Source organism: Herpailurus yagouaroundi, unplaced genomic scaffold (assembly GCF_014898765.1).
Source record: "Herpailurus yagouaroundi ecotype Mexico unplaced genomic scaffold, PumYag 486, whole genome shotgun sequence".
In the NCBI taxonomy this organism is placed as follows: domain Eukaryota; kingdom Metazoa; phylum Chordata; class Mammalia; order Carnivora; family Felidae; genus Herpailurus; species Herpailurus yagouaroundi.
Window position 1 is genome coordinate 459 of NW_024412703.1, and position 72,089 is coordinate 72,547.

Below are 72,089 nucleotides of genomic sequence, written 5' to 3' on the forward strand. Positions count from 1 at the left end.
AGGCACGAAATGGATGGGGCTCATACTGTTCATTTGCCATCATTTGTGACAAATACTGGGAAAAGGAACCTATTTCATGCAACGGTAGGAAGACTCATGATAGTAGGTAGCGTTGCAAAGCTTTCAGAAGAAACGGGAAGCGAATTCGGAGATAAAACAGAAGACACTAAGCAACCCCTTACCTCAGTGAACAAACCACCTCAGCTGCGGACAAAAGCCTCCATGCTTCAATAAACAGAGGCAGCGCATGAAAAAGAAATATTTTGCATGGGAACACAATGGGTGTTTTGCTTCCTCGGGTTTATGGTCTCCTCTGACACCAAGAACATATTAGATCAATGTGTTTATTCCAATTTGTCTTTCCATGTTGACTCCACGAGGAGGTACATATTTGCTCATCAGTTTTTGCCAGTGGCTATAATAGGCCTCTGGACGCCAGGTTGAATAACAGAAAAACAACAACAACAACAATAACAACAGAGTCCAGTTATGAGACACAGAAGCGTGTTTGTACAGTAATTGCCTGACATTAGGCTTTTCACTTCTGAGGCACCCATTTCAAAGATCACCATTCATATTAACACATTGCCAGGCATATGATTCAGTTACTATACAATCATGCAGGCCCCCCCCCCACAAATTCCCCCATTAGAAAGCCCTGGTAATCTAGGTAACAAGTGTGAGTGACCCGCTTTTCCCGTTCAGTGCCCACATTCCGTTACTGGGCTTTTTGTCTGGTTTTTGCTGTTGTTATTTTTGAGTACTGGGGGATAATATTTTATTATTCTTTTTCTTTAACTGTTTACATGAGCGTAGTTGACACACGATGTTACCTTAGTTTCAGGTCTGCCATACAGTGATTCAACTTCTCTGTACTTTATGCGGGGCTCACACAGGTGTACTGACACCTGTCCCATTACCGCTAGTACATCATCGATGACTATATTCCATACACTGTGTCTTCCATTCTCATTACTGATCATTCCATAACTCCGTTCCGCCTCTCTTTCCCCCATGTGCCTCGTACTCAAACTCCACTCATGTTTTAAATTAACCATAAAAACTAAGCCCAGAAACCCATAGCCACTGCACCCATGGACCCCCCCATAAAAGTCAGATCCTTCAACAGTGTTCTCTCTCCCTCCCTGTCAAAGTCCCTCTCCCTCTCTGAAAACTCCCCAAATGGCCTTTGGGCATCCCGTGTGCCCTCCAACACACATTAGAAATAAACCTTGTGTTTTTAGAGTCCTCCAGTGGGTGTTGCTGAGGTGTGTCTTGTGACCAAAATAAGAACCCAAAGGCCAGGGCAGTCACAGCATAGGCTCTGGTCAGGGAAACACTTGGGGGGATGTCCACAAGCACAAGGGCATATGCAAATGCCTGGCTTTTCCTACCTAAGCATTGGTGTCAATAGCCTGAGGCTTAAATGGACCCCTGCTAGAGTCCACATCTTCAAAGAGTTCTTAAGGAAGGGACTTAAAAGAGATTGACAGATTCCAGGTGAAAGCAGTGGTTTTGTATTTTCATCTACAAGACAATTATGTAGAGGGCCTAGGGGTCGAGTGTAGTGTTTTTTCACATGAATAACCCACCTTGGGATTATTCTTTGGGGAAAATGAGGGGAAATTTATATGGCATGGTATAAATCATTTGGTATGAAATTATTTTCAAGGAGACCAACTTGCCCATCGTAAGATACAGAAATTTCCAGGCATTTGTGATCTAAGGTTGGGGGAAACATTGGGAACACATGAAAATGAACAAAGGTGAAATAGTGTATCAGACAGAGCAGAAGCTTGATAAAGGGAGTTTCTTAAATATATGGAGAAGTTGGATTCAAACAAATGGAAATTCCAGGAAATAAATAGAAGGAACAGATTCTACTTCCAGTCTGATCAAGGAATAGCTCTGAGGCTCTGAGCCTTGCAATCATGGGTATGTCTCCAGACCCAGGACTATTGGCCTTTACATTGCTGGAACCCCAATGATTCTCTTCAGAGCCCCCTTTATGTCTCTGTTCCTCAGGCTGTAGATGAAGGGGTTCAGCATGGGCGTGACCACCGTGTACATCACCGAGGCTGTGGCACTTGAGTGGGAGCTCTGGGTAGCAGCAGAGCTGAGGTACACTCCTAGGCTCGTACAAAAAAATAAGGAGACAACCGAGAGATGAGACGCACAGGTGGAAAATGCTTTATACTTGCCCTGAGCTGATGAGATCCTACATATGGAGGAAACTATCTTCGAATAAGAGTAAAGGATCCCAGCCAGGGAAGCACCACCCAGCAGCACAGCTGCAAGATATGTCACCATGTCATTAAGAAAGGTGTCAGAACAGGCAAGCTGGAGCATCTCATTGAGTTCACAAAAAAAGTGGGGGACATGCAAATGTGTACAGAAGGACAGCCACAACATCATTAAACTTTGTAACAAGGAATTCAGGACACACATGATCCAGGACACCAGAACCAGCAGCCCACAGAGCCAGGGGTTCATGATGACCGTGTAGTGTAGGGGGTGACAGATGGCCACGAAGCGGTCATAGGCCATCACGGTCAGGAGAAAGACTTCTAATCCTGCAAAGTGTATGAAAAAATACATCTGTGTGATGCAGCCTGCATAGGTTATGACTTTGCTCTGAGTCTGGATGTTCCACAGCATCTTCGGGACAGTGGTGGAGATGAAGCAGATGTCTGAAAAGGACAGGTTGGCCAGGAAGAAGTACATGGGCGTGTGGAGGCGTGAGTCAGAGCTGACGGCCAGGAGGATGAGCAGGTTCCCAAACACAGCAATTAGGTACATGGAGAGGAAAAGTCCAAATATGAGGGGCTGTAATGCCGGTTCCTCTGAAAATCCCAGAAGAAAAAATTCTGAAATTTGTGTATCATTTCCTGTTTCCATATGCTGGAGATGACTACTGGGGAACAAAGAAATAACAAGACTAATTTTCTCAAAATGAACATTACAAATATCATTGAAATTCTACAATTTTATATTGTATTCAGAAGATCAATTTCCATAGGTTTTTTACAGAATTTTTCCCCTCTCAGGGAAAAATCTCCTCCCCTCCCCCTGCCAGCTCTAACTAAGACTTCACATCCTCCAATTAGCTTTTTCCCCATCTACTCATCTATTATATTTTTTTAATGAGAAATTCTGAAATCTGTCACGTGTTTGAGGAATAACTTGAGCACTAGCCAGTGCACCTTCACGCAAAGTGTATAAGTGTCTAGAAACAAAAGCCTGGAGGGTTCAGTGATGGAGAAAGGGGATAAGCAAATAAAGACCAGATAAAATATCAGGAGGTGACAGGTGCCGTGAAGAAAAACAAAGCCTGTGTAAAGGGAAGCGTGGATGGAGGGATGGCTCTTCCTGGTTGTTCGGGCACACCGGCACACATGTAAACAGAGCCCTCGAGGAGACAGGAGACACAAGGTCCTCTGGGGAAGAGCGTGTCCATCGGAGGGAACTATGAGTGCGACGGCTCTGAGGAAAGACGTGGGGTTTTCTAAATTAATTTTTTTAAAGCATGAGGGTGGTCGACACACCAGGTTACGTTAGTGTGGGGGGCGCCACACAGTGATTCAACAAGTGTCAACATCACGCCCTGCTCACCAGGCATGGAGCTGCCATCTGTCACCACACAGCCTGTGACAGCATCACTGACAGTATTCCCCTCCGCTGGGCCTTTATCTCCTCTGAGTCTCCCCTTCCTGAACCTGGAAGGAATTCCTTAACCGGAAGCCAGTGTCTCCCACTCCCCTTCACCATCCTGCCTTTGGTTGTTTGCATATTGTGTTAAAGACCCAGGCTCAAAAGAAAGCCAGTGTGTCCAGGGGAAGGAGCGAGAGGAAGACTGATGAGACGTGGTGGCAGGGAATGTGGAGGAATGCGGTGGCCTCCCAGACATGGATGAAACTTCCTGGCACAAGGAACCCCTCCTTCACATGGTGTTCCTGCACTTTATTAATTTCGTTTCCAAGGAATCTTTGAATAGAAACAGGCACCCTTCTTATATTCATTGTCGGTACTAACCTGGCACCTGTATTTTAAGGGTCGCATACTGGAAGTATGGGTTCCAGGACCTATGTCTTGAGAACTGCTCATCACACACACACACACACACACACACACACACACACGCTCTATAGCCTCCTTGGACCATGTCACAACCAGACTATTCTCACCTCCAGTCGCAATAATTAGGCGAACAATGATACAAGGCAAGCTGTGCAATATCAGATTGTCTTTCCTATAAGTTGCAAAAACATCCAAATTCTAGTAGATAAGTCTCCAGTGAGCATGTAGATATGGGTCTCGATTTTAAGGTGATCATTTTGTGTCCAGTATTTACAGAAACATAAAAATCAAATTCAAAAACTGAGAACAAGACAAGTGGGGAGAACGATCTAATGAGCTCAGGTGGCCCCTGGTGGTGATGACGAGAAAGTGTCCCTGGTTCTGGGGACACCCCAACCCCAGGTACATCTCCTTGATGCCCAGAATAATAAAGTGGCAAAAAGCAATTTATCCAAAAGAAAAAGTAGGAATGTCTTCATGTTATCAAGACATCCCACCAGAATAACAAGGGAAGACACCCACAATTCACAAAAGGAAATACACAGGGTACAAGAAAAGTGGGGGGTTTTACAAAATTATTTGCTAAAGAACAACTTTTCTAAATGATATAAAATGCTAAACTTTTACAATCAGAAACCAGTTTTGAATTGGGGATCTCCACACGTTTGCTTTGGACTTGGAGAACCAGCCAAACTCTTCTTTTTCTTCCTCCTGTAAACCCTCGTCAGGTAACATACAGTGTAATATTGGTCTCAGGAGCAGAATTCAGTGATTCATCACTTACCACACCCAATGCTCATGGCAGCAATTGCCCTCCTTAATCCCCACCTCCCATCTAGCCCATCCCCACCCACCTGCTCCATCAACCTTGAGTTTGCTCTCTACCCCTATGAGTCTCCTGTGGTTTGTTTCCCTCTCTTCTCTTCCCCCACCTTCCCAGCCAAACTATTGTAAATGCTAATATCCTTCCCCAAATGGTAGGGCTAGAGGTATCTATCCCACTCAGGTAGTTGGCAGATTTAGTGAATACGCCATATAGAGCTTAGCACAGCTCCCCGTGTTGACAATGAGTGCTTCTCACTGGTGAGGAGATGTGGCTGATTTTTTTTCTTCTCTCAATGTCCCCATCGCTTCCCCACCTCTGGGGTCCCAAATCCACCGCCTTATTTCAGTTCCTTGTCCTGTCTCCACCTATCATGGACTGACACCTCTCTAGCCAATAGCCACAATTACCCAAGAGGTCTTTCTAATATTGCAATTACACGACTGTCCACCTTAACCCCTTCCCAGTGACTCTCCCCTGGAGAATGAACCCCCAATTCCATACCTTCCAACACTTGGCTTGCCTCCCCTGACCGACCCACTGCCTTCATTCACACTCACACGGCCTCACCCCTTCGATCTCACACACACCGAGCCTGAGTTGTAGCCTCCCCGGAAGGCCCGGCTCAGGTCTCGGAGCCTCTACACCCCTGCTTCCCTCTGCTTGGAGTCACCCCCTTGGTCTGTTTGGAGTTTTTCACCTCTTCTCTATCCTGAAAATCCCATCTCCTCTTTCAGACGCAAGGAGTCCTCTCCCTCATGAATCTTCGTGGGTGTAGTTCCTTTTAATAGTCTCACAGAACATTAAATAGCCTATTTAATAGTCTCACAGAAAAAAAAGACTTTCTCTTGTGATAATTTAGATGTCCGGGTTATCAATGTGTAACTTTTATTTAATACCATTCCTTTCCCTGCTGGACTGTGGGCGCCCTGGGGCTATTATGCTTACCCCCACCCTTTACCCCCAGACATAGTTTAGTTGGGATCACCAGGAATAAATACATATTGCATGAAGGAATGAGAGGCTCTGCGCTCACAGAAGTTGCCAGTGATGAGAGAGAGAACAGAATCAGGGAGCTACTAGCACAGGAACAGAGGACGCGAGAGAAGAATGTTGTCCATGTTCTTAGAATGGGAGCATTTGTGGGGTCAAGCTTGGTCTGCAAGAATAAACTAGAGTAGGAAAAATAAGGCACAGTAGAAAATATCGGAGCGCATCAGACGTGGTCAGGCTGCAAACCCAGCCATTTCGTGGTTCTCCCTGTAGAGCCGTAGGCGTGGGCGCATGCGTGTGCACAAACGTGTTTCTGTGTTTGCCCCTGCAACGTGCTGGGTCACATGTAAATGGCATGTTTTGTTCCGGGGTAAAGTCAAAGTTCTCTTATCCGTGGCAGTACATGCAAGAATAGTTTCGAAAGAAGGGTAGTTCCTGCTAAGGAGGGGAAAGCAATAGGAATAAGGAGCCTATTCTAGAAGCCAGGTTGCAGAGACAGTGGGCAGCCAGGGCGGGTGCTGGCGTCACTTCAGCGAACATCCGTTCGCTTCATACAGTGTCCACATCGGGCCCTTGTTTGGCTTTTATTCCCTATTTATTCCTATGTATTGGACCACACTTGTTCTCATATGGCCCAGGAACAGACGCAGCTGGCCCTTCTTTCACATTCCTTTGTAATTCCTGAGCTCTGGGTTTTAATCTCTTTTTTGACAAACTCATTGGGCGGCTCCACTCTTCCTGAGTTTAATCCAACGTGTGTAGGCGTCCCTACAATATGCTGTATAAAATCCTATACGTGCCCCCAAAACCTATTTCCTTTCTTCGTCTGTATATCCCTGAGGACGGCATGTCACACACACATTTACATCACCCCCTCTGCTTTCTTCATTTAATGTCAGATCCAAATGAGCAGGACCTCACCTGATTGTTCATTTTTGCCATTTCATAAAGGTGTGCGTTCAGACAGAAACACATCTTTAGAAAATGGAATTTATAAAATAAAAAGAATAGCAGGGAGAGGACAAGCAGAATAAACACAGTGGATTCCAAACAACCTTGTTAATCAAATCCAATTTTAAAAAGACTGTCTTCTGCCACAAAAGATAGAAAATGACAATAAGAACACGACATTACCACAGGTGTCTAAATCAAAATGGAATGGGGAAAAAAGCTAATAAAAAAGAATAGGAAAATATCATTTATGATTATCACTGATTTTTAAAATAGCGCAGAGAGCAGTATCTAAAATTATAATTTCATCCTATATAATAAACATAGGTGGAATCATGCATCCTTGTGAGAAAGATATAAGTTGAATGCGAGAGGAATTCATGTTTCCGCAGGACGGCAAAAGGATGATTGCTAGTTTAGAAAATAGATCCAATCACAAAAAAAAGGTAGCAGTGAGGAAGCACAGATGGGAGGTAGGTGGCAATACATACAAAAGGCAGTTTATTACTACAAGGCACGTAACAAACAATGGGTGAGGGACAAAATATGACTAGTTGACAGGTTTGGCCACTCACAATGTATAAACTCTCAACAAATACATCTGTACATACATACAAGAACTAAACAGCAAATAGCAAACGTGGCTTAAAATTTTGCAATTGTGTTTTTTGTTTGTTTCACATTTTTGTTTAAATTCTAGTTGGTTAACTTAGTGTGATACTGGTTTCAGGAGTCAAATCACGCGTTTGAAAGAATGCAATCAAAAAGAAGAAAGAAAATGATTCAGCAAGAATGACAAACAAAAACAAGAATAAGAATGCTCCGAGCCTAGGAAACCAGGCAAAGTATTTTTGCAGACAATTTGCTGCAAAGAAAGTAAATGGCTAACACCCCAAAACTGTATTCCGTCTCTAGGTAATGCAAAAATTGTCAAGTAAAGCCCCGTAGCATATTCCTGTTGTGTTTTAAGTATACTGTTTAAGTGAATATCTAATGGAGAGAAGATTCTGTGAAATGTATGTCTCCAGAACTGTGGTTGCAAGATCGTGGCTCCCTCCATTGGTCTGGATCTTTCTAACGGATACAGAATATGCTCCAAAATACCCCATCTTAAAAATATTTTTTAAATTCCCTCACTGCACTGCACCCCCCTCCATACCTAATAGTGTATTTTCCTATTCCCTCTTACTGCAACACTCCTTGGAAGTGTTCAAAGTTTCCAGGAAGACAGTACCTCCCACTCCTTCGTTAGTCTCACCCAACTGGACTTTGATTCCCACCACTTAGTTGTCAACAATAATCCTTGCATTAGCAATTTCAACAGACATTCCTGTTTTAAAAAAAAACATTTTAAATATATTGATTATGAATGAATGAGTTCACCACACCAACAAACACAACAATCTCTCAGATCTGGGGCAGGATGGTTAGGCTCTCAGGTGACCTCATCCATTCTCCCTGAACCTTTCCTGAAATACTTGCTGAGCTCTGAGACTCACCTGCTTGGGGTCTCTGAGAGGAAGGTCTCCAAGTGGAGGTCAGAATTCCTCCCTGTTGGTTGATGATAGAGAGCAAGCTCTATTTCCAGACAGCAGGAAGGAGTGCTAGGACCCCAAATGCAAAAACCATGTCTCCTCCAGCTTCAGGTAGAACATGTTCAGGGTCTGCGGCAGAGGAGATACTTATAGTCTCTTATGTTTGCTGGATCTGTTCTCTATAACTGCTCATTAGACACATTTCCCATTATTACTCCAACCTCTGAGCACATCTCCCCATGGGAACTTATCTGGACAGAATGGAATTTTTTCCTATAGGTTCTCTGTTCCCAGGAGATCAGGTTAGAATCCAGGTATATCCAGGGTGCCTGAGTGGCTCAGGGAGTTAAGTGTCCGGCTTTTGCTCAGGTCATGATCTCATGGTTGGTGGGTTCAAACCCCGCATTGGGCTCTGTGCTGACAGCTCAGAGCCTGGAGCCTGCTTCAAATTTTAAGTCTCCCTCTCTCTCTGTCCCTCCCCCGACTCATGCTCTGTCTCTGTCTCTCAAAAATAAGTAAAATGTTAAAAATTAAAAAAAAACAATTCAGGTGTATCCAATTTTTATTACTCCTCCTTGAACTTTCCTGGCTTCCAGAGCTCTAACATTGAAACTTTTCACAGCCCGGAGTGAAAGTTTTTTCCAAATATAAGACTCGGGAACCTGGGTCTCCAAAACATTGAGTTGTGGTGACAACACAACTCCTACTAGCTCCAGAAAATTTCTATTCCTTCTTCAACAAGAAAAGGTAGGTTCCTTTGCTATGAAATCATGGGTACAACAATCCTTGGATTCATAATTCTTTTGACAAGTCAAGTAGGAGTTATGTATTTTTAAGTTGACATTTATTAGACGTTTGGTTATTCAAGCTATATTACAAAGCTGTAGTCATCAAGACAGTATGGTACTGGCACAGAAACAGACACACAGATCAATGAAACACAATAGTGAACCCAGAAATGGACCCACAATGATATGGTCAAATCTTTGACAAAGGAGGTAAGAATATTCAATGGAAAAAACGCAGTCTGTTCAACAAAGCGTTGGAAATTGGTCAGCAACATGCAGAATGAAAATGGACCACTCTCTTACACCATACACAAAAATAAATTCCAAATGGATGAAAGGCCTAAATGTGAGACAGGAAGTAACCAAAATACCGAGAGGAGAACACAGCGAAATATCTCTTTGACCTTGGCCATAGCAACCTCTTATTAGACATGTTGCCTGGAGGCAAGGGAAATAGCAATGACAACCAAAAAAACATGAACTGTTGGGATTTTATCAATGTGAGAAACTTCTGCACAGTGAAATAAACAACCAGGAAAACTAAAAGGCTGCCTCAGGAATGGAGAAGATAGTTTCAACTAACATATTGGATAAATATTCCATTGTGTGTATGTGTGTGTGTACGTGTGTGTGTGTGTGCGTGTGTGTGTGTGTACCCCGTTTTCCTTATCCATCTGTCCATTGATAGACACTTATGTTGCTTCCACATTTTGTTTATAATAAGTAATGCTGCAATAAACATAAGGGTGCATATATCTTTTCAACGTAGCGTTTTTGTTTTCTTTGGAAACAGTAGTGGAATTATTGGATCATAGAATAGTTTTATTTTTAAGTTTTGAGGAACCTCCATACTGTTATCCGCAGTGGCTGCGTTCCCACCAACAGTGCATGAGGGTTCCTTTTTCTCTACACCCTCACCAACATTTGTTTTTTCTTGTGTATTTGATTTTAGCTATTCTGCCAGGTGTGAGGTGTTATCCGATTGTGGTTTTGATTTGCATTTCCCTGATGATGAGTGATGCAGAGCATCTTTTATGTGTCTGTAGTCATCTAGATGTCTTCTCTAGAGAAATGTCTATTCAGATCCTGTGCCCATTTTTTAATTTGATTGTGCGGGTTTTTTTGGTGTTGAGTTGTATGAGTTCTTTATGTATTTTAGATATTAACCCTTTATCAGATATGTCACTTGCAATTATCTTCTTCCATTTACTAGGGTTTTTTTTTGTTGTTGTTTTATTGTTTCCTTTGCTGGGTAAAAGCCTTTAATTTTGATGCAGTCCCAATAGTTTATGTTTACTTCTGTTTCCCTAGCCTGGGAGACCTATGAAGAAAAATGTTGCTATAGCTGATGTCGGAGAAATTACTGCCTGTGTTCTTTTCTAGGATTTGTATGGTTTCAGGTCTCACATTTAGGTCTTTAATCCGTTTTTGGTTTGTCTTTGTGTGTGGCATAAGAAAGTGGTTCTGTTTCATTGTTCTACATGTAGCTGTCCAGTTTTCCCAGCACCATTTATTGAGAAGACTGTCTTTGCCCAATATTGTCACCTCTTTTGTCATAGATTAATTGACCATATAATCATGGTCATGGAGTCTCTATTCTGTTTCAACTGACCTATGTGTCTACTTTTGTACCAATACCATACTGTCTTAATTACAACAGCTTTGTAGTATATCTTGAAATTTGGTAGGTCTGGTCTTCTTTCTCAGGATTGCTTTGGCTATGCAGGGTCTTCTATAGTTCCATACAAATTTTAGCATTATTTGTTCTAGTTTTGTGAAAACTACTGGTGGTATTTCAATAGCAATTGCATTGAATCTGTAGATGGCTTTGGGTAGTACGGATGTTTTCACAATATTGATTCCTCCAGTCCATGAGCATGGAATATCTTTCCAATTATTTATCTTCTATTTCCTTCATCAGTGTTTTATAGTTTTTGGAGTATAGGTCTTTCACTTCTTTGGTTAAGGTTATTCCTAAAGATTTTATTCTTCTTGGTGCAATTGTAAATGGTGTTTAAAAACATTTTTTGTTCTTTCAGCTACTTCACTGTTAGTGTATAGGAATGTTGCTTATTACTGGGTATTGATTTTGTATCTTGTACTTTACTGAATTAATTTATTACTTCTAGTAATTTTATTGACTGATTGATTGATTGATTGAAATTCAAGTTAGTTAACATACAGCATAGTATTGGTTGCAGGAGTAGAACCCAGGGATTCATCACTTACATATAACACCCAGTGTTCATCCCAACAAGTGCCTTCCTTAATACCCATCACCCATTTATCCCATCCCCCCCACCCACCTTCCCTCCAGCAACCCCCAGCCTGTTCTCTGTATTCAAGAGTCTCTTATGGTTTTCTCCCTCTCTGTTTTTATTGAACTTTTCCTTCCCTTTCCCTATATTCATCTGTTTTGTTTCTTAAATTCCACATATGAGTGAAATCATCACATTTATCTTTCTCTGACTTATTTCTCTTAGCATAATACACTATAATTTCATCCACTTTGTTTCAAAAGGCAAGATTTCACTCTTTTTTATTGCTGTGTAATATTCTACCATATGTTATATACCACATCTACTTTATCCATACTTCTAGTAATTTGTTGGTAGAATTTTCTAGAATTTCTATGTATAGTGTCCTGTCATCTGAAAATAGTGGCTGCTTAACTTACTTCTTACCAATATGGATACCCCTTATTTCTCTTTCTTGTCTGATTGCTGAGGCTAGGACTTCCAATACTATGTTGAATAAAACTGTGAGAATGCACATCTTTGTCTTGTTCCTGACATTAGGGGAAAGATCTCAGTTTTTCCCCATTGAATATGATGCTGGCTGTGAGTTTTTCACTTATGGCATTTATTATGTTCAGGTATGTTCCCTCTTTATTGAGAGTTTTGGTCATGAATGAATGCTGAATTTTGTCAAATGCTTTTTCTGCATCTATTGATATGATCATATGTTTTTTATCCTTCATTTTGTTTATGTAGTATATGACATTGATTTTCAAATATTGAAACATCCTTGCACTCCTGAAATAAATGCCACCTGATCAAGGTGAATGATTATTATAATATATTGTTGTATGTGGTTTGCTAGTATTTTCGTGAGGATTTTTGCATCAATCTTCATCAGGGATAGTGGCCTATAGTTTTCTTTTTTTGTGGGGTCTCTGGTTCTGGTAGCAGGGTAATGCTGGCCTTATAGAATGAATTTGGAAGCCTTCCCTCTTCTTCTATACTTTGGAAGAGTTGGAGGAGAATAGATATTAACTCTTTAAATGTAGAATACACCTGTAAATCATCCATCTGGTCCTGAACTTTTAGTTTTGAGTAGTTTTCTGATTACCAATTCCATTAAAAAATTTTTTTTAATGTTTTATTTATTTATGAGACAGAGAGAGACAGAGCATGAACGGGGGAGGGTCAGAGAGAGAGGGAGTCAGAATCTGAAACAGGCTCCAGGCTCTGAGCTGTCAGCACAGAGCCTGACGCGGGTCTTGAAAATCACGGACCGTGAGATCATGACCTGAGCTGAAGTCGGACGCTTAACCGACTGACCACCCAGGCGCCCCTTTTCAAAATTTTTTTTTTAATGTTTTATTTCCAATTCCATTTTTTATTGACAATTGGTCTGTTCATATTTTCTATTTCTTCCCAGTTCCATTTTGGAAGATTGTATGTTTCTAGGACTTTATCCATTTCTTCTAGGTTGTCCACTTTGTTGGCATATAATTTTTCATAATATTCTCTTACCATTCTCTGCATTTCTGTAGTGTCAATTGTTACTTCTGTTCTTTTGTTTCTGATTTTACTAATTGGGTCCTTTCTCTTTTTTCTTGATGAATGTGGCTCAGGGTTTGTCAATTTTGTTTATCGTTTCAAAGGAACAGCTCTTGGTTTCACTGGTATTTTTCCATTGCATTTTTTAGTCTCTGTGTCATTTATTTCTGCCCTGATCTTTATTATTTCCTTTCTTTTGCTCACATTTGACTTTGTTTAGTCTTCAGGAAAGAATATTTTGAATACAAAATAGTACCTGATAGTAATTTAGAGCAGGCATATCAAACATGAATGGCCTTAACTTCATTTCATTGGTCCCGTATCCATACAGACACTTTGTTTTCTTTCTAGTTCTTTCTAGTTAGAGGACAGACCTTCCATCCTGGTTTGATGTGAATCAGCTACTAATGTTCTATATCCTCCCATCAGCCATGCTCCACTAGACTTTTTTCCTTTTAACCCTATCACTGAGGTATAATTATATACAATAAACTGCACCCATTTAAAGTTTACAGTTGGACCCTTGTGGTGAGCCCAACATAAAGAGTCGTCTGTCAAATCACTATGTTGTACACTTGAAACTATCAATGACACTTCAATAAATTTTTTTAAAATAAATTGTACAGTTTGCTCCATTAAAGGAGTCATAAATATTTAGAAGCATATTGTGAATGATTCCATTTATATGTAATTCCAGAAAGTGCACAATAAGCTTTAACTACTTTGTTCTGTAACTTATTAAAATTTTTAATGTTTATTTATTTTTGAGACAGAGGGAGACAGAGTGAAAGTGGGGGGAGGGGCAGAGAGAGAGGGAGACACAGAATCTGAAACAGCCTCCAGGCTCTGAGCTGTCAGCACAGAGCCCAATGAGGGGCTCAAACCCATGAAATGTGAAATCGTGACCTGAGCAGAAGTCGGACGCTTAACAGACTGAGCCACCCAGGTGCCCCTGTTCTGTAACTTATTAAAATTTAGTTTTCTTGAGTCTCAGTTTTCTTATTTCTGAAGGTAATGCAGGATAACAAAACTAATTTCAGAGGGATATTGTGGGGAATGAACAAATGTGTGGTAATATTTTGATTCCTAAGAAAATGTTCAAGGAGTATGGTGTGTGTGTGTGTGTGTGTGTGTGTGTGTGTGTGTTTATACACATTTTTCTTTCAAGTAAACATTGTGGGGAATAAAAAAATGTGTGGTAGTATTATTTCAATTCCTAAGAAAATGTTCAAGGGGTATGGGGTGTGTGTGTGTGTGTGTGTGTGTGCGCGCGCGCGCGTGTGTGTTTATACACATTTTTCTTTCAAGTAAACATATGTGCATACACACAGACTCATTATTAGGCAAGATTTCATGTCAAAAATAAACTGGAGAGAAAGTGGGAGAGGATAAAAATGATAAGAATGAAAACTTGGATTAACATGAAAGTAAAAGTATGTAAAGATTTGGACATAAAAATTTAAGATAGAACAAGTGACCTTAATATTTTAGGTTTTGTCCCTCAGTGCCTGCACTTCAGTATGGCTCATAGCTTGGGAGATTTTCTCCACCAGCTGTTGGGGTTGAGCAACTCCAAAGTGACTTTAGATTTCTCAATCTACATAAACTGATATTTCAACACCAAATGTCCTTATCTGAGAGAATATGAATGAATAATATCCAAGGATGAATTTCATTTCCCTTGAAGAGAGTGTTATTGGATAACTATCTGGAATAGATATTTATTGTGGTTGTGTCAAATTCCATGCTGCAGGCATGGAAGTTCTGATAGTTCTGGAAGTCAGAAGTCTGAAGTAGGTCTCCCTGGGCTAAAATCACTCTGCAGAGAAGAGTTCATTCTGGAGTTCTGGGGAATGAAAGCCACCTTTATTCCCCGGTTCATGGTCCCTCCCTTTATCTGCAAAGCCAGCAACATAGCATCTCAAAATTTCTCTGTGATTCCTACTCTTCGGCCTCTGTCTTCCATATCTGGAGGTACCTTGTGATCTCTTGAGCCCACCTGGATAATCAGAACAAGTTTATCTTCAAGTCAGCTGACTAACAATGTTAATACCATTTGTCACTCTAATTCTCCCTTGCCATGACACAAGATATATTCGAAAAGTCTGGAGATTAAGATGTGGACATATTTGGGGGACATTATTCTGCCTACTAAAAGTCTTTTTCAGGGGTATATTTGGGGTCAGCTCAGGGTCCCTCAGATTAAAGAATCAAACACAGACTTTATTTCAGACTCTAGGGTGAGTCCTTAGACTTTTCTTTCAAAACCATACATGAAGAGGATCACGTGCCTCATTTATTAAAATTACTTCAAAACCATAAATGGTAAAGTAAACCCTCAATTCAATGAATTCACTATCAACTCAAGGCGAAGGTGAAGTGCAAGCTGGTTAGACCTCTGGAAGGCAGGCAAGTTCATGAGCGGGAGTAATACAAAACTGGACTCACCTGACTTCTAATCTAAACTCCCAGGAACAGAGTGTCAGCAGGAAACTTTTCCTTTCTGTGCACTCCAGTGGCCCATGGAGAAATGATGTGCTCCAAGGTGGGAGTAACAATGGCAACAGTGTCTAATGAGCAGACGTAAGGAGCTGGAAATGTCTCCTTCACTGCAAAACCATAGCATATGAAACCTTGGAATGACCAGGACATGGTTGTTGATTTGGGGCTCCCAAGTCTGGGGGAGGAGGGACCAATGTTTCACTCCTTCCTGCTGTCCTGTCTGGGAAAAGAGTTTCGGTCTCCGTGATCAATCATGCAGGGAGGAAGTCAGACCTCCACATAGAGACTTTCATCTTCTAGACCCCATCCAGATGAGTCTGAGAGCTCAGCAGGTATTTCAAGCAAGGTTCTGAGAGATTGGAACGTGAGAGCTTTCACCTGAGGTTACCTGAGACTAGGTAGACGCATTTATAATTCATTTACATAGTATGTTCAAAAGAGAAGCGTCCATTGGACTCAGAATACAGGGATCAATGTTGACAATGAGCGGTGGGAACGGAAGTCCAGTTGGATGAGACTGAGGAAGGAATAGAGGGGCATAAAGTGGTTCCAGTGAAATTAGAACATGTCCAAGGAGTTTTGCAGCCAAGGAGAGTAGGGAAACAGAGTGTTAGGCTGGAGGCATGTGCCCTGAGCTTTTTAAGGAATGGTGGTTTTGAGCACGCTCTGTATTTATAGAAAGACCCAGAGCCATAGAGGTAGCTGTTTCCTTGCAACAGCACTTCTTGAGACACACACTTCTTGGCATCATCTTTCACAGTGAGTATTCACATAAAAAATGTGTGTTAATTTGCAAAAGAGTGTATGCTAACTAGCTTTACTGCGTATACTTCATTACCAAGTTGTATAGAAACTAGGAAGATATTTGTTCAACATAGAAAAAAAACTCAGCCAATCTCTTCACCAGTGATAATCATCCACTTACTAACGAGAAGGAACCATTGTAAGCCTTTTACATACACTAACTAACGCTGTCTACCACCCTAGGAGGATGGACACTGCTCTCCCCCCTCTTTGAGTAAGGATATTCACATTTGGAATGGATTCATTGTCTTTCCCAAGTTCAAACAGCTTAATAGGATAGATCTGACCTTTGAAGCCTGGTTTTCTGATTCCAAATGCTTTGCATTTAAAATCATTCAGAAAAACCTTTTATTATTGCATCTTGAAAAATCCCCTTCTGTGTATATTTTCTGTTGTAAATTGCAGGTTTATTCCCTTAGCACATTTTCTAGAGAGACATGCGATCAGTAAAAGATCCTGACATCATAAAAAATACCCCTCCTTTCTTGTTTAGGTACATTTTTTCCCAGCTATCTTAATTATTCTGGGCATCAAATGGATGTAACTGGGGCTGGAATGCTGCTAGAATCAGGGAAGCTTTCTCCTCATCACAGTCTCTCAGGGACAATTGGAGCTTATTAGATCTTTTTTTCCCCTGTGTCCATTTCTTTCCTCCCTGTGTTTTTGGAACTGCTTTTTTATGTTTCTTTAAATACAGGACACAAGGGGCACCTGAGTTGCTCAGTCTGTTAAGCACTCAGTGCTTGGTTTCAACTCAGGTCATGATTTCCCTGTTTGGGGGTTCAAGCCCCGTGTCGGGTTCTGTGCTGCCAGCACAGAGGATTCTCTCTCTCCCTCCCTCTCTCTCTCTCTCTGTCCCTTAAATAAGTATGCCTTAAAGAAAATACGGGACACAAGATGATCATATTAAAAGGGCTCCCATGTTTACATGTCCATGGGAGGCATACTAAACAAAATTTAAGTACTATTTACACATTCTCTAGGATAAAGGTAGTATGATGTTGACAGCTTGCCTTGTACCATTTCTTTCAAAAGTATGGTGCTTGAGGGTGGGAAAAGCCTGATAGCAATCAGTGCCAGGATGCCATAATGCACTGTGTGTGTGTGTGTGTGTGTGTGTGCGCGCATGTGTGTGTTGTAGGGTATGAGCTGTCCTCAGGGCAATGAATTGTACCTGAGTTCACATACTCCAATATGTGACCCTTAAATGCCAGGATGTCAACCAACAGATGGAAATAAGAAAGGGATATATCTCTAGTCACAGAATATCTCGGGAAAAAATTAATAAAATGCAAATAACCATGGGAAGGAAGGACTCCCTGTGTCTTGAAGTTTCTGTCCATTTATTAACTGGATTATTTTGGGGGGTGTTGAGTTTGATAAGTTCTTTACAGATTTTGGATACTAACTCTTTATCAGATAGGTCTTCTGCTAATATCTTCTCCCATTCCATAGGTTGCACTACTAGATATTTGCCCAAAGGATAAAAAAATACTAATTCAGAGGGGTACATGCACAAGGATGTTATAGCAGTATTATCTCAAATAGCCAACCTAGGGAAATAGCCCAAGTGTCAATCGATTGGTGAACGGATGAAGAAGAGTTTACACACACACACACACACACACACACACACACACACACACACGGCCATCAAAAAGAATGAAATCTTGCCATTTGCAATGATGTGGATGGAGCTAGAGAGTAGTATGCTCAGCAAAATAAGTCAGAGAAAGACAAAAACCATAAAATTTCACTCATATGTGGAATTTAAGAAACAACACAAACAAGAAAAGGGAGAAAAATAAGACAAATCAAGAAGCACACTCTTAACTATAGAGAACACACTGATGGTTATGGGGGGATGGGTAAAATAGGTGATGGGGATTAAGGAGTGCACCTGTTGTGATGAGCACCGGCTGTTTTATGGAAATGTTGAATCACTATACTGTGCACCTGAAACTGATATTACACTGCATGTTAACTAACTGGAATTTAAATCAAAACTTTAAAAAATGAAAAATAAATAAATGGTAATACACAAGTAAAGCTCATTTGCTTGAAAAATACTCATGTTATTATTTTCTCTCCTAGTATTCAACTCCACCACATGGGACTCAGCAATGATACACACATTTCATTTTTTTCTTTGGGGATTTTCAGAGGGTCCAGAACTGCAGCCCCTCATATTTGGGCTTTTCCTCTCCGTGTACCTGATCACTGTGTTTGACAACCTGCTCATCCTCCTGGCTGTCAGCTCTGACTCCCGCCTCCACACCCCCATGTACTTCTTCCTGGCCAACCTGTCCTTTGTAGACATCTGCTTCACGTCCACCACCATCCCGAAGATGCTCTGGAACATCCAGACCCAGAGCAAGGTCATAACCTATGAGGACTTCATCACCCAGATGTATTTTTTCCTACTCTTCACGGGACTGGACAACTACATCCTGACCGTGATGGCCTATGACCGATTTTTGGCCATCTGTCACCCCCTCTGCACTACACGGGCATCATGAACCCCCGGCTCTGTGGGCTGCTGGCTCTGGTGTCCTGGATCATAAGTGTCCTGCATTCCTTTTCACAAAGTTTAATGGTGCTGCAGCTGTACTTCTGCACACACTCACTTTTTCTGTAATTTAACCAGATGATCCAACTTGCCTGCTCTGACACCTTTCTTAATGACACAGTGATGTATTTTTTAACCGTGTTGGTGGCTGGTGGCCCCCTTGCTGGGATCCTTTACTCTTATTCTAAGATTATTTCCTCAAAAAATAAAATAAAATGTCTTTTCCTGCAAAACCATTTTATTGGATGAATTTCTTTTTTTTTTAATTTTTTTTCAACGTTTATTTATTTTTGGGACAGAGAGAGACAGAGCATGAACGGGGGAGGGGCAGAGAGAGAGGGAGACACAGAATCGGAAGCAGGCTCCAGGCTCTGAGCCATCAGCCCAGAGCCTGACGCGGGGCTCGAACTCACAGACCGTGAGATCGTGACCTGGCTGAAGTCGGACGCTTAACCGACTGCGCCACCCAGGACCCCCTAATTGGATGAATTTCTATATTACATTGCTATTTCTGATTAACAGATTACCACACTAGAAGCTCAAAAGAAACACATTTATGCTATTACTATTTAGAGGTCAGAAGCCTGAAGTAAGTCTCCATAGGCTATCAAGATGTCTGTAGGGCCTGGTTCCTTCATGGATGCTCCAGGAGAGACCATCTTCTTTCCTTTTGTGGTTTCTAGGGACAACAAGCATTCTTTGGCTCATTGCCCTTTCTGCATCTTGAAAGCCAGCAATGCGGTGTCCACACATCTCTCTCTGATCCAACTACTCTGCCTTCCTCTCCTACATTTGGAGGGGCATGGTGATTACATTAGTGCCACCTGCACAATCTTGGCCAACCTTAGTTTAAGGTCAGCTCATTACCAGCCTTGTTCCACTTGCTACTTTAATCTCCCCCCCCTTACTATAAAAATAAACACATTGTGGGGCGCCTGGGTGGGCAGTCGGTTAAGCGTCCGACTTCAGCCAGGTCACGATCTCGCGGTCCGTGAGTTCGAGCCCCGCGTCGGGCTCTGGGCTGATGGCTCGGAGCCTGGAGCCTGTTTCCGATTCTGTGTCTCCCACTCTCTCTGCCCCTCCCCCGTTCATGCACTGTCTCTCTCTGTCCCAAAAATAAATAAACGTTGAAAAAAAAATTTTTTTTTAAAAAAGAAATCCCTAATTGTTTTGACAAAACTATCATGAAGCCCATGAGTGTAGTGCCCCAGGTTTTATATCAAAGGAGCAAACCTCACATCTTTGTTGAAAAAGAGAAAAGTTACTTTCGAAAGATATTAGGGGCTATGTCTTTAACCCAAGTCAATGCTTTGAAGAGTCCAAGGGACCTAGTCGAAACTGATTTCTCAGTCTTAAACAGGAGAAAACATTCATTCAGGATTGGGATAACGTGCTGGGAGTTCAGATCTCTGAAAGACAGAAGTAATAGAAAAAGAGTAAAGAAAACGGACTTCAGCTGCCTTATCACCTGGTCTCCTAGCAACAGAAATTCAACAGGGAAAATTTCCTTTCTGTCCACCCTGGTGTCCCGTAGGGCAATCACGTGCCTAAAGGTGGGAGACACAAGAGGGAAATGTACCTAATGAGCAGAATTAAGAGGCTGCAAATACTTCCTCTGTTGCAGCCCCACAGTGTGTACAACCTCAGGCTGGACAAGACATGGTCGTTTCTTTTGCAGTCCTAAGTCTGGATGGAACACTGAAGTTTGACCCATCCCGGCTGTCGTGTCTGGGACAGAGCTTCATCCTCCACCATCTACCAACGATGGGTATTTTGATTTGCATGTAGAGACCTTCCTCCCAGAGACCCCATCTAGATGAGTTTTACATCACAGTAAGTACTACTGGAGAAGGTCAAGAGAATGAAAGTCAAGAACATTTTCCTGAGGTCACCTGAGAGCCAATCTAGCCTAGCCAGAGCTGAGAGTTTGCTGTAGTTGTTTGCTGGCTTGATTAGTAAGTTGATTGATTGATTGATTGATTAATGTATTTATGATGCTCTAAATAGAAGTAAATATTGAAGTCAGAAATGCAAGGTCCAACGTTAACAACTAAGTGATAATAATGGAAACTCGTTTAGAGAGGGGATGGGAAGCACAAAAGTAGAACCTGAGACCCAGGATCTTTGCAATTAACCAGAGTATAAAAGTCCAGTACTGGTTGTTGAGAGATGTACATTGAAGTGAGGACATGTCTTTCATTTTTAAGATGGGACATATTACATTACAATTCCATACTGATGAGAAAAACCCGGATGAAGGAATGCTTGCAAGTGCATCCTTGCAAGAGCAGTACTTGAAACATACATCTCACAGCACCTTCTCTCCTTGAATATTCAAATGAAATTTTTTGGGGCACCCGGCTGAATCAGCCAGTTGAGGGTCCGAATCTTGATTTCAGCTCAATTCATATCAGGGGTCAGGAGATTGAGCCCGACTTTGGGCTCTGCTCTGACAGCATGGGGCCTGCTGCGGATTCTCTCATTCTCTGTCTGCCCCGCTCCCGCTCATGCTCTCTCTCTGTCAAAATAAATAAATAAACATTAAAAAAATAAAAATTTTAAGTGTACTATGTGAAACGGGGTATGCTAATGAGCTCCCTTCACAATCAGCTCACAGCCTGTGAGTCTGAATGTATTCTGGGTTAGCTAGCCACCCACTTTCTCTATTGAAAGTTGTCTGTGGGAGTCCTTGGTGTTTGCATAGTGGGGTTGGAATGGTTTTATTTCTGTTTTTTTTTTACTCCTTTTTTTTTTTCAGAAAAAGAATTGGCATTTATTTCGTGAACTACTTGCCATTTTGTTTATTTTTTAATGCACGTATAGATGTATTTGTGCACAATGTATGAGAGTGTGTAAATTTTGTGTGGTAGTCTATGACATAGTCATACTCCCTCCACAGCTTTTTCTATTTTTATTTATTTATATTTTCCTGAAAGAATTGATCTGAAAGAATTGATCTGTCACCTTAATATTCTTCCCTTGTGAAGACCCTACTGTCCACAAAATTAAATTCGATGTCCTTCTGCTACTTAGTGCTCATAAATCACCCATTCTACATATTTCCAACTAATTTTCACTTCTCTGTATTCCTCATTTGTTCCTTTTGGCCTTTTATTATTGGATCTATTTCTGCAATCAGAATTCCAACACTTGTAAGGCATTCTTTTTTATGTTTCACTAAGAATCACCTTTATCTTTGGGGTGCCTGGGGGGCTCAGTCGGTTAAGCTTCCAACTTTGGCTCAGGTTATGATCTCGCTGTTTGTGAGTTCGAGCCCCATGTTGGGCTCTGTGCTGATGGCTCAGAGCCTGGAGCCTGCTTCAGATTGTGTGTCTCCTTTCCTCTCTGCCCATCCCTGGCTTGTGCTCTGTCTCTCTGTCTCTCAAAAATAAATAAATAAATGTTAAAAAAAATTAAAAAAAAAAAAGAATCAACCGTTATCTTCCATAAGCATAGCTGGTCCATCTATCTTTATGTGACATGAAATTAAAAGCTTAGATATCACTTTCTCTCCACATGAAAAGACTTCTTTTATTCCTGAATCCCTAGCAATCTAAATTAGATTTGGACCCACGAAACTATCATTAAATTATTATTCTTTTAAATCTTTTAAATCTTTTTATTCAGAAGCTGCTTTGGTTCTTCCTTCAATTTTGTTTCATGCGGTGGTTTTTGATCCACTCTGCCTAACCCAAGTGCATTTTCGCTGTTTCTCTTTCTTAAAAGTCTTCATTGCTTTTAAAATTTTTCTGTTACGCACACATACATATTCACACACTTTCAATTCAAATGTATAGAAAGACAGCAATGCATATTGGAAGCACTCTTTATGTTCTGACACCATCGTTCTTTCTAGCTTTTCTCTGCCCGTCCTTCTAACTCAGTAGTACCTTACCTATGTCCCTCTAGTCAAGTAGTATAATGCTGATTCATTAGTTCTTTTTCTTTTAAAGATTTTATTTTTAAGCAATATCTACAACCAATATGGGGCTTGAACTCACAACTTCAAGATCAAGAGTCTCACTCTCTACCTACTGAGCCAGCCAGGCACCCCTGATTTATTATTTCAAGGCCGGTATGACTCATCATGGTGTGGCTGTGCCATTTACACCTTTCATAGTCTTTCATATTTTTCTCATTAAATTACTATTCTATCAATGCTTCAAAATATTTTTAAATACTTAATACTATGTTTCTCACCCAAAAGTGATTTTGTCCCCCAGAGGATATTGAGCAATGTTCAAAGACATTTTTGGCTGTCACACTGGAGAGGGGTGCGTGGAGGCCAGGGATGTTCTAATCCTACAATATATAGGACACACCCCACAGGGAGGGATCTGGCTGGGAATGTCCATACAGTAGAGACTGAGAAATCCTGAGTTAAAAAATATCTGTATTTTTGTTTAAACATTTTTTTTTCAAAAATCTCTACACCCAACATGGGACTTGAACTTCAAACCCCAAGCTCAAGAGTTGTGTGCTCTACCAACTGAGCCAGCTGTGTGCCCCAAGAGGATCTGTATTTTTAATATTTGTAATTGTCTTCACAGCCTCCGAAGATGTTATAATGCTTCACAATTATGACAGCAAAATTAGAAAGTGCCCCTTTGTTAATTGGTTAAAATTTCCGACCCCACTCAATGTGACAGCCCTTTGAGTGATTTCTCAGGGAAATGGGTGTGAAAGAGATTTCTTGTTGATTTTTTAAACTATTAGTGAGCTCCAGTAAAGATTCATATATTTGATCACTATGTTCATTTGTCTGTCATTATTATTATTATATGTCCACATATTATATGCCTATTTATCTATAATTACCAGCATTTCAAATACCTGTTGTAAATCACACTTCTCTATTGATTTTTAGTTAGGTATTTTGGGCCATAAAATAGTTTTAAATTTTATTCATTGAAATGTATTTATCTTCTTGTTTCTGAGTTTGTTTGTTTGTTTGTTTGTTTTTGCCTTAATTATGATGGTTTGTCCACCTGTAGATTTTTTTTACATGTAGTTTCCTAGATGTGCATCTAAAATGCAGTGGTTACTCTTACACTGAGGGTTTACTCTTTTGGATTTTTTTGTGAGATGTGTGAAGTAAGGAAGCACCACACTTCCCTCCACGTAGAAAGCCATTTGTGCCAGCTTTCACTCAACTATCTGGTCTTTTAACCACATTTAAATTCAGCCTTGTCACGTTAAAAGTGCATATATAATAAGACCTAATTCCTGATTCATTCAACCAATATGAAAAGTGCATCTGCTAGTACCAGAAATTTCTCAGAACTTTATATGTTATGCTCTTTTATTTCCAGGTCTTGGGGAATTTTATGATTCATCTGGGTTGATTTTGTTGACTTACTGGTCCTGTAGATCATGTTTCAGTTAGTTCTCAAAACTCCATTGAATTTTGTTTAATACAGTTGTACTGAAACCGCTCTCTTTAACCTGGTTTTATTCCCTCTATCACTCTTTGTATTTCATAATGTCTCATGTTCTTGACTTCGTTTCCATGTAAGTGCATATACACCCACATACTTTTGTAAAGAAGAAGATGAAGAGAAGTTCCTGCTCCTTTGGTAATCACATCACGATGACAGACAGGAGTGCAACGCAATAAATGTGAGTGAGAAATAATGTCCTCGGATAAGTCACATGCAGATTATTCAGAGTAAGAGAAGAGATTGTCATGGGGTGTGTAGGATTTTATAGAGTCTGGGGATGTCTTTGCATGTTGGACAAGGAACAAAACCATCCCTAGTTGTGGTCATCAGACTTGTGAAGAAAGTGATTAAACCCAAAGTGTAAGAATAACAAATACACGAAAAAAGATGTCACATAAGAAAAATGCTAATCAGGCTTGCCTCATCCTCTATTGGGCCATATAAAAACTGATCAGTCAAATGAAGATAGAATAGAAACAGGAAAATCAAGTCTTCTTCTCTCTGCTCTCTGGGCATAAAAATGCCCAAACTGTGAGAAGTGTTCTATTCTCTTGTGATGTTCAATATGTAAGATGTTTCACACCATAAAGATAGCATTACTTCTGTCCTTTGGACAAACTTATTTTTGTCCTTTCATCATTTTTGCTGGAGACAAATGGGATACGACCAGGATTGGGTGCCACCAGCATCATTTTCTCTCTCTCTACTCATCGCACATAATTTTTTATGTTTCATTACATACAGGTCAGAAAGTGACCATTCCAAAATGGAGCCCCGGGATTATTTGTCCTTGGGAAGCTATGAATAGGACTTTCGGGGTACGATTTCTACCTTCTGTCTGGGAAAGGTATTGTGATGTGTTTGCGTTCATATCCTAAACAGTGTGTTGAGGCAGGCAGGGGAACGTGAGAAGGACAGAGAAGTAACACACACCAGGAGGATATGATGCATTGTGTTGCGTGTATGTGAAAGTGTGTGTGTGTGTGTGTGTGTGTGTGCAGTGAAAGCAGGTCTCCAAGCAGGGGTACATGGGCTCCTCTATTCCAAGGTGACCCTATAATACACAGACCAGACTCAATCAATAGATGATACTGAGAAGAGATGTTCCACGGACAGGACACTACAGTAACCAGATGAATAAAGTGCAAGAGGTACATAGTATGGACGAGGAGCTCCCTGTGTCTTGAACTTAGGCAGCTCTGAGGCAACATGGTTCTACAAAATTCACAGCCATTGCCTTTAGTCCTTAACACACTGGCTTCCTTCTGAGCCTTGATTTTCTGGGGGGAAAAAAGCGCTTCCTCAAGGCCTTTGCCTTAGCCGACGCTCCGGCAGTTTCCAGGCAGTTTCCTCTAGTCTTTCAGGTCTCTGTTCAAATGTCACCTTCTTAGCCAATCTTGACTAAACACCCAACAGCACACCCCAACCACTCTCTTCCTGTACCTGCTTCATTTTCCTCATGACCTCTATTTCCATCCCAAGATTATTTAATTTTTATGTATGCATATATCCTATGCACATCACTGAATATTAGGTAATTTTTCTGTTCAGCACCCTCTACTTTATGACTTGGAAATGCTGAAAACATGATTGATGCTCTATATACTCCTCAAATGCATTAAATAATTTCTTCTTAGAAATGTACAAGGGCGCCTGGGTGGCTCAGTCAGTTAGGCCTCTGACTCTTGATCTCGGCTCAGATCATGAGCTCGCGGTTTGTGGGTTGGGGCCTCACGTCTGGCTCTGCGCTGACAGCGTGGAGGCTGCTTGGAGTTCCGTCTCTCCTTCTCTCTGCCCCTTCTTGACATGCGCACATTGTCTCTCTCTCTTAAAAATAAATAAATAAACTGAAAAAAAAAAACTTAAATGTACAAAACCTAGCCTATTGGAAAACATCTGACGTTGGGATGAAAATTCCTAGTAAGAGAGGAAATAGGGATCCCCTCAAAGGACTCAGATCCATTCACAAAATATCAAAATTACTTTCTTGACTGGGGAATATAAATTGTAGCATTTGAACCATGTGAGCCAAGCGATTTATGTGAAAATTAGTCATGTCATTTTCCCCTTTGCTGGTAGTCACCTCCACCACATGGACCCAGGAAATGATACAGGAATTTCAGAATTTCTTCTTCTGGGATTATCAGATGAACCAGAACTGCAGCCCCTCATATTTGGGCTTTTCCTCTCCATGTACCTGATCACTGTGTTTGGGAACCTGCTCATCCTCCTGGCCGTCAGCTCTGACTCCCATCTCCACACCCCCATGTACTTCTTCCTGGCCAACCTGTCCTTTGTAGACATCTGCTTCACCTCCACCACCGTCCCGAAGATGCTCTGGAACATCCAGACCCAGAGCAAAGTTATAACCTATGCAGGCTGCATCACACAGATATACTTTTTCATAACCTTTGCGGGGATGGATGACTTTCTCCTGAGTGTGATGGCCTATGACAGGTTTGTGGCCATCTGCCACCCTCTGCAATACACGGTCATCATGAACCCCCGGCTCTGTGGACTCCTGGTTCTGGTGTCCTGGATCATGAGTGTTCTGTATTCCTTGTTACAAACCTTAATGGCGTTTCGGCTGTCCTTCTGTACAGAGGTGGAAATCCCCCACTTTTTCTGTGAACTCAATCAGATGATCCAACTTGCCTGTCGGGACACCTTTCTCAATAACATGGTGTTGTATTTTGGAGCTATGTTGCTGGGTGGTGGTCCCTTCATTGGAATACTTTACTCTTACTCTAAAATAGTTTCCTCCATCTGTGGAATCTCATCAGCTCAAGGCAAATACAAAGCATTTTCCACCTGTGCGTCTCACCTCTCTGTTGTCTCCTTATTTTATTGTACAAGCCTAGGAGTGTACCTCAGCTCTGCTGTCACCCAGAGCTCCCACTCAAGTGCAATATCCTCAGTGATGTATGTGGCGGTCACGCCCATGCTGAACCCCTTCGTCTACAGCTTGAGGAACAGAGACATAAAGGAGGCTCTGAGGAGATTCTCTGGGATGGTAGCTACAAAAGGGACAATTGCCCTGGGCTGAAGAAGTTCCCGTGATTGCAGGGCCCAGAGTCTGAGCCAAAGGTTGAGATTGTTTCATCAGATTGTGGAGGTGAATGATGCCTCTTCTATTTTTTCCTGGAATTTCTATTTTTTTATTTCACCCTCTCTGCACAATTTATTTAACTCACTTTGTTAAGCTTTCTGATATCTCTTACATCCAAGAGATTTTCCCATTGTCATATTCTTCCTCTCCCAAGGTTATTCCTGACTTTGGATTAAAATATTTGGAAACTCTTACATATTTTTCAAAGGACAACATGGATATATTAAGAATAATTTCTTCTCATGTGAAATGTATCATAGGGAGTATTTTTTCTTTTGTTTGACCAAAAACAACAACAACAATAACAACAACAAAACAACCATTCATGACTTATATTAGTCCTATGGGAAGTCTAGTCTTGGCTACCACAGCTATTGATATAAGTTTAAAACAGAGAAAGATCTGAGACCACCAGACTTCACTCTTGTGAACATCATTCTTTTCTATATCACTACATTGACTGCTCTTCCTGATAAGGTAGACTTTTATGTACTGGTTGTTATCACTGATCATGGGGTGTTTTTCCTACACATTAGGTACCTGCTCTGTCACACAGCTTGTGTCCATCATGCTTACCATAGTCACTGGCAAAAAAAAAATGATAATAAAATGCATGTCTCCAAGTGGAATCTACAAAGAAAGAGAAACATGGAAAAAATAGATTGATATAATATGGCCTTTTAAGTCAAACTTGACTTTAAGTATGATGGCACAAAATATTAAGTCATGCATTTATCACTATGCAAAACATTTCCTTCTCAGGCACTTTATCTGCTCATTGAATTATGGAATATCAGTGTATTCGTTAAGATGAAAGGCTGGTGGCATGTTTTGGGTTTTATTAAATTATTTTGTGGTTTCTGAAAATGTCCAGTGCTACTTATAAATGTGAGCCCTTCCATTTCTCTAAATGAAATATCTCCCACTATTCAAAATTTTGCCAAAACCACTGAGGAGGCAGCAAATGAATAATATCCGTATTGTCTGTTTTACATCTTCCTCCTTCTTAATCACTGGGTGACTCCCCAGCAAGTGTGGGTTCCTGTCCAGGTATGTGAATTGGAGTCACAAGCTTTGTGCAAACATACATGACCTTCCAAAATTTGCATGTTACCTGAAAGGGGCTCAGTGGAGTCATTTTTTAATACATTTGTCTGAAATAAACTTGAAGAATAGAGTAATCCTGATGTTTCAATTATGCTACCTACAAATTCCTAGAATAAAAAAAATCAGATTATGACAAATGGCCTCATTTCTGCCCAATTTGATTATTATATCAGTTAGCTATTGCTGTGTCCAAAGCATCCTCAAATAAAATAGCTTACTACATATATTTATTATTGAATGGGATTGTAGGGTAGGAAGTTGTTCGGATCTCTGCTGGGCTCCTCATAAGTCCATAGTCAGGTGTGAATCTCTACGTTGTGTTTCGAAGGCTCGTCCATGAGGTGTGTGGTTCTAGTGTCCTTCTGTCTTGAACTGACTTATGTCAGTTTACTCCTTTTCTATATGTGGGCTAATCTAGTCTACAAAACGTGAGTTTATTAAATGTGATTTGTCTTAATTTAGTTCCACTATTTTAATATTTACATGTGAACCTTTGCTTTTTCACAGCTGGTAGAGAGATCTCCCACCCCATTAGGTGTGACTCAGCTCACTGTGCTCCAGATCTGACCCTGAGTCATGCACCATTAGAATTTTTAATTTCTAATTAACTTATTGGAGCATTATTACATGCGACAAACTGCACATATTTAAAGTATACAACTTTAAATTGAAAGAGTCATTGAAAAATCATGGGTACATACTGCATGATTCCATTTATCTAGAACTCAAGAAGGCTCACAGTAAGTTTTAACTGCTTTGTTATGCAATTTTTAGGCTATGATCCCTCTACCCATTGCTTTCTTCTGAAGGCAATGTGGAAGATAAACATAACTTCAAGAGATGTGGTGAGGAAAGATGACGTGTAGAAATACTGTTCAGTCCAAAGACTGTTCAAGAATAAGTGTTGTGTATGCAAATGTACATGCAAATGTATGTGTATTTATGTATATTTTTCTTTTTTAAAATCTGAACTTTATTGTCAAATTGTTTTCCATACAACACCCAGTGCTCATCCCAACAGGTGCTCTCCTCAATGCCCATCACCCACTTTCCCCTCCCTCCCACCCCCCATCAACCCTCAGTTTATTCTCAGTTTTTAAGAGTCTCTTATGGTTTGCCTCCCTCCATCTCTAACTTGTATATTTTTCTTTCAAACAAATTCACTCACATACATAGATGTACATGCATGAAATTCATGACCCTTATTGTAACACATTATAACTTACATGTTGTGTTGAAAGAAAGCTTGAGAGAAACTTGAGGGTAAAGAAAGGAAGAGAATGAAGGTTTGCCTTAACTTGGAATTCTAGGAATGTAGAAATTTAGACAAAAAAATTAGAGTAGAACAGGTGGCCTTATTTTTAACAATGAATCATGTTTCTTATCTTAATGCCCAGAGGTCTCAGAAACAGTATCATATTTGCATTTATGCAAGGAGAAATCCTGTGTACCAGCTCGTAAGGCTGAGTGTCTCCAAACTGACTTTAGGTTTTGTTTCTTCTACTCATGTAGGGTTTCAACACAAAATACCCTTACTCAAGGAAGCTACGTAAATGAGTTGAGAGTCTTGGGTTCTATTTCTTCAAAGAAAATTTTATTGGATGAATGACTTTGTCATTTCCAACTGCTGCTTTATACAATTATCACATTAAACATTTAAAAGAAACAAATTTCCACTCTTTCAGGTCTGGAAGTCAATGCCAAAAATGAGTCTCATTGGGCTAAAATCAAGGTGTCTTTGCAGGGCACAAGAGAGCTTGAATTCCTGCTCAGTTATGCGATTCCAGGACACCATATTTTTTCCACACAAATGCAAATCCTTCCAACCTCTACTGATAACTGAAAAGGAATCACTTTTTAATAATTATCCAAAATAAACTTGAATAACAGAATGATCATGAATGTTGCTGCATCGCAAACCATCCTGAAAGCAAACGGCTTGGTAGAATGTCTTTAGAATTCAGTGGAATTGTATGGTGCTGAGTTGTTCTAATCTCTGTTGATCTCCTCAAGGGTCTTGAGTCAGCTGTGTGTCAGCTGGGGAGGCTCTGCTGATCTTTCCAGGGCATTCTAATATAATTGGGGCTAGGCTAGCTATCTGTGGCTGATCCAGAGTGGCCTTGACTTGGACACCTGGGCTGTGCTCCATATGTCCCCACTTCCTCTGCAGGCCATCTCATTGTATTCACTTTGCAGAGCCATAGTTCCAAGAGAGAGCAGCAGAAATGCACAAGGCCTTTAAGTTTCACTGTCACTTCTATCATATTATGCTGGCTGCAGTAAATGAAAAATCCTAATCCATCCAGAATCAAAGGCGGAAGAATAGTCTCCACCTCCTGATGTAAGGTACTGTGCACATTGCCAAAGATATGGCTACCGAGAAAGACCGGCATTTGGGGCCATCTCCGCAAACATTCTACCATGGCTGTTAATTTCAATTCAGTAGGTTTCATTTCCACTTCCACTTTCAGCAGTGCAATGATCTGACAAGCAAGTGAGAATTAATTAGGTGTCTAATGATCAGTTATGGAAATTCTACTCCAGATGGTCAAGCTTTCCTCCAAATGTAAGTTTCCTCCTCACCACTTGCCTATAGACCAACATTCTTAGTAAAAGAAAAGGACAAAGGAACCAAGGTTTTCTTTCCAGTTGCCTCAGAGAGACTGAGGACCCTGTATCCAACTCGTTGATTAATGGAGTTAGCAACTATTGCATCACTGATGCTATTTTCATGGCATCCTTCTGTAGATACTGTTTTTCTATTGATTGACCTTCCCATTGACATACTCATAAAGGTTTTCATCCTGGTACTGTTTGTTTGTTTGTTTGTTTGTTTGTTTATTGGGAGGGTTCCATTGGGAGGGGGTTACATTGGAAATGCAAACAAAAGACAGAGACGTTGGAACATATCTTCTTCATTCATCCAGCTCTGTTGAAATTTCATTGACAAATAAAATTATGGAAGTTTAAGCACACAACTTGGTGATTTCATATATTTATATGCTGTGACATAATCATCACAATAGGTTAGTGAATACATCCATCACTTCACATAGTTACCATTTCTTTTTGTTGGAAGAACATTTACTATGTACTCTGTCAGCAACATTGAAATATACAACACAATATAGTTAAGTATAATGACCACGTCGTACATTAAGTTCCCAGAACTTATTCATCTTACAACAGACAGTTTTTAGGTTTCCACTAGTACCTTCTCATTTCCCCAAACCCTAGCCACTGGCAAACATCAACCTAATCTCTGTTTCTATGGTTCAGATTTTTATATCTCACATATAAATGAGATCATAAAGTATTTGTCTTTGTCTGATTCTTTTGCTTAGCATAATGACCCCAGGGTCCATCCATCTTTGAGCAAAAGAAAGCATGTCTTCCTTTTAAATTGGTGAATTCCACTGTATAGATGTCATCATTATTAATTCATCTGTCAATGGATGCTGGGCTGTTTCCATGTCTTGGCTATTGTGAATCATGCTGCAGTGGATGTGAGAGTACAGATATCTGAGATGCTGACAAATACGTGGGAATTAAACCATGCACTTGTGAATGACTGATGTGTGAAAGAAAAAAAATCAAAAAGCAAATTTAAAATCTTAAATCAAATGAAAATGTTAACATAGCATATCACAACTTATGGGATGTTACAAAAGCAGTTCTCAGAGGGAAGTTTATAGTAATAAGTGCCTACGTTAAGAAAAAAACGACCTTAAGAAAATAACCTAACTTTATCTTTGAAAGACCCAGGAAAAGAAGCACCAACTAAGTCCAAAGCAGCAGAGGAAAAGAAATAACAGATATCAGAGCAGACATAGATGATATATAGACCAGAAAACCAGTAGAAAAGATTAATAAAATGAGGAGCCAATTTTTTGAAAAGCTAGGCAAAATTGACAAGCCTTTAGTTTGACCAAAAAGGGGGGGGGGGCAGGGAGAAGACCCAAATAAATAAAATCAATAGCTAATGGTGATGCTTTACAACCAAAACCACAGAAATAGAAAGAATCATGGGAGACCACTATGAACTATCTCACAGCAACAAATTGGGCAACCTACAAGAAATAGATAAATCCCTAGAAATGTACAATGTAACAACAGGATCAGGAATAAATAGTAAATGTGAAGAGACCAATAATAAGTAAGGATATTAAATTGGTAATCAAAAATCTTCCAGCAAAAAAAAAAGCCCAGAATCAGAGAGCATCACAGGTGAGTTCTACTAATCATATAAAGAATAATTAATGATAAGTCTTCTCAAACTCTTCCAGAAACTTAGAGAGGAAGACACATTTTCAAACTCATTTCCCAAGGCTGGCATTACCCTATACCAAAGGTAGAAAAGGTCAGTACAAAAAAAGAAAAATATAGACCAGTATCCCTGCTGAACACACACACAAAATTTTTCAAAAATATCAGGAAACTGAATCAAACAACACATTAAAGGAATTACACACCATGATCAAGTGGGATTTATCCCTGGCATACGAGGATGGTTCAGCACAAGCAAATCAATAAAGGTGATACGCCGCATTGATAGAATGAAATATAATGATCATATCATCTCAATACATGCAAAAAGCTTTTGACAAAATACAACATCCTTTCACGATTATAAAAAAAAATCTTCAACAAACTGGGTATAGGGGGAACATACCTCAACATGAAAGAAAAAGGCTGTATATGACAAACCCACAATAACACTGTACGCAATCATGGAAAGGTTAGAAAACTTTTCTTCCGAGATCATCAGCAACACAACGGTGTCCACCTAGCTAAAGCATTCAGGCAAGATAAAAAAAAAATGCATCCTGATGTTTTCCTTAGAAAAGTGTCTATTCATGTCTTCTGCTCATTTCTTCATTGGATTCTAAATCAGAATGAAAGAAGTAAAATTCTCTTGATTTATAGATGATATGAACTGAATATAGAAAACCCTTTAGATTCAACCCTTAAGAACACACTCACCATGATGAGCACCAAGTAACATGTAGAATTGTTGAATCACTATGTTGTACTGAACTGCATTGTTCTGTGTGTTGATTTTCTGCCCTGCACCAATACGACTTTATTGAATTGAAAATTACACATGTGGTACACCTTTTGCAGACATGGCCCCAAATACCACTTATCCCTGTATCCATGTACTTTGCAATGTGACTGGAAGCTCCTCCCATTTCTCCACCTTTGAATCTGGGTTAAATTTAGTATTTTATTTGCCTTGGCTAATACTATCTGGTAAAAATGACAACGTGTTTCTGCTGTTCTCTTGGAACCCTGCTTCTGCCATTGAAACAAGTCCAAGCAAGCCTACTGTAGGAGGAGAAATCATGTGGAGCAGAGCCCAGTTGCTCTAAAGATGGTCAACCTAGCCTAGCCTATCTAGGAACCAGCAAGTTCCCAGATGTGAGAATGCATCCAGGATTAACAGAGCACTTCCAGCAGACCCACAGCTGACCACAACCTCATGAGGAGACCAACAGAGAGGGGAAGACTTCCCAAACATAGATTCCCATGTGATCATTGGAGATAGAATGTGTTATGCTAACCGAAATGAGTCGATCAGAGAGAGAGAAATATCATATGAGTTCACTGATACGTGGAATGTAACAATCCAAATAGATGAACATATGGGGAGAGAAAAGAGTGGGAAAAAAGCCACAAGATGCTTTTAATGATAGAGAAGAAAGTGTAGGTTGATGGAGGGAGGTAGGTGGGTGATGGGCTAGATGGATGATGGGCACTAAGGAGTACACTTGTTGTGATGAGCACTGGGTGTTGTGTGTAAGTGATGAATCACTAAATTCTTCTTCTAAAACCAATAGCACACTACATATTAACTAATTAAAATATAAATTTTAAAAATTTAGAAAGCATTATCTTAAATCATTTACCTTTGGCAAGGCTTGTTACGCACCAATAGCTTACTGATATAATAACCAATATGAAAAAATCTGAGACAATTAAGAATAATCTACTGCTTTTTATTTTTGGCATTTGTTCTGATATTTGAAGACGGCATTATAATGACCTGGTTATTCACATTTATTTCAGATCAATGTACTAAAAAGTGACTACCATTCAGGTTTTCTTCTAGGTAACTGGTAGAGATTGGAAAGACCTATATGTTTTTTGTGTGGATAATTTGTGGGACTCTTCGTCACAAGACTCCATACCCAGAGCATTACTGGGCAGGAATTCAAGCTCCTGTCCACATCATCCTCTGATTATGAGGACTGAAGAGAGTTTAGAGCATAAAAAAGGTAAAGAAATTAATCCCAGAGAGAATACACATATGGTTCACTCACTCACACTATAATTTTTATGACAGCATTTTTAAAGATGAGATATTAAGTTTAGGACAATGGAGGAAACAATACTTGTAGGCAACACTGGAAATTTTCAAGTAGAAACAACAAAATCATCCAATTAAATAATATAAAATCTGCCACTGAATTCTTCACTCCAATTAATAAAACCCTTTAAACATGGACACCAAATATCTCACACCTCAATAAGTAGATATACATCATCAAAAACATATTTTCTGCAATAAAATACGGCGTGATTGAAAATTTTATGTCATCATTTTTTTCAGGTCTTCTCGGATACTAACCCCATATTAGTCACTTGGTTTATGCAAATTTGTCTTTCTGTACTTTACACTTGGAGCAGAGCATGTTTTTCATAAGGAATTTTTGCCTTACTATTCTGTGCCAGGGATACTGTGGATGCTGAGCTGATAAGAGAGAGAACAGGATCCTAATGAGGATCCTAAAACCCCATGACTAACTACAAAACAAACTAATATGTTAAAGTCTACATTATCAGGAAAAGCATTCAAGGTAGTCATGTAGAAAGGAATGGGCAGTCACAGAATTTCCTCTACAGTAAAATTATATAAATGGCCTCAGTTGCCAAATATAGTTTATTCCGTAAAACTGGTACAGTTCATCACTATGTGAGGCAAACGGGAATCTCCAAACTGTTTCTGATTCAAGGTTGGACTAACTTTGGAAAGTAAGAAAACAAAAAAAAAAGGAAAAACTTTTGGGTACCAGAAGGAGCATAAAGTTAAACAAAGGGACTTATTTAAATTTAATAAAGCAGTCGAACTTTGGAAAAATTGAAATTCCAGGATATGAATAGAGGGATTAAGTTCTTCCATGATCCAATTAAAGGATCACAATCTCTGGCTGTTAAGCTTTGAGCCAGCAATCACAGGCACTTCTGGGAAAATGGCCCTTTTATGGCTTCCCTCTGAAAAATACATTTAGAGCCTCCTTTCTGTCTCTGTTCCTCAGGCTGTAGATGAAGGGGTTCAGCATGGGCGTGACCACTGTGTACATCACTTAGGATATTGCACTTGAGTGGGAGCTCTGGGTAGCAGCAGAGCTGAGGTACACTCCCAGGCCCATACAATAAAATAAGGAGACAACCGAGAGGTGAGATGTACAGGTGGAAAATGCCTTATACTTGCCCAGAGCTGATGAGATCCCACGTATGGAGGAAACTATCTTAGAATAAGAGTACAGGACCCCAGCCAGGGGAGCACCACCCAACAGCACAGCTGCAAGATATATCACCGTGTCATTAAGAAAGGTGTCAGAGCAGGCAGGTTGGATCATCTGATTGAGCTCACCGAAAAAGTGGGGGATTTGCATGCCTGTCCAGAAGGGCAGCTGCAACACCATTAAGGTTTGTATCAAGGAATGCAGGATGTTCGTGATCCAGGACACCAGAACCAGCAGTCCACAGAGCCAGGGGTTCATGGTGACTGGGTAGTGTAGCGGGTGACAGATGACCACAAAGCTGTCATAAGTCGTCAGTCAGGAGGAAGTTGTCTAAACCTACAAAGAGTATGAAAAAGTACATCTGCATGACACAGCTTTCATAAGTTATGACTTTTACGACTTTTCTGTGTTTGTACATTCCCATCTGGGGGACCGTGGTGAAGGCGACATAGATGTTTACGAAGGACAGGTGGGCGAGGAAGAAGTACATGGGCGTGTGGAGGTGGGAGTCAGACTTTGCAGCCAGGATGATGAGCAGATTCCCAAGTATGGTGACCAGGTACATGGACAGGAACAGCCCAAAGAGGAAGGGTTGCAATTCTGGTTCCTCCAAAGATCCCAGAAGAAGAAATTTTGAACTTCGTGTATCATTGCCTAGTTCCATGTAGTCGATGTGACTATCAAAATAAGAGGAAAAAAGCATGACACGATCATGCATTGCTAATCTGGCAGATACATCATTGTTTATATTTTGCAGTCAGGAAATTAATTTTTACATTTGTAAATGGAACATGTTTAAAACACTAAAATCTAGGAATAGAAGGAAACTATCTCAACATAAAGCCCTGTATGAAAACCCCACAGCAAACACGTGCTCAAGGGTGATACAGTGAGCATTTTCTTGTATGATCAGAAGCAAGGAAAGGATGCCCACGTTCACAACTTCTACTTAATGTAACACTGGAAGTTCTAGCCAGAGCAATTAAAGAAAGAAAAGGAAAGAAAAGGTATCCAAACTGGTTAGAAAGAAAGTTATGCGTGTAGATGATGTGATCTTGTATGTAGAAAATCCTGAAGATAACACCAAAAAAACTAGTACCTCCAATAAATTAATTCAGCCAAGAAACTGGATACACAGCCAACCCTCAAAAAACCAATTGCATATTTACATACAAAGAATGAATGATTTGAAAAGGAAATAAAACAATTCCCTTTATGTGACACCCCAAAGAAGAAGACTATTGCCTCACACCAGTCAGAATGTCTAGTATAACGAGACAAGACACAAATGTTGGTGAGGATGTGGAGAAGAGGGAACACTCATCCACGTTGGTGGGAATGCTAACTGGTGTGGCCACTGTGGAAAAACAGTATGAAGGCTCCTCAAAGCAATTACATGATCAGGTAATTCTGTTGCTGGATATTTACCCAAAGACAACAAAAACACTAATTCGAAAATATATACGCACCCCATGTTTATTACACCATTGTTTACAGTAGCCACTCTTTGGAAGCGTCCAGTGACAGATGAATGTGTAAAGTAGATTGGCAAATATATTTATATATTTATATACAAAAAATTGAATATTATTCATCCGTAAAAAGGAATGAGACTTTGCCATTTGCAACAACATGGATGGAGAGTATAGGGTGCTATACTGAGTGAAATAACGTAGCAGGGTTCTCCCACAGAGAGTCGTGACTCCGAGGCTTTTCTTTCCAGGAGGCAACTCGATTCCGGCCGGCACTGCTCAGTTGGGTTTGTACCCAAAGAACTGAGCCCCCAACGTCCCGTGGCATAGTTTTTTTTAATATATTTTTATTTCTTTGTCTCCTGTATATGGTAACATACAAAAACACGTAGTCTGATTAAGTAGTCTCAGTTCACAAGGTCATGAGGGATATTGTCACGTAGGCACATGGCCAGGCTATCTTGTTTTTTTCCTTTTCTCTCTTTTTCTTCTCTCCTTAGGGAGGGGACCCTACCACATCCCCCTCTTTGATGCTCAGACCCCCCTCCCCTATTTTGGGACAAAGAGCATCATCTTGGTTTAGAGGTTAATATTTTTATAACAGTATTACATGAGTGGCCGTCCTTTCTAAATCATGGCCTCAATGAGACTGGAGGCAGACCGTACAACCAGGGGAGCTAAGCATCCAGGGATAAGCATCGTACAACCAGGGGTAAGATTAAGCATTCTCCCAAAATTAGGAGGATAATTCCCATGAGGGTTTTGAATACACTGAGAGTTGAAAAACATCCTCCAAATAATTCCCTGGGGTCCCAACTTTTCTGGGGTCTGGACAGGGACATTAGCAACGTTTTTATTTGATCTGTGATCTCCTCTACGACTTTTCCCTCATCTATCTGTAGGCAGCAGTTGCTAAGGTTAAATCTTCCACAGACATCTCTCTCAGAAGCAAGCAGGTAATCTAAGGCCATGTGATTTTGATAAGGGCATTGTGCATTTTGGTTTGTTGCTTAGCTAGTAAGTTAAGAGCTCTGGCAGCTTCACTGGTTATAATTTTTATAACTGCTTGTAGTCTGATTATGCGGTTTAGCATGTAAATGGGAGCACGATGGCCCCAGGACCTGTCCTCTGTCCAGGTGGCAGGGCCATCATATTGGATTTATGCTCGGGGGGCCATTCCTCATCTTTTTAGTTGCCAATTGGTAAGGCACACCGCTTTCTTTGAGTGTCCCTGTCCCCATACACTCGGACTCCCAAATGTTTCCTTCTGGCAAGTGGGAGCACGAAGAAAGATGGACGAAGAGTTCCCAGCGTGTATGACCCTGACCAGACTGAGGGAAGTACTATATAGGCTGTCCTTCCACGTATCCAGGCTAGTCCACCTGGGACCCGCCATTTGATGGCTGTATGGACCTTGTCCCAGGCCTCTCGGAGATGAGAGAAGTTAGACAAGGGGTGGGGATCTGGCTCAAGGTGATCTGGGGTCCCCCACCATTGGGTTTTCCGGGCAGTTGAGTTATAAACTCTTTGCTTACGCATGTTAAGTTTTTAACAGAGACAAAAATGAACTTTTTCCCCAACAGGCAAGAAAGTTTTTCCCAATAATTGAGCTTCTGAGAAGCCAAACCCTGGTAGTAGGACTGGGGTATTTTGTTGTACTATAAGGTTTGTGGGGATCTAATTTTCTAGTCTCTCATGGCCATTGTTTCCCCGTGTTGGTACCAACGAAGTATCCGATCCACAAAGGGAGGGTGAGTGTTCACAGAAACCTCTCACCACGTTTCCGGCTGGCCGGGGTGGCCTCGGCCAGTCCTATGGCAAAGAGTAGAGCAAGAATCATGATAATAGTGAGAAACGAGCCATGACAGTGCATCACAGCAAGAAAACATACAGAAAATAACGATGGTCTTTTGTTTCTCCAGACTGCCGATTCCTCAAGCTTCTGCCACGTGTAGGTCAGTCAGCTTCTGGAGTGACTAAAGCAGGGCTGCAGTCTTCTGGAGACTCCGGAGTCCAGAATCTTCTGTATGGTCAGTCTGCACAGCGTTGATGGGTCACGAATGCACTCCCAGTTTTGAGATGCCGGCTTCACTCTGCTGTAGTGAATCCAGGGACCCACGTTGGCCACCTTTACTGCGGTAGGGGTGGACAAAATGACAGTGAACGGGCCCCTCCCGAGGGGTTTTAGCGGTTGGACATTTCACTCCTTTATCCATATTGCCCCTCCTGGTTTAAAGGGATGAGCGTCTGTGGTCAGATTCAGATAATCGCTCCCTGACCCAGGGGTGTAAGGTGGTTAGGGTAGAGCCAAGGGCTCGCATCTGTTGTCTCAGGGCTAGTTGGTCTATCTCATTTAGATCCCTCCCCCTATGCCCTTGATAATGGGGGAGAGGCGCCCATAAAGGATTTCATAAGGGGAGAACCCCATCTGCTTCTTTAGCCTCCCACCTGCATCTGCCGTCTGCCTCCCTGAAGGTCCCTTCTCTCTCCCTGCCTGATGTTAACCCTTTCCCTATTTATTTCTCCGCTGGAACAGGGCCTGGAACCGCTGTTAGGGAACAGGGACAACGACTGTCCCGGCTTCTTCAGGCTGATAAGGGACGGTGTGGGGGTACAGCAGTTGGGAGTCTACCCAAGGGGTCGGTCGAGTGGCCCATAGTATGGTTCTGCAGGAAGGCTGGCAGGCATTAGCAGACACAGAGAAAAACACAAAGTAAAAATTACACTGACCAACAAGATGGCATCTTAAGAGCATGTCTGTGGTTTCCAAACCTGTCAAACAACCTTTGTAAACAACACAGGTCAGGGAATCTCTCATGACCCAGGTGATGGAGAAGCAGGAGCGGTAAGTAATCAACGGTGGCTCTATTTCCAAGAGTTTGGCCTTAACTGAATTTAAAAACAATTTTTAAAGCATCTAATGCTTGTGAGGTGTTATTTAGAGTTTTTCTGAGTGTAAACAGACAGTCTGCTTTATGTTGAGATGTAAAACTTTTCCAAGAGCCAGGACTGCTACCAGAGAAAGAGTCAAGGCAGCCATTGACCATTATTAATTTGTAAATATTTAGGTAAGCCAAACCTGGGCATTATTTGATAAAGCAGAAGTTTTATTACTTTTTGTGCCTTTTCTGTCTCATGGTGGAAAGCCTTTGCCCAATTAGTAAAAGTATTAACTCATACCAACAGATGTTGGAATTTTTTTTTGACCTTGGCATATGAGTGAAACTCAATTGTCGGTCTTTCCTGGACAGCCTCCAGTTTCTTGATTGCCTGGGATAACAAGTTTGTGGTTGACAGGAGTATTTCTAAGACATACTTCACAGGCTGATCCTGCTTGCAGAACCGTCCTTGACAAATTTTGGGGAGGAGACATCATTTGGGTAAACATCCTGTGGGCCCTTTGAGATGTTTTGTCCCTCCCTAAATGAAAGGCCTGATGCTGTGTTTTAATGCTCTCTTAGCTCTGAGAGCTTCGTAAGAGTAATTGTCCTGCTCTGTTTGTAACCATTCCAACAGCTGGAGACAGTGTCTAGGAGTTAGACCCCAGTTTATTATTTTGGGGGGGACAGTAGGTCGGCTTGAGTCTCCTTTAATAATTGATATAGCAGGCAAACTATTTTCCTGAACCCTGGTATCTACAGCCTACAATATCCAGCAATTTTCAAAAACTCACATAATTGTTTATCTGTCCTGGAGTTGGTAGCACCATAGTCTCTAATTTACTTCTAATGTCCCCTTCTAGCAAGGGAGTAAGGCTCTCTGGCATTATCAGGAAAGAATGAGAAAAAATTACATTTTTTCATATATATCCCAAGGGCTAAGAGAAAATTTTAGTTAGAAGTTTCTCGAAGATGCCTCTAATCGTCCTGCTGCATTTGGATAGTTGGCCTGGAGTGGAAAGGAGGACAGAGAAGGTCGCTCTGGTGTCGAGAAGGAAACCAACCAGTTTTCCTTCCCTTCTATATTTAGGGTTACTCGAGGTTCTGGGTTTCTGATAGGCAGTTGGGTTAGGGGGGGGCCACCGTGAAGAGCCCCAGGCCCCGGTTAATCGCTTCCAGGGACATTGTTATCTGAGCCCTCACAGACAGAGGTCCCCCAGGGTATTCAGATCTCCAGTGATTGTCTCCATATAAGGGGCATGGCTTTTGGGATTTTCATTTTGGTTGTCCCCTCTGAGGACATTCTCATTTTAGTGCTCTCAGTGCCCAGATAAATGGCACTTGGTGCCAGGACCTCGGGAAGCCCGATCTCACATAGTACCTAAGGCCACAACTAAGGCCTCAGATTTTTTTAAGCCTCCTTTTCTGTTGTGTTTTTTTTTTTTTTATTCTCCTCTTGATCTTGGTTGTAATATACCCAACTGGCAGCTCATAAGAGCTCCTCCAGGGTCCCTTCAAGGCCAACAGCCAACTTTTGCATTTTCTCTGAATAGTAGGGCTCAGTGAGTGACACATTTGTCCTTTTAATCATCTCAGCCTTAGGGTGTCAGGGGAGATAGCCATGTATTTAATGAGAGCCTCCCTCAACCTTTCCAGGAAGGCCCTCCGGCTCTCATTTTTGGTTTGTAAAATAGTGGCTAATTTAGCATAATTTAAGGGCCAAATCTTAAATTTCCTTAGTTGTTTTTTTTTTTTATAAAGCATCTGTCTCACTAAGAGTCTGGTTTAACAAAAGCATTATGTCTTTCCAGGTCAACTCAAAAACATACATAATATTCTGAAAAGCCTTTATATACTTATTCAGTCAGAAAACGTACCTAGATCTCCTTTTACCTGTCTTAAACCTTGTAACGTAAAGGTTTTTTCTTCTGGCATTCTAGCTTCTTGTAAGGGAAACATGCCCTTTACGGGGAGGGCCTGGATAAGGTGGGTAGCAGGGAGCAGAACTGCATTTTTATTATTATATGTAGATTGAAGACCTGAGGAGGAGGAAGAGGAGGGGGAGGGGGAGGAGGGAGGCTTCCCTTCCTCCTTCTCTAGGTCTGGTTTGGGTACAGGTGAGGGGCCCTTAATTGTGTCCCCTCCTGATTGCTGGGCTCTAGAAAGGGTTGCCATTAAATGACGATCCACCTTACGTTGCTTACATGTATCTCGATTTTTTCCTTAAGGCCCAGGAACAATGAACATAGGGGATCTCTCCATTTCCCTTCACATTTGCAAAACATGTCCACTTGTAGGACAGTATTGTCATTGATATTTCCCTCTGGTGGCCAGGTGCCCTCTTCCCATTTGTATTGGGGCCGAGCCTTTGTGCAAAAGAAAATGAACCCTAATGCATTCCAAAGGGGTAATGGCCTTGGTTGGGGAATTACCCATCCGTAGGAAAAAGGATGAGTTATTTTGTCAAATGTTTTGGCATCTATTGAGAGGATCCTGTGGTTCTTATCCTTTCTTTTATTAAGGTGATGCATTACACTGATTGATTTGTGGATATTGAACCAGCCCTGCCTCCTGGGATAAATCCCACTTGATACTGATGAATAATTCTTTTAATGTGTTGTTGGATTTGGTTTGTTAGTATTTTATCGGGAGTTTTTGTATCCATGTTCATCAGGGAGATTGGTATGTAAATCTCCTTTTTAGTGGGTTCTTCATCTGGTTTTGGAACCAAGGTAATGCTGGCCTCATAGAATGAGTTTGGAAGTTTTCCTTCCATTTCTATTTTTTGGAACAGCTTCAAAAGAATAGGTGTTAACCCTTTTTTAATGTTTGGTAGAATTCCCCTGGATAGCCATCTGGGGGGAGGAAAACTCTAAGAGACTCTTAAATACTGAGAACAAACTGAAGGTCGATGGGGGGTGTGGAGAGGGGAAAGTGGGTGATGGGCATTGAGGAGGGCACCTGTTGGGATGAGCACTGGGTGTTGTATGGAAACCAATTTGACAATAAATTATAAAAAAAATATGATCATAGGGGAAGGGAAGGAAAAATAACATAAAAATAGGGAAGGAGGCAAACCATAAGAGACTTAAAGACAGAGAACAAACTGAAAGTTGCTAGAGGGGAGGTGGATGGGGGGTGGGTTAGATGGGTGATATGTATCAAGGAGGGCACTTTTGGGGATGAGCACTGGGTGTTATATATAAGTGATGAATCACTGGGTTCTACTCCTGAAACCAAGACTACACTGCATGTTAACTAGCTTGAATTAAACACATTTAAAAACAAAAATTGAGGTCACCCATTGCAATGGAAACTTTTGCCTTTATTTCTGCATCCTTTTATCTTATGTTTATTCAAGCATCCATTATTTTCTCTATCCTCTCGGACTTTCTCTCAAGTCTTCTTTCAACTTAAAAGATAAAATTATAAATCATATGTGGGTGTACACATCTGATTGAGCTTACTTGAAAAAAAAAAGTATATGCTCACAAACACATAAGACACAACCACTACACTTCAACGTTTTCTTTGGAGTAAAAAATTAATTTCCATGCATTTCATTCTTGCCTTACAAGATTCATAGGAAGTTATGTTTAGCTGTATACTTTAACACAGATTATTGAGCGTCATTATATGCTAATAATTTAATTAATAGGGAAAATCTCTATGGTACAGGGCTATGGGTAAGATTGAGAGCACAGAAGCTGTCCATTACAGGTTTGGGAGATAGCTTCTAACAGGGAAGGAAAACAAGTGTTAAGGCAGTGGAATTAAATTCAAAGAATACACATGATTGGGAATGCAAGCTGGTGCAGCCACTCTGGAAAACAGTCTGGAGGCTCCTCAAAAAACCAAATAGAACTACCCTACAACCCAGCAATTGCACTACCAGGCATTTATCCAAGGGATACAGGTGTGCTGTTTCGAAGGGGCACATGAACCCCCAGGTTTGTAGCAACACTATCAACAACAGCCAAAGTATGGAAAGAGCCCAAATGTCCATTGATGGATAAATGGATAAAAAAATGTGGTATATATATATATATATATATATATATATATATACACAATGGAGTATTACTTGGCAATCAAAAAGAACAAAATCTTGCCATTTGCAACTACATGGATGGAACTAGAGGGTACTATGCTAAGTGAAATTAGTCAGAGAAAGACAAAAATCATATGACTTCACTCTTAGGAGGACTTTAAGAGACAAAACAGATGAACATAAGGGAAAGGAAACAAAAATAATATAAAAACAGGGAGGGGGACAAAACAGAAGAGACTCATAAATGTGGAGAACAATCTGAGGGTTAATGGAGGAGTCACAGGAGGGGGGATGGACTAAATGGGTAAGGGGCACTAAGGAATCTACTCCTGAAATCATTGTTGCACTATATACTAATTTGGATGTAAATTAAAAAAAAATAAAAAATTAAATTAAAAACAAGAATACACATGATAATTTCACTTAATTTATAAATAGAAGAATAACTTACATATAAAAATGTAGTAAATATACACACAATGGAATACTACATGGCAATGAGAAAGAATGAAATATGGTCTTTTGTAGCAACATGGATGGAACTGGAGAGTGTTATGCTAAGTGAAATAAGTCATACAGAGAAAGACAGACACCATATGTTTTCACTCTTATATGGATCCTGAGAAACTTAACAGAAGACTATGGGGGAGGGGAAGGGGGGAAAAAGTTAGAGCAGGAGGGAGGCAAACCATAAGAGACTCTTAAAAACGGAGAATAAACTGAGGGTTGATGGGGGGTAGGAGGGAGGGTGGGTGGGGGTGGGCATTGAGGAGGGCACCTTTTGGGATGAGCACTGGGTGTTGTATGGAAACCACTTTGACAATAAATTTCACATTTAAAAAAATAAAAATAAAAATAAAAATAAAAATTTAGTAATAAGATTATAAATTGGTTGAAGACAGAAGAGCACTACAACCACACACAGCATCATGGATGAGCCTTAGAAACACAACAGAGAGATTCACACCCGACTCTAGACTTATAAGGAGCCCAGCAGAGTTCAGAAATGCTTCCAAGAATATAATGCCGTTTGACTGTAAAGCTATTATTGATGAGAAGAACAAAAGCAAGAGAAATGTAGCTAAAAGTCAATGTCAACTTGCAGCCCACTGATAAATCCATAAGACATGTAAAGTGTGACACTTCTACAGGAACTCATGGCTGCCTTCATGTTTATGTTTTATTAGAGATTGACAGCAACCTTATCTTGAAAAGAGCCAGACCACCAAGGTTCTGTCAACCTCACTTTCAGCTTACAGAAATTCCTTAGAAACTTCCTTATCTCTACTCCCCCTCTCCACAAACTTAAAAGTATATCATCAGTCACTCTTCACATTCCAAGTGTAGCTCTTTCCGCCCACAGATTCTGTCCACAAGCTATAATAAAAGCATATTTTTGCACCATAAAATGTCTCAAGAATTCTTTCTTCACCATTGTGCTTGGTGACCTCGCATCATCATGATATCCTGTTTGACGAGGAGGACAGCCTGTTATATAGCAATAGCTGACTGACACAATAATCCAAGTGAACAGACTGAGGTGATCAGAACATGTGCTGCTTTTTATTTGTGACATATGATTTGACAATCAAGGAGAGCAGCCATGATCATCCTGAGATGCAAGTTTACTTCCCATGACTTTATGAACAAGTGACTACATGTGGGCTCCCCTCAGGGTTACTGGGAGAGTTTGAAGGACATGCACATTTGTGCAGAAGAACTGGGGACCCTGAGCCACACGCCAGCAGGACATCCAGCTCTCGTGTGAAGCATCCTCTGGTCATGCAGGTGGGAGAGATTTCAGGGCAAGATGGAGGTACGAAATGGATGATGTTGATGGTGTTCATTTGGATCCCTTAGCATTTATGACATATATTAAGAAAAGTTATTTCATGTAACACCATAAAGAGTCACATTAGCAAGTAACATTGGAAGTTCTCAAGTAGGAACAGGAAGAGAATTCAGTGATAAAACATAGAAGACATTAAGCAATCCTGTACCTCAATGAATAAGCCCCCTGAGTTGTGGACACGAATCTTCAATACATAGATGCACAGCATGAACTCTGATGGTAAAGGAAAGGAAAGGAAGGGAAGGGAAGGGAAGGGAAGGGAAGGGAAGGGAAGAAAAAAAAAAGAAGAGAAAAAAGAAAAAAAGAAAAGAGAAAAGGAAAAAAATAAAAGAAAAGAAAATTTTGTTTAGTAACAAAATGCGTGTTCTGAAATTTGGCCTCATATTTATGTCATCCTGACACTAAGAAAATAACAGGTTGATCTGTTTATTCAAGTGTGTCTTTCCCCGAAGACTCGACTGGGAGTTTGCCAGTGGCTATGGTAGGCTCTCTGGACACCGAGCTGAATAACAGAATAAACCAGAAGACCGGTTATGAAATACAGTAGCATGGTAAGAGTAAGTGCCTGAAATTGAGCTTTTGATTTCTGAGGCATCCATTTCAAAGACCACCATGTTGAATAAATATACTGTCAGGTGTGTGATACAATTACTTAGACTGCCCCAGCCATGAAGTACCTGTTTAGAAAGCCCTGGCGAACTCAAATAACTTCCCATGAATCAACCTGCTTTTCCCCTTCAGTAGTCAAAATCTACTCATATATAATTGTCCACTAAGGTGTGAGACACAAAACCCTAGTCACTCTGGCCATGGACCTCAATAAACCAGATGCCTCAGCAGTGCTATCTCTCTCTCTCTCTCTCTCTCTCTCTCTCTCTCTTTCTCTCTCTCCCTCCCTGTCAATGTCTCCCTCTCCCACTGACACCTCCCCAAATGGCCTTAGGGTGTCCCACGTGCTCTCCAGGATCCCTGAGTAATAAACGTTGCATTTTTAGAGTTCTCTGATGAGTGTTCCTGAGGTGTTTCTTGCGCTTACAATAAGAACCCAAGGGCCAGTGCAGTCACAGCATAGGCTGCCAGGGAATGTGCATGGGAATGTCCACAAGTACATGGGCACAGGTGAGTGCCTGGGCTTTCAATAGCCACAGCACCGTATCAATAGCCAGAGGCTGAAACTGAACACTGTTAGAGTTCACATCATCAGGAGGAATGATGCAGGTTGTGATATAAAATGATCGACAGTCTGAAGGTGAAACTGTGGTTTGTGTGTTCATCTACAATAAAATTATGGAGAGGGCTTACTGGCCAGGCATAGCTTTATTCCATATGAAGAATATAACTCATGACGACGCTCATGGAAAATCTAGGGGAGTTTACTTGGCGTGATATAAGTCATTTGAAAGAAATTGTTTTTAGGAAATCCAACTTGCCCAATGTATGATACAGAAATTTCTAGGTATCTGTGGTCCAAGGTTGGGGAAAACACTGGGGACCAATGAAAATGGACAAAGGAGAAACTGTCTACGTATCAGCAGAAAGCTTAATAAAGTGAGTTATGTAAATGTACAGACAAGTTGAATACAAACAAATGGAAATTCCAGGAAATAAATAGAAGGAGCAGAAATTTGCTTCCACCGTCTGATCCAGGAACAGCAGCTCTTGGCTCTGAAGCTTTGAGCCCTGCAATCACGGGCACTTCTTCAGCCCCACAATGATTAGACCTTACATTGCTGGAACCCCAACGATTCTCTTCAGAGCCCTCTTTATGTCTTTGTTCCTCAGGCTGTAGATGAAGGGGTTCAGCATGGGCGTGACCACCATGCACATCACTGAGGCTGTGGCACTTGAGTGGGAGCTCTGGGTAGCAGCAGAGCTGAGGTACACTCTGAGGCCCGTACAAAAAAATAAGGAGACAACCAAGAGGTGAGACACACAGGTAGAAAACACTTTATACTTGCTCCGAGCTGATGAGATTCCATGTATGCAGGAAACTATCTTAGAATAAGAGTAAAGGACCCCAGCAAAAGGACCACCAGCCAAGAGGACAGCTGCAAAATACATCACCAAATTATTAAGAAAGGTATCAGAACAGGCAAGTTGGATCATCTGATTGAGTTCACAGAAAAAGTGGGAGATTTCCAAGGTTGTACAGAAGGACAGCCCCAACACCATTAAGGTTTGTAACAAGGAATGCAGGACACTCGTGATCCAGGAAACCAGAACCAGCAGTCCACAGAGCCGGGGGTTCATGATGATCGTGTAGTGCAGGGGGTGACAGATGGCCACAAACCTGTCATAGGCCATCACACTCAGGAGAAAGACATCCATCACAGCAAAGAGTATGAAAAAATAAATCTGGGTGATGCAGTCCTCATAGGTTATGACTTTGGTCTGGGTCTGGATGTTCCAGAGCATCTTCGGGACGGTGGTGGAGGTGAAGCAGATGTCTACAAAGGACAGGTTGGCCAGGAAGAAGTACATGGGGGTGTGGAGGTGGGAGTCAGAGCCAACAACCAGGATGATGAGCAGATTTCCAAAGACAGTGATCAGGTACATGGAGAGGAAAAGCCCAAATGTGAGGGGCTGCAGCTCTGGTTCCTTTGAATATCCCAGAAGGTAAAACTCTGAAATTTGTGTACCGTTTCTCGGTTCCATGTGCTGGAGGGGACTTCTAGGAAAGAGGGGAATAACATGACTAATTTTCACACAAACTTGCACTACTCCCAGATCTGAAATGCTGCGTTTTATGTTTTGTACTCCAGAAATTTATTTTAATATTTTGTGTAGGTATACAACCCTCTTTAGAGGATTTCCCCGTGTCATCTTAGTTATTCGTTTTTTTCTTCCAACACTTTTTTCTAATGGGTCATGGATTCTACAGTTTTAGTGAGAAATCCCTCCAAATTTCAGGAATATAAATTGAGTGCTGACCATGTTTTAAGCATGGTCTAGGCAAGGAGTAGAGTGTGCTGAAGAACAAAAGTCAATTCAATGATGGAGCAAATAATAAAAATAAATAAAATAAACAGCATTTCATATAGTGTCAGGTGGTATGAAGGACAGAGTGATAAGGATTTTATTTTCATTAGTATTTAGGGAAATTCTAAGGTGACATTGGAACACAGACATCATGTAAGACAGAAAGGTAGATGCAGGATTATAGGGGAAGTGTGTGCCAGCAGAGGGAATGGCCAGTGCAAAGGCCCTGAGGAAGGTACTTGTTTCAAATGTTCAAGTGAAAAAGCAAAGCCAGCACTGCAAGGGGAATGATCTTGAGGGGCAGTGATGACAGACTCTGTCACACATGTAAGGAGGGATGTGGCCTCTCTGCGACAGCTGTGACCTCCAGGCACAGGGCCATCCTTGGCCACACTGCCCCTCCCTCGGTATTCATCGTGCTGCAAAGCCATCCCATGAATTGACACAGATCCCCGTCTTGGTGCCTGCTCTTGACTGAGTTCTGGCCCGTGTATGGTGTCACCTTGGATTGAGGAGTCCTGGCCCCTGTTGTGAGGACTGCTCACCCTCTACAAGTCACACACGCACAAGACACCGTGGTCTTCTGGGTTGTGAATTTCCCTGTCCTCACAGCCCCCACATTCCTGGTTATGCTGGGAATGGATACAACCCAAGGAGACCCGATCAGCCATCTTTCCCCTGCAAAGTGTAGAAATGGTTCCCAGAAATGCTAATTCTTAAGCTTCCCATGGACAAATGAAGTTGAAGATCCATATTGGGATGGGAATTTTCTGCTGTGATTTACACAAACATAAAAAAGCCTCTTCAGTAAACAGAGACAGAGAGTGAGAGAGAGAGCGGGGAATGAAATGGACCAAGAGGAGCAAGGATCTCACAAGACCAGGTGGTCCCTGAGAGACTAAGAGAAAGAACAAGCCATTGCTTTAAAAGCAATTTAGTTATAAAGAAGATGAAAGACCATCAAAGTGTGAGCAGCAGTCATTCTGTGAAACTAAGAGAGCCACTGAATAAATACATTAATTACTTAATCAAGTGAATAAATTCACACAGTGATCACTGCTCTGGACTAAGTTAGGTTGGCTCTCAGGTGATGACAGGTCAACGTACGGCTTCCATTCCCTCTGACACTCTCGTCCACGACCCACCGCGGTACTGAACTCACCTGGCTGGGGCGTGTGATGAAAAGGTCTCCTTGTGGAAATCTGATTTCCTCCCTGGATGGCAGATAATAGGGACAAAAGCTCTGTCTTCAGCCAAGACAGCAGGAAGGAGGGAAGCATCAGCCCCCAGCCAGAATCAGGACTCAGAGCAAACAGACAAAGACCAGCCCCTTCCCATCCAAGGTCGCACAGGCTGACAGACAGGAGACCGGCCTTATATATAACTCCCTGTATCTGCTCATTAGACACATTTTCCCTCTTCTAACTCCAGCATGGCTCCAAGTGGAAAATTCTTTTGTGCCCAAAGAAAATTTCTCGAAGGAACCTGTTCCCAAGAGACTCCTTTAGAAGTAGTGAATCCAGGGGCGCCTGGGTGGCACAGTCGGTTAAGCGTCCGACTTCAGCCAGGTCACGATCTCGCGGTCCGTGAGTTCGAGCCCCGTGTCGGGCTCTGGGCTGATGGCTCAGAGCCTGGAGCCTGTTTCCGATTCTGTGTCTCCCTCTCTCTCTGCCCCTCGCCCGTTCATGCTCTGTCTCTCTCTGTCCCAAAAATAAATAAACGTTGAAAAAAAAATTTAAAAAAAAAAAGTAGTGAATCCAGGTGGATTTTTTTTTACTCCTTTTCTTTGAACTTGCCTCCTTCCTGATAATCTGCTAGCACCTTATCTCAGCTCCCAGTTATAGTTTCCTCCAGATCTAAGACTGAGGAACCCGCTGGGGCTAGGTCTCTTTATCTTCAAGGCACTGACTTGTGGTGGGGACCCAGCGATCTCCAGACATGTTTATTCTTCTTTTAAATGAGGTGGAGAACTTGGTTCTTCTGATAATAAACCTTGGGCACTACGCACACTGGGTTCAAGATACATTTGCCATTACAGTTAGGAATTTCTTACTTTATCTCAAGCTAAAAGCTGTCCCTCGGGCCCACTTACAAAGTGTTTGTTAATTATAAGATATATTCTTAGGTCTTTGTATGTGCTATCACCTGTACTGAGCACCTTATGGGGATTATTTGATTCAGTTTTCTGTAAACATGTTATCCCTGAGGAGCAACATTTCTAAACTCCCTTCTCCATGCAGGAATAGCGCTTGGTGGCATCTAGCGATCTGCCCGAAGTCGTTGCTCAAGTACACGATGGGCCATGAGTGTGATTCTGTCAGGATGCTTCTAGTTCTCAAGCTTGGGGACAGTGGTTCTCAACCAGAAATGAATTTTCCCCTGGGCATGGCTGGTAATGCCTGATGCTCTCAACACCTACGTCCATAAGAAAACACCCTCCACAAATAGAATTATGCTGTCCCAGATGTCAAAGTTAATAAGTGAGAACACCTATTCTAGACCAACACTTCTCCAACTTCACCTTGTCTGCAAGGTGTCCATGATTCTACACGATCCCACTACAAATGCAGGAGCTGAATCACAAGTCCCGGTGGCCCAGAGATTCTGCCTTTAGAACAAGCTTCTAGGTGACATTGATGCATGAATCCTGGTCTATAGACCACTCTTTGATGAGCAAGCCTGGGATCCTGTGTTAGAGATAGGCATAGGAAGTTTTAGGTCTTCCACACCAAAGATCATCATTGCGTCTCATTTTGAGGGAATAATGTACCCACTCATTTTAGAGGCTGTGTAAATTGTGTTTGCTTCTTTCATATACAGATCCTTGGGTGACACAAATTAATACACTTCTGAAAACAATTTTTAGAAAGCAAAATTAGGGCCTCTCAAATATGTGCACACCCTAATCCCCAGGAACCTATCAACATGTTATTTTTTACAGCGAGGGAGAATTAAGGTGGCAGATTGAACAGGATTGCTAATCAACTTACAGTAAGATAGAAAGATTAGTGATGGTGGGAGAAATTGAAACCCTTGTGTACTGTTGGTGAAAATGTATATTGGTGAGCCCTCGTGGAATGAAATATTGATTAAAAATAGAACTAACATATGATCCTCTAACTGCACTACTGGATATTCACCCAAAGAAAACATAAATATTAATAGGAAAAGATATATGCACCCTTGTGTTTTTTGCAGCATTATTTATAATAGCTGAGATATGCAAACAACCCCAGTGTCCATCAATAGATGAATGGATAAAGAGGATGTGGTATATAGTATACAATGGAGTATTACTCATTTACAAAAAAAGATTGAGATCATGTCATTTTCACAGATGGACCTAGAAGGTATAAGGCTAATTGATATAAGCCAGTCAGAAAGACAAATACCACATGATCTCACTGATAAGTAGAATTTAAAAAACAAAACAAGGGGCGCCTGGGTGGCTCAGTCGGTTGAGCGTCCGACTTCAGCTCAGGTCATGATCTCGCGGTCCGTGAGTTCGAGCCCCACATTGGGCTCTGTGCTGACCGCTCAGAGCCTGGAGTTGGATTCTGTGTCTCCCTCTCTCTCTGACCCTCCTCCATTCATGCTCTGTCTCTCTCTGTCTCAAAAATAAATAAACGTTAAAAAAAATTAAAAAAAAATTTAAAAAAAATTAAAAAAATTAAAAAAAATAAAAAACAAAACAAAACAGAAAAAAAAAGAGACAAAAGAAACAGACTCTTGAAATATAGAGAATAAATGATGGCTTCCTCAGAAGAGTTGTGCAGGGGGATGGGTGAGAAAGATAAAGGAGATTAAGGGGACACTTACCTTTTTTTTTTTTAATGAAGTCATAATAGTTTATTTCCGCTTTTGTCTCCCTTGCCTCAGGAGACACATCTAGAAAGAAGTTGCCAAGGCTGATGTCAAAGGACATTACTCTCTGGGTTCTCCTCTGTGATTTTGATGGTTTCCTGTCTCACTTATCGGTCTCTCATCAATTTTGAATTTACTTTTGCATGTGGTGTAAGAAAGTGGCCCAGTTTCATTCTTTAGCATGTTGCTGTCCAGTTTTCACAGCAACGTTTGTTGAAGAGACTCTCTCATTCCCATTGCATTTTCTTTCCTGCTGTGTCAAAGACTGACCACAGGTTGTGGGTCTGTTTCTGGGTTTTCTATTCTGTCCCATTGTCTACGTGTCTGCTTTTGTGCCAGTACCATACTGTATTGATCACTACAGCTTTATAATATAACTTGAAGTCTGTAATTTTGGTGCCTCCAGCTGTGCTTTTCTTTTTCAAGGTCACTTTGGCCATTCGGGGTCTTTTGTAGTTCATCAACACAAGAAACAACAGGCATTGGTGAAGATGTGGGGAGAGGGGAACTCACTTGCATTGTTGGTGGGAATGCTAACTTTGCAGTCACTGTGGAAAACAGTATGGAGAGCCCTCAAAAGAGTTATAAATAGAACTACCCTATGATCCAGCAATTACACTACTAGGTATTTACTCAAAGAATATACAAAAATACTAACTCAAAGAGATACATGCACCCCAGTGTTTTTAGCGGCATTAGCTACAATAGCCAAATTATGGAAGCAACACAAGTGTCCATCAACTGATGAATGGATAAAGAAGAGGTGTGTGTGTGTGTGTGTGTGTGTGTGCGTGTGTAATGTAATATTACTCAGGCATAGAAAAGAATGAAAATTTTCCATTTGCAATGACGTGGATGGAGCTAGAGAGGATAACACTAAGTGAAATAAGTCAGTCAGAGAAAGACAAATACCATATGATTTCACTCATATGTGGAGTTTTTTTATTTGAGAGAGAGAGAGAGAGAGAGCATGAGAGGTGGAGAGGGGCAAGGAAACAGAGCGGATCTTAAGCAGGCTCCACACTCAGCACAGCACCCAATGCAGGCTCAATCCCACAACCCTGGGATCATGACCTAAGCCTATAACAAGAGTTGGAAGGTCAAATGACTGAGTCACCCAGGTGCCCCTCATATGTGGAATTTAAGGAACAAAACAACAAGCAAAGGAAGGGAGAGAGAGAAAAAGAGGGAGGGGGGCAAACCAAGAAACAGACTCTTAATAATAGAGTACAATCTGATGGTTAACAGAGAGGAGGTAGGGGGAGATAGGAGATGGGGATTGAAGATTGCACTTGTTGGGATGAGCACCTGGTATTTTATGGAAGTGTTGAATCGCCAAATTGTACACGTGGAACTAATATTGCACTGTATGTTAATGAAAGGGAATTTAAATTAAAACTTTAAAAAGAAAGTACGCTTATCCTAATGAATACTAAGAAATGTATAGAATGGTTGAATCATTATATTGTACCACTGAAACTAACAAAACACTGTATGTTAATTACACTTTGGTTAAAAAATTTTTTAGGGAAAATAGATTTTTTAAAAAGACAAAAAGAAAGGTTAACTGTGATTGTCCAGGTGGGACTAAGGTAACCATAACGGTCCTCCAAATGTTGAGGAAGGAGACAAAAAGTTGGTGTCACAGAGACTTTGAAAATGCTACCCTGCTGGCTCTGAAGGTGGAGGAAGAGGTGGCCAGCAACGGAGACTGCGATAGATTCTCCTCTGAGCCTCCAGAATGATCTCAACACTGCAGGCATCTTGCTTTTAGCCCGATGAGACTCCCTCCAAGCCCTGAGTCCAAAACTGTAAGAGTGTGTATGTATTTGTTTTAAGCAGCTAGCGTGGGGATAGTTTACAGCAGCAGTAGAAACCTCATAGGGACATAGTCAATAAAATTCTTGGGGCACCTGGGTGGTGCAGTCGGTTAAGCGTCCGACTTCAGCTCAGGTCACGATCTCGCGGTCCGTGAGTTCGAGCTCCGCGTCAGGCTCTGGGCTGATGGCTCAGAGCCTGGAGCCTGTTTCCGATTCTGTGTCTCCCTCTCTCTCTGCCCCTCCCCCGTTCATGCTCTGTCTCTCTCTGTCCCAAAAATAAAATAAACGTTAAAAAAAAATTTTTTTTAAATAAAATAAAATTCTTTGCAGGAACCGAGTTTAAGACTCAATTCTCTCATCAGCTTCCTTGGATAAGGGTAATTGATATCAAAAACACAGTGGGTAGAAAGGAAAAATTAAATCGAGTTGGAGATATTCTGTCCCATTAGCTGGTAGAGTGAATTCCTCAGGGCATAAATGTGAGTGTGGTCTATGAGGCCTTTGCGCCAGTGAGACAGGAAGGAAGTCATGATCAAACTTAAAGTCATTCTTTGTCATTTCAATCTTTGTCTGTATTTCTGCATCCTTTCATTTCATGTTGATGCAACCATTTCATGTGGATTCTTTTCAGTGCCATCTTCCCCAGTTCTCTCTCAGGTTTCCTTCCAACATAAAAGATGAAATCATAAATGTATCTGTGTGTGTGCATATGCGACGACTGAACTTACTTGCAAGAAAAATGTATGCAACCACACACATACCCAAGACACAACCATTACCCTAAAATGTTTTGAGGTCAAAAAAGAAGTTCCACATATTTTATCATTCCCAGCAATGTGCATATGCAGGTATGTTTCGAATCCCACATTACCATCAAAAATAGGGAATATGATGCCTGGGATGCTTAAATTTTTACTAATTACCTAACAAAGCAGTTAAAGCCTATGTAACAGTCTTAACTTATACACAAATAGAAACTTGCACTGAATACTCTTCATTTTTGTGTAGTTCCTTTAATTCACCAAAGTGTACACTTTACATCTGCAGGTTAGTGTGTACAATTATACTCCAAAGATTTAATTCACTGGGAAAAAATCTAATGGTGCATAGCCAAGGGTAGGATCTGGAGACCAGGTAGCTGATTCTCACTTAAGAGGGGTGGGAGATAGTACTTCTAACGAGGAAGAAAGCCAAGTGTTAATATGGGTCTATGAACTATGGAATTACATTAAGTAATTCCCACAATAAACAAATTTTTTCTGTAAGTAGAAGATTAACCTCCATGTACAAATGTAGTAACAAGAGCCCGTAAATTGACTGAAGACAGAAGAGCACTACAGCCAAACACAATACCACACATGAGCCTTAGAAACACAATGTAGAGATTCGCACTTGACCCCAGACCCACGAGGAGCCCAGGAGAGATCAGAAACACTCCCCAGCATATGATTCCATTTGATTGTAAAGGTATAATGATATCTCATTTGACAAGGACCGCCTGTTATACAGCAGTAGCTGATTGACACAATAACCCAAGCGAACAGACCTGAGGCAATTAGAAGATGTGATGCTTTTTTTAAGTTTATTTATTTATTTTGAGAGACGGAGAGTGGGGGAGAGTGATGGAGTCACAGAGAGAGAGGGAAAGAGAATCCCAAGCAAGCTCCATGCTGTCAGCAGCGGAGCCCAATGCGGGGCTCGATCTCATCAACTGTGAGATCATGACCTGAGCTGAAACCAAGTGTCGGGTGCTTAACCAACTGAGCCACACAGTGGCCCCAGAAAATGCTGCTTTTTATTTGTGGCACATGATCTGACAATTGAGGAGCGCAGTCATGATCATTCTGTTATTCTGGTTTATTTCCAATGACTTTATGAACAAGCGGTGATGGTGGCATTCTAGACACCTAGGTGAATGCTTCTACTCACCAGAGAACTACTCAGAACACACCCAGCCTGAAGCACCTCTTCAGAAAGCCGTGGGTAACCTACATACTGACACATGAGTGACCCTGATTTTCCCTTTCTGTGCCAGAATTTCTGTTTTAAATTTGTCGACAAAGAGGGATCCTGCGAACCCCTAGACACTCTGACCAGAGACCCCAATAAAGGCAGGGCCTGCCATTGTGGCCTTTCTCTCTCTCCTTCTGAATTTCTGTACGGTCCCTCCAGACTTTTCTGCCTATTCCTTGCAGAGACTATAAGCAATAAACCTTGTTTTTTTAGAGTTCTCTGATAGGTGTTGTGGAGGTGTGCCTTGCAATCACAGTAAGTACCCCAAGGGCCAGTGCAGTCACAGCATAGGCTCTGGTCAGGGAAATGTCTGTGGGAATGTTCATGGACTTAGGTGAGTGCCTGGGCTTCCCTACCTTAGACATCGATGTCAATAGCCTGACATTTAGCCTGTTCATTTTAAGGAACACTGTTAGAGTCCACATTCTCAGGAAGAGTAGTTAAGGTAATGATATAAAAAGATTGACAGACTCAAGGTGAACACTGTGGTGTTGTATTCTCCTGCACAATAGAATTATGTAAAGAGCTTAGTGGCCAAGTGTAGTTTTCTCCCATATGAGGAATGATTATTCTTTTGGGAAATCTTGGGGAAATCTACTTGGCATGATAGAAGTCATTTGAAATGAAAAGATTTTTAAGAAATCCAACTTCTGAAAAATAAAATAGAAACGAGAGGGAGGCAAACCATAAGAGACTCTTAATGACAGGGAAGAAAGTGAGGGTTGCTGGAGGGAGGTGAGTGGGGGGATGGGTGAAATGTGTGATGGGCATGAACGAGGGCACTTGTAATGAGTGGTAGGTGTTGCATGTAAATGATGAATCACTAAGTTCTACTCCTGAAACCAATACTACACTATATGTTAACTAACATGAATTTAAATAAAATCTTGAAAAGAAAAAGAAATCCAATTTTCCCATTGTAAGATACAGAAATTTCTAGGCCTTTGTGACCCAAGGATGGGGAAAACATTGGGAACATATGAAAATGGACAAAGGATAAACTGTACATCAGACAGAGCAGAAGCTTAATAAAATGATTTACTTAAATGTATAGAGAAGTTGAAATCAAACAAATGGAAATTCGAGGAAAGAAAAAGAAAGATCAGATTCTACTTCCACAGTCTGATAAAGGGATATCAGTTCGTGTCTCTGAGGCTCTGAGCCCTGCAATCATGGGCACATCTTCAGCCCCAGGACAATTGGCCCTTACGTCCCTGGAACCCCAACGATTCTTTTCAGAGCCCTCTTTATGTCTTTGTTCCTCAGGCTGTAGATGAAGGGGTTCAGCATGGGCGTGACCACCGTGTACATCACCGAGGCTGTCGCACTTGACCGTGAGCTCTGGGTAGCAGCAGAGCCGAGGTACACTCCTAGGACTGTACAGTAAAATAAGGAGACAACTGACAGGTGAGATGCACAGGTGGAAAATGCTTTATACTTGCCCTGAGCTGATGAGATCCTACGTATGGAGGAAACTATCTTAGAATAAGAGTAAAGGATCCCTGCTAGGGAAGCACCACCCAACAATCCAGCTGCAAAATGCATCACCATGTCATTAAGAAAGGTGTCAGAACAGGCAAGTTGGGCCACTTGATTGATTTCACAAAAAAAGTGGGGGATTTCTACTTGTGTACAGAAGGACAGCCACAACATCATTAAGGTTTGTAATAATGAATTCAGGGTGCTCACCATCCAGGACACTAGAACAAGCAGTCCACAGAAGATGGGTTTCATGATGATCGTGTAGTGCAAAGGGTGACAGATGGCCACAAATCGGTCATAAGCCATCACAGACAGTAGAAAGTTGTCCAGTCCAGCAAAGAGTAGGAAAAAGTACATCTGTGTGATGCAGCCGGCATAAGTTATGACTTTGTTCTGAGTCTGGATGTTCACCAGCATCTTTGGGACACTGGTAGAGGTGAAGCAGATGTCTACAAAGGACAGGTTGGCCAGGAAGAAGTACATGGGCGTGTGGAGGTGGGAGTCAGAGCTGACGGCCAGGATGATGAGCAGGTTCCCAAACATAGTGATCAGGTACATGGAGAGGAAAAGCCCAAATATGAGGGGCTGCAGTTCTAGACCCTCTGAAAATCCCAGAAGAAAAAATTCTGAAATATGTGTATCATTTCCTGGTTTCATGTGCTGGAGGTGACTATCAGGGAACAAAAAAATAACATGACTAATTTTCTCAATAATGAACATTGCAAATATCATTGAAATGCTACAATTCTTATTTTGCATCAAAAGTGAATATCCATCATTTTTGTACAGAACTTATCCCCTCTCAGCATCTCCATGCCAGCTCTGAATAGGTATTCACTTCCCACACTTAACATTTTCCCCAAGTGCTCATGTTTTCTTTACTTTTAATGAGAAATTCTGTCATGCGTTTGAGGAATAACCTTGAGCACTGACTAACCTTCACGCAAAGCGTATAACTGTCAAGACACAAAAGCCTGGACGGTTCAGTGATGGAGAAAGGGGATAAGCAAATAAAGACCAGATAAAATATCAGGAGGTGACAGGTGCCGTGAAGAAAAACAAAGCCTGTGTAAAGGGAAGCGTGGATGGAGGGATGGCTCTTCCTGGTTGTTCGGGCACACCGGCACACATGTAAACAGAGCCCTCGAGGAGACAGGAGACACAAGGGCCTCTGGGGAAGAGCGTGCCCATCAGACGGAACTATGAGTGCGACGGCTCTGAGGAAAGACGTGGGGTTTTCTAAATTAATTTTTTAAAGCATGAGGGTGGTCGACACACCAGGTTACGTTAGTGTGGGGGGCGCCACACAGTGATTCAACAAGTGTCAATATCACGCCCTGCTCACCAGGCATGGAGCTGCCATCTGTCACCACACAGCCTGTGACAGCATCACTGACAGTATTCCCTCCGCTGGGCCTTTATCTCCTCTGAGTCTCCCCTTCCTGAACCTGGAAGGAATTCCTTAACCGGAAGCCAGTGTCTCCCACTCCCCTTCACCATCCTGCCTTTGGTTGTTTGCATATTGTGTTAAAGACCCAGGCTCAAAAGAAGGCCAGTGTGTCCAGGGGAAGGAGCGAGAGGAAGACTGATGAGAGGTGGTGGCAGGGAATGTTGAGGAATGAGGTGGCCTCCTGGACACAGATGAAACTTCCTGGCACAAGGAACCCCTCCTTCACATGGTGTTCCTTGCACTTTATTAATTTCGTTTCCAAGGAATCTTTGCATAGAAATAGGCACCCTTCCTATATTCATTGTCAGTAGTAATCTGGCACCTGTATTTTAAGGGTCACGTATTAGAGCTATGGGTTTCAGGACTTCTCCTTGAGAACCACTATGTCGCACGTGGACACACACACACACACACACACACACTCACACACATACACACATACGCTATAGCCTCCTATAGCTATTCTCACCTATGGCCACAATATTATACAAACAATGATACAAGGCAGGCTGTCAACAGCAGATTGTCTTTCCTCTAAAGATGTAAAAATGTGTCCAAATTCCATGAGCATGTAAACATGGGTCTCCATTTTAATAAGATCATTTCATGTCCAGTGTTTAAAGAAAACTAAAAAATCAAATTCAAAAACTGAGAGCAAGAAAAGTGGGGAGAAAGATCTGATGAGCTCAGGTGGCCCCTAGCGATGGTGATGAGAAAGGTGTCCCTGGTTCTGGTGACACCCCAACCCAGGTACATCTCCTTGATGCCTAGAATAATAAAACAGCAAAAACAATTTATCCAAAAGAAAAAGTATGAATGTCTTCATGTTATCAAGGCATCCCACCAGAATAACAAGCAAGGAAAGACACCAACAATTCACAAAAGGAAATGCACAGAGTACAAAAAAATGGGAGATTTTCAAAGATTATTTGCTTAAAAAAACTTTTTCTAAAAAATATATAATTCCAAACTTGTATAATCAGAAACTTGGGTTTCAAATTTGGAATCTACACATATTTGCTCTTTGAACTTGGAATAGCAACAAATCTATTCTCATATGGCCCAGGAACAGATGAAGCTGGCCCTTCCCTCACATTCCTTTGTAATTCCTGGGCTTTGGGTTTTAATCTCTTTTTTGGCAAACTCATCGGGCAACTCTCCTCCTGTTTCTGATTTTTGTCCAACGTGTGTAGGCATCCCTACAGTCTACCCTATAAAATCCTGTACGTGCCTCAAAAACCTATTTCCTTTCTTCATCTGTATATCCCTGAGTACATTATGTCACACACACATTTATGTCACTCACTCTACTTTCTTCATTTAATGTAAGATCCAAATGAGCAGGACCTCACCTCCTTTGTTCATTTTTGCCATTTGATAAAGGTGTGCATTGAGATAGAAACACACTTCTAGAAGATGGAATTTATTTTTTGAGGAACCTCCACACTGTTTTCCAGAGTGGCTGCATCAGTTTGCATTGCCACCAACAGTGCAAAAGTGTTCCCATTTTGCCGCATCCTCGAACCAGCAATAGCACTACTAGGAATTTATCCAAGGGATACAGGAGTGCTGGCTCATACAGGCACATGTGCCCCAATGTTTCCACTATCGACAGCACTATCGACAGTAGCCAAATTATGGAAAGAGCCCAAATGTCCATCAACTGATGAATGGATAAAGAAGATGCGGTATATACATACAATGGAATCCTACTTGGCAATGAGAAAGAATGAAATCCTGCCATTTGCAGCAACGTGAATGGAACTGGAGGGTATTATGCTAAGTGAAATAAGTCAATCAGAGAAAGACAGGTATCATATGTTTTCACTCGTATGTGGAACTTGAGAAACTTAACAGAAGACCTTGGGGGAAGGGAAGGGGAAAAATAGTTACAAACTGAGAGGGAGGGAAGCCAAACCATAAGAGACTCTTAAATACAGAGAACAAACTGAGGTTGATGGGGAGGCAGGAGGGCAGGGTAGAGGGGGAAATGGGTGATGGGCATTGAGGAAGGCACTTGTTGGGATGAGCACTGGGTGTTGTACATAAGCGATGAATCATGGGAATCTACCCCCAAAATCAAGAGCACATTGTACACACTGTATGTTAACCAACTTGACAATTAAATTAAATTAAATTAAATTAAATTAAAAAAAAGAAAGTGGAGTTTATAAAATAAAAAGAACAGCAGGAACAAGAAAACCAGGATAAACATAGTGGATTCAAAACAACCTTGTTAATTGAAATTGAATTTTAGAAGACTGTCTTCTACAAGAAAAGATTAAAAATAACAATAATTTCATCGCATTAACACAGGTCTCTATATCAAAATGGAATGGGCAACAACCAAAAGCAGATATGAAAATATAATTTATAACCATCATTCATTTAAAAGTAGTGCAGGGAGCACTATCTAAAATTATAATTTCATCCTATATAAACATAAGTGGAGTCACACATTCTTGTGAGAAAGATATAAGTTGAATGCAAGAGGAATTCATGTTTCCACAGGATGGTAGAAGGATGATTGCTAGCTCTGAGAACGGATCTAATCACAAGAAGCAAAAGACAGTGAGGAATCACAGATGTGAGGGAAGGTGGCGATACATACAAAAGGCAGTGTATTACTACAAGGCACATAAAAAGCAATGGGTGGGAGACAAAATATGACTGATAGACTTGACCACTCAAAGTTTATAAACTCTCACACCACCCAGAAAATATATCTGTACATACATACAAGAATTAAACAGCAAATAGCAAACTTGGCTTAAAATTTTGCAATTATTTCTTTTGTTTGCTTCATGTTTTTATTTACATTCTAGTTGGTTAGCATATAGTTTAATATCGGTTGTAGGAGGAGAATTATTCGTTGAAAGAATGCAATCAAAGAGCAAAAGGAAAATGATTCAGCAAGAACAACAAACAAACAAAAGCAGGAATAAGAATGTTCAGACCCCAGGATACAAGGCAAAGAACTTTCCCAAATAAGTTACGACAGAGAAAGTAAATGGCTAACGAACCCAAAAATATTTTCCGGCTCCAGGTAATGAAATAAGTGGAAAATAAAGCCCTCTAGCATATGCCTGTTTGTCTTTGGAATAAAAATTTTAAATGAATACCTAATGTGAGAGAAGATTCTGTGAAATGTATGTCTTCAGAACTGCAGTTGCAAGATTGTGGCTCCCTCCGTTGGTCTGGATCTTTCTAATGGATACAGAATATGCTCCAATATACCCCATCTTAAAAATATTTTTTAAATTCCCTCACTGCACTGCAATGCTCTCCATACCTAATAGTGTTTTTTCATATTCCCTTTAACTGCAAAACTCCTTGAAGTTTTCACATTTTCCTGGGAGTCGGTATCCCCATTCCTTCTTTAGTCTCACCCAACTGGACTTTTATTCCCACCACCTAATTGTGGACAATAGTCCTTGCATCTCCAAGTTCACCAGACATTTCTTTTTTAAACATATTAAATAAATTGATTATAAATGAATGAATTCACCACACCAGCTTGTCTCCTGACTAGGCTGGTTAGGCTCTCAGGTGACCTCAGGTAAAAGCTTTCAGCTTCCATTCTCTCTGAACCTTTCCTGAAGTACCTGCTGAGATCTGAGACCCACCTGGATGGGGTCTCTGAGAGGAAGGTTTCCATGTGGAAGTCCAAATTCCTCCCCATTGGTTGATGATGGAAACCAAAGCTCTGTTCCCAGACCGCAGGAAGGAGTGAAGCATTGGTCCCCAAGCCAGATTTAGGAATCCAAATGCAAAAACCATGTGTCCTCCAGCTTAAGATTGGAGCAGGGGGTCAGGGGCTGCAACTGAGGAGATATTTACAGCTCCTTATGTTTGTTGTATCTGCTCCCTATACCTGCTCATTAGACACATTTCCCATTATTACTTCAACCCCTGAGCACATCTCCCTAGGGGAACTTCTATGGACAGAATGGGATTTTTTCCTGTAGATTCTCTGTTCCCAAGAGATCAGATTAGAATCAGGCATATCCAATTTTTATTACCCTTCCTTGAACTTTCCTGGCTTCCAGAGCTCTAACATTGAAACTTTTCACAGCCCTAAGTGAAAGGTTTTTTTCCAAATCTAAAACTCAGGAACTTGTCTTGACTATGTCCCTTGGTTCTCCAAAACAATGACTTGTGGTGGGAACACATCTCCTGATAGCTCTAGAAAAATCCCTATTCCTTCTTCAACAAGCAAAGGTGTGTTCCTTTCCTATACAGTCATGGGTACAACAATCCTTGGCTTCATAATTATTTTGACAAATCAGTTAAGAGTTTGTATCTTTAATACAGGTTAAAAGTTGACATTTATGAAACATTTGGTAATTCAAGCTATATTTTAAAGCATAGTCATCAGGATAGTAATGTACTGGCACAGAAACAGACACATAGATCAATGGAACAGAATAGAAATCCCAGAAATGGACCCACAACTATATGATTAACTAATCTTTGACAAAGTAGGAAAGGATATCCAATAGAAAAAAGACAGTCTCTTCAACAATGGTGTTGAAAAATTGGACAGCAACATGCAGAATGAAACTGGGCCACTTTCTTACACCAAACACAAAAATAAATTCAAAATGTGTGAAAGACCTCAATGTGAGACCATCGAAATCCTAGTGGAGAACACAGGCAGCAATCTCTCTGCCCTCAGCTGCAGCAACTTCTTTTTTTTTTTTAATGTTTATTTATTTTTGAGAGAGAGAGAGAGAGAGAGAGAGAGCACGAGCAGAGGAGGGGCAGAGAGAGAGGGAGACACAGAATCTGAAGCAGACTCCAGGCTCCAAGCTGTCAGCACAGAGCCCAATGAGGGGCTCGAACTCACAAGCTGTGAGATCATGACCTGAGCTGAAGTCGGACGCTTAACTCACTGAGCCACCCAGGCTCCCCTGCAGCAACTTCTTACTAGACATGATGCTTGGAGGCAAGGGAAACAACAGCAAATATGAACTATTGGGACCTCTTCAAGATAAAAGGCTTCTGCACAGCAAAGGAAACAATCAACAAAACTAAAAGGCTGCCTACAGAATGGGAGAAGATATTTACAAATGACATATCTGATATAAGGTTAGTGTCCAAAATCTATAAAGAACTTCTCAAACTCCACACTGAAAAATTAATAATCCAGTGAAGATTTGGGCAGAAGACACGAACAGACACTTTTCCAAAGACGTGCAGATGGCTAACAGACACACGAAAAGATGCTCAATGTCACTCATCGTTAGGGAAATACAAATCAAAACCACAGTGAGATACCACCTCACACCTGTCAGGATGGCTAAATTTAACAATGCAGGAAATAACAGGTGTTGGCCAGGATGTGGATAAAGGGGAACCCTCTTACACTGTAAGTGGGAATGCAAACTGGTGCAGCCACTCTGGAAAACAGTATGGGGGTTCCTCAAAAAATTAAAAATAGGACTATCCTACAATCCAGCAAATGTACTACTAGATATTTACCCAAAGGATAGAAAAGTAATGGTTCAACGGGGCACATGCACTCCAATGTTTATACCAGCATTATCTACAAGAGCCAAATAATGGAGAGAGCCCAAATGCCAATTGAGTGATGAATGGATAAAGAAGATGTGGTTTACGTATACAACGGACTATTACTCAGGCATAAAAAAAGACTGAAATCTTTCCATTTGCAATGAGTGCATTATACTAAGCAAAATAAGCCAGAGAAAGACAAATACCATATGATTTCATTCACACGTGGAATTTAAGAAATGAAACAGATGAACATAGGGGAAGGAAGAAAAGAGAGAGAGGGAGGTAAACCATAAGAGACTCTTAGCTATAGAGTACAAACTAGGGGTTGCTGGGGAGGAGGTGGGCAGGGGAGAGGTTAAATGGGTGATGGGGATTAAGGAGCACACTTGTTGTGATGAGCACTGGGTGTTGTAGGTAAGTGATGAGTCATTAAATTCTACTCCTAAAACAAATATTACACTGCATGTTAACTAACAAGAATTATATAAAAACTTGAGGGGTGCCTGGGTGGCTCAGTCAGTTGAGCATTTGACTTCAGCTCAGGTCATGAGCTCACCGTTTCTGAGTTCAAGCCCCATGTCGGGCTCTGTGCTGACAGCTCAGAGCCTGGAGCCTGCTTCAGATTCTGGGTCTTCCTCTCTCTCTTCCCCTTCCCTACTTGTGCTCTCTCTCTCTCTCTCTCTCTCTCAAAAATAAATAAACATCTTTTTTAAAAAAAAGCTTGAAACACTTAAAAAAAGATCTTTTCAGGCACCATGGGCTGAGCTTGAAATTGTATATGTATTGTCTCATTTATTTTTTTCAAAAGCCATTCTATGAGGGCCATAATGTTAGGAGCCTCATTCCACATTTGCAGAGATGTGACTTGGAAGGGTTGAGTGGTCACCCCAGAATTATGGACTGGACCATTATGAACTGATGTGCTTCTACTGGAATGCTGAGTTCTCTTGCTCTAGACCAGTGGATCTCAGCCAGGGATGATTTTGCCTCCAAAGGACACTTGAAAATACCTGGAGAAGGTTTTGTTTGTCATAGCTTAGGAAGTGCTCCTGCTAATTTGACATGCCCAGGGTGGCCCAGAAATTCTGCCTTGTAACTAGCTCCCTGTTGTAACTTTGACGATCTTGGTCTGTAGACAACCTTTGCATATTAAGACTGTGGTCCAGTGGTAGAATCAAGTGTGAGTATTTTGGGGTTTTCTTCTATAAGAACCCCCCTACCTACCTCAGGTCTGATCTTAGGCAGTCAAATGTGGGGCTCAGTGGTTCAGCTTCTTTATACACAAGTTTTCAGGTGTCTCTTTTTCCTCATGACAGGAAATGAACCTTCTAAGCCTTTGTTCCTTTATCTGTAAACAAGAGAAATTCCATCTAAGCATTTGGTGTGAGAATCCTTTTGGTTAGTAATATCTTTTTTAAAAATTTAATGTTTATTTATTTTTGAGAGAGAGAGAGAGAGAGCATGAGTAGAGGAGGGCAGAGGGAGACACAGAATCCAAAGCAGGCTCTAGGCTCTGAGCTGTCACCACAGAGCTTGATGCAGGGCTTGAACCCACAAACCGTGAGATCATAACCTGAGCCAAAGTCGGACGCTTAACCAACTGAGCCATGCAGGCACCCTGAGAAGTTAGTAATTTTTTAGATCTCACAGGGAATTACCTGGCACAGAGAAGGTGCTCAGTCCACAGGGGCTACTGTGACCTTCTAAGTTCCACATTGACTAAGTTGATGATGACACGCCCCTCCATAAAAGTCTCTTGGGACAGGAAGTGAGTCCAGGATTATTCTGCTTCAGGGGCAGTTTTTTGGGTGGGTTGGGAAGGCAGTGGGTGTAGATGGCAGCATCCGACACAACTGGGGGCCCTGGCACTCACTGGCACACTCTTACATTCATCCCTGGGTGAAGTCCCTGGCTGAGATCTCCTGGGGCACCAAGCGTGCTGCCTTGGGATAGAGCTTATGTGGGTAAAGTATAATTGTTCCTCTTACTCTCCTCAATGCGTTCAATATTGAGTGTTTTTTGCTCCAACTTTGGGCTTGAGTTTCTTCATCAGGCCCCTGGACTTCCATGAAGATACTCTCAGCAATGAGTTACTGTCTTTTCTTAGGGAAAAGATGTGAGAAAGCTCCAATTTCACCGTTTTGACGATCTGTTTTTTTAATTGGGAAAATACATGTTTTCTAGAAGCTCCACTAAAAGATTTCAGCTCACATCTGTTTGGGCACACTTGTGTCACATGGTATGGTCAGCAGAATGATGGCCTTCCAAAAATGTCTGCTTTCCAATCCTCAGAAGCTGTGAAAATGTTAGGTTACAAGGGAAAAGGGATTAAAGTTATAGAAGGAATTAAGTTTGCTCATCACTTGATCTTAAGATAGAGGTTATCTGGGGCTAACTGGATGAAGCCCTTGTAATCCCAAGGGTCCATGAAGAGAAAAAGGAGGCAGCTTAAGGGTCCAGGAAATGAGAGAAGGGAAAGACTCAGTCAGCCACTGCTGGCATTGAAGACACAGGATGGAGCCATAGGACAAGGGAGGAGGATGTTCCCTAGAAGCTGGAGAAGGCAAGAAAGGGGGTTATCCTCCTGGAATCTCTAGAAAGGAATGCAGCTGTGAAGACATCTTGATTTCTATCCCAGGGAGACCCATTTTGGACTTCTGATCTCCAGAACTGTAAGCTAATACCTTTGTGTTCTTTTTAAGCCACCAAGTCTGCCATCGCTGGTTACAACAGCAACAGTAAGCCAAAGCACATGATGACCCCTTTATTAATGTTTTGAGTATATTGCCACCCCCATCCATATCCTGCTACTAGGAAAAAGGGGAGAATCGATATTGAAAAGGCAACATAGCTTCTGTTCTTGATTAGAACCTGTAATAAACTTCCATTCACCAAACTGTGAAATTGACGGGAGAATAAGAAAACACAAATCCTATAAAATAAAATATGTCATATTATAATTTTTTAATGTTTATTTATTTTTGAGAGAGAGACAGAGTGTGAGCTGGGGAAGGGGAAGAGAGGGGGGAGACACAGAATCTGAAGGAGGCTCCAGGCTCTGAGCTGTCAGCACAGAGCCCAACGTGGGGCTCGAACCCATGAACCATGAGATCATGACCCGAGCCAAAGCCGGATGCTTAGCCTACTGAGCCACCCAGGCGACCCATAAAATCTGGCATATTATAAAAGTGGAATAAAAAAAAAAACAATGAGGGAAGCAAGGCTTTTGAAATAAGAGGTGTTTGGACAATTTGTTATTAGTTAGAAGCAAAATAACATTAAATTTCTATCTTAATGACAACCGCTTGTTGGCATAAAGAGAGTGAACATGTAGAAAAGCAAAATGAATAAAGTGAACTTGTAGAAAAAACATAGCAGTGGACATCTAGAGGAAAGATTAGGTTAATCCTCTGAGCATAAACCAGATGGAAGAAAAAGCAAAGAACTGAGAACATAATCAATGGACTCCAGTGCCTTGAAATCTGTAGGTCCAACAATAAAGGAAATTTACAAACAAGTGTAAAACTAGGGAAAATATTTAGAACACGTTGGATATTACAAAGCATAAAGTGTAGACATATAAAAAATTATTTTAACCCAATTAGAATAAAAATACCTGAGAAATGGTCTAAAGATGCAAACCAAAAATATAGGAAGAAAACATGCAAATAAATATACAAACTGGAAAATGTGCTAAACTTTGTAACAATCAAATGAAGTGAAATTATAATATTAAGGAAAACTTAATAAACCTCAATGTAAGGTTTGGATTTAAAACTCCGTCATTAGAGCTATACCAGGCACTGTAAAGATAGGTAAGAGACAGTTCTGAAACTCAAGAAATCTGTAGAGTGGACAAGTTGAGAAATTTAATAACGTTGATGGGACTGGAAGGAAAGTAGATCAGAAAAAAAACGTGGAGGGGATCAAATCTTTGGGTTCATTTTAGTCATGTGACCTGAGAAAACATCTCTGTAAATGAGTTTTCAGGACATTTCCAAAATAGGTACACATCCCATCCCTCTGAGGATAGATATTAAATACATGAGATTTGATTCATTTTTTTTTAAGAAATCCAAACCATTACCAAATATAACTGAGAAAATATCAGGTTCTGTTCACACCAAGTTATAATGAGTGGTTATAAAGTGAAAAAGGGAACTCAAGATATAGCCTGAAGAAAAATCGAGAGGGCAGGGAAGACCCCAGGAAAGTACTGCTTTAAAACAGGTACAACTGGGGAAGAAATAAAGATATTGGATGAAGCAAGCCAGGATTTCTGGACCTCCATATTGTGCACCCAGTTACCATAAGACTCCTCCGGAGACCCCACTGCTGAGAGGCACCACCCTGCTGAGTAGTCTCCTTAGAGCCCCCTTCATGTCCCTGTTCCTCAGACTGTAGATGAAGGGGTTCAGCATGGGCGTGACAATCGTGTACATCACTGAGGCCACCAGACTTGTCCTAGAGGATGAAGTCGCTGCAGAACTGAGGTAGACCCCAAGACCTGTTCCATAGAACAAGAAGACCACTGAGAGGTGAGAGCCACACGTGGAAAAGGCTTTGTACTTGCCAGTAGCTGAGGAAAGGTTGAGTATGGAGGAAACAATTTGATAGTAGGACAAAAGTATTCCGTTGAAAGGAATCACGGCCAGAAGGCCAGTTGCAGAATACACCACCATGGTATTGACGAAGGTGTCAGAACAGGCAAGCTTCAGGACTTCGGGAAGATCACAAAAGAAGTGTGGGATTTCCACGTTTGTGCAGAAGGACAGCCTCAAAAGGGTCAAGGTCTCGAGCAGGGAACCCATGATACTGAGGCACCAGGATCCCAATGCCAACAGCCCACAAAACTGGCCGTTCATGATGATTGAGTAGTGCAGGGGGTGACAGATGGCCACAAAGCGGTCATAGGCCATCGCGGTCAGGAGTAAGTTGTCCAGGCATCCAAACACAATGAAAAAAAATATCTGGCTGAGGCAGCCTTCATATGTTATGATTGTGCTCTGAGTCTGGATGTTCCAGAGCATCTTCGGGACAGTAGTGGAGGTAAAACAGATGTCAGCCAAGGACAGGTTGGAAAGGAAGAAGTACATGGGGGTGTGGAGGAGGGAGTCAGAGCAGATGACCAGGATAATGAGCAGATTCCCAGTGACCGTGACCAAGTACATGGACAGGAACAGCCCAAAGAGCACAAATTGACTATCTGACTTTGCTGAAAATCCCAAGAGGAGAAATTGCGAAGCACATGTTTGATTTCCTGATTCCATGTGGATGAAACCACTACCAGGAAAGAGAGGGGGAAAAAAATCAACATTCAATTACCATCACTTTGATGGCACAGAAATGTGGTTGCCTTCGATTTCAGGTGAATGGATTAATAAAGTACTGCCCCTTATATCATTGCCTCAGTTGGGGAGTTGTAAATGCTTTCATCCTTCCTTTGTACCGCTACTCGCTGGAAATGTAATCCTCGTTCCAAAGCAGCTGTCCCCCTTCATCGCCTGGCTACTCAGAGTGTGGTCCGTGGATCAGCAGGATCAACATTGCCCAAGAGCTTATGTGAATGCCGAGTCCCAGGCCACATTCACTCTTGCCGAATCAGAAGCTACACTGCAACAAGGTCGCAGAGTCTCACCTGTTCATTCATGACTGCGTAGTGTTGGTCTAGAACCTCTGTGGCATCAGGTCCTTCAACTTTTATCTCCCCACTTTTATTTTCTTCTACATCTTGGGTCAAGCCTCCTTACTTAATATGTAGGCAAAAATTGGAGCCCAATTAATAGAGCTTTTTTCTGCCTTCCGTGTGGAGTTCATAGTTTCATTCATTGCCCTTAACTATTCCAAACACTGCTTATGAAGCCTGAATTTAGTTTTTCAATGCAAATATCTATAAAAGGTATACAAGCACCGCATATTAGGCTGATGTTACATTTGGGTATTTTGTGTTTTTAAGGTTAAGATTCAGAGCTTTTATACACATACATATGTTGTAGACTGTGGGTCTAAAGTTCTTTGTTGTCTCGCAAGAAAGCGGGATGCAGGATTAAAATGCGAGAGATGGTTAATGCCTGGGAGAAGACAAGGGCCCTGATTAAGGGTCCTTGCTCTGTTTTTACTAGGATCAGAGGCTTACAGACATGGTGATGGACGTGCACAAAGAGACAATGAAACTGTGAACATTAACTCATGGACAGGAGGGAAAGGGGGTTTTGAAGATATGTGGGGTTAGGAGCTTGGGTTAATACAAAACAAAACCCTGGCCCCAGGAGGCTGGGTGGAAGGTTGCTTACAACAGACATGAGGCACCACCTCTGTTAACCAAAATTGGCCTAGAGGACAAGAAAGACAGAACAGGCTACCTCAGGGTCAACAAGGCACCTTTCTTTTGTTAATTAGCTCTGCTCTGGGCAACTTCACCCTGCAGAGGTCTATAGCCCTATTTACCTGTTGACCTAATTTGGTCCTTCCTTCCTGGGAAAGCAGCTTTCTGCTATTGTACTAAGTTGGGGGGGGGGGCACTTCCTCCCTGAATACCTAATCTTGTTTACCTCATACCTTTGTTCTGTATTGGGGACTTTGTCCCCGCCCTCTCTATACTGGGATCTCTGCCCAGCCCTCTCTATACCTATGTACCTAATCTTGTTTACCTAAACTTGGTTGTGAGCATCCTGTGGCTTTCTAATTCTTGATG

General features: G+C 41.3%; 5 protein-coding genes and 2 pseudogenes across 5 annotated transcripts; 2 read left to right on the forward strand and 5 right to left on the reverse strand.

The window, feature by feature from the left end:
• Positions 1 to 1,965: 1,965 nt before the first annotated feature.
• LOC121023005 (olfactory receptor 7A17-like) lies at positions 1,966 to 2,928 on the reverse strand. Its single transcript, XM_040464632.1, has one exon. The coding sequence runs from the start codon at positions 2,896 to 2,898 to the stop codon at positions 1,966 to 1,968; it is 933 nt and encodes a 310-aa protein (XP_040320566.1). The 5' UTR covers positions 2,899 to 2,928.
• Positions 2,929 to 18,423: 15,495 nt separating this feature from the next.
• Positions 18,424 to 19,076, forward strand: LOC121023002 (olfactory receptor 7A10-like; annotated as a pseudogene).
• Positions 19,077 to 26,333: 7,257 nt separating this feature from the next.
• LOC121023003 (olfactory receptor-like protein OLF4) lies at positions 26,334 to 27,314 on the forward strand. The gene has a single exon (XM_040464630.1). The coding sequence runs from the start codon at positions 26,361 to 26,363 to the stop codon at positions 27,312 to 27,314; it is 954 nt and encodes a 317-aa protein (XP_040320564.1). The 5' UTR covers positions 26,334 to 26,360.
• Positions 27,315 to 35,650: 8,336 nt separating this feature from the next.
• Positions 35,651 to 36,726, reverse strand: LOC121023001 (olfactory receptor-like protein OLF4; annotated as a pseudogene).
• Positions 36,727 to 47,989: 11,263 nt separating this feature from the next.
• Positions 47,990 to 48,922, reverse strand: LOC121023000 (olfactory receptor-like protein OLF4). The gene has a single exon (XM_040464628.1). The coding sequence runs from the start codon at positions 48,920 to 48,922 to the stop codon at positions 47,990 to 47,992; it is 933 nt and encodes a 310-aa protein (XP_040320562.1).
• Positions 48,923 to 58,149: 9,227 nt separating this feature from the next.
• LOC121023004 (olfactory receptor 7A17-like) lies at positions 58,150 to 58,983 on the reverse strand. The gene is made up of 2 exons (XM_040464631.1): positions 58,629 to 58,983; positions 58,150 to 58,343 (listed from the first exon to the last, which is right to left on the reverse strand). Exons 1-2 carry the CDS (start codon positions 58,981 to 58,983, stop codon positions 58,150 to 58,152), a joined length of 549 nt encoding a protein of 182 aa, XP_040320565.1.
• A 10,716-nt stretch (positions 58,984 to 69,699) lies between these two features.
• On the reverse strand, positions 69,700 to 70,731 carry LOC121023006 (olfactory receptor 7C1-like). The gene has a single exon (XM_040464633.1). The coding sequence runs from the start codon at positions 70,663 to 70,665 to the stop codon at positions 69,700 to 69,702; it is 966 nt and encodes a 321-aa protein (XP_040320567.1). The 5' UTR covers positions 70,666 to 70,731.
• Positions 70,732 to 72,089: the final 1,358 nt, after the last annotated feature.

What these genes read in the sequence shown, in the direction of transcription:
- LOC121023005 (XM_040464632.1), bottom strand. Translation starts at nt 2,898, where the DNA reads ATGGAAACAGGAAATGATACACAAATTTCAGAATTTTTTCTTCTGGGA.
- LOC121023003 (XM_040464630.1), top strand. Translation starts at nt 26,361, where the DNA reads ATGGACCCAGGAAATGATACAGGAATTTCAGAATTTCTTCTTCTGGGA.
- LOC121023000 (XM_040464628.1), bottom strand. Translation starts at nt 48,922, where the DNA reads ATGGAACCGAGAAACGGTACACAAATTTCAGAGTTTTACCTTCTGGGA.
- LOC121023004 (XM_040464631.1), bottom strand. Translation starts at nt 58,983, where the DNA reads ATGTACCTGATCACTATGTTTGGGAACCTGCTCATCATCCTGGCCGTC. An exon ending in TCTAGTGTCCTGGATGGTGA is followed by an intron (nt 58,344 to 58,628) that starts GCACCCTGAATT and finishes CTCACCTGTCAG; the next exon opens with TTGTCTCCTTATTTTACTGT.
- LOC121023006 (XM_040464633.1), bottom strand. Translation starts at nt 70,665, where the DNA reads ATGGAATCAGGAAATCAAACATGTGCTTCGCAATTTCTCCTCTTGGGA.